The 59,771-nt window shown below is 34.4% G+C and overlaps 3 protein-coding genes across 4 annotated transcripts in view; 1 reads left to right on the plus strand and 2 right to left on the minus strand.

Annotated features, from left to right (window-relative positions):
• The window catches only part of LOC135157011 (uncharacterized), an 11,886-nt gene extending 11,452 nt beyond the window's left edge, over positions 1-434 (minus strand). The window contains exon 1 of the mRNA XM_064111331.1: positions 1-434. This exon is cut by the window's left edge and continues 348 nt beyond it. The gene's annotated coding sequence lies outside the window, so the exon portion shown is untranslated.
• Positions 435-16,455: 16,021 nt separating this feature from the next.
• LOC129279366 (alpha-1,2-mannosyltransferase ALG9-like) lies at positions 16,456-33,263 on the plus strand. The gene is made up of 17 exons (XM_064110826.1): positions 16,456-16,629; positions 19,998-20,172; positions 20,675-20,809; positions 21,172-21,242; positions 21,560-21,648; positions 22,102-22,175; positions 22,511-22,572; positions 23,559-23,646; positions 24,074-24,179; positions 24,633-24,721; positions 25,086-25,205; positions 25,620-25,691; positions 28,440-28,569; positions 29,338-29,485; positions 29,884-30,016; positions 30,598-30,728; positions 31,407-33,263. The coding sequence occupies exons 1-17, from the start codon at positions 16,580-16,582 to the stop codon at positions 31,579-31,581; spliced, it is 1,848 nt and encodes a 615-aa protein (XP_063966896.1). The 5' UTR covers positions 16,456-16,579; the 3' UTR covers positions 31,582-33,263.
• A 1,116-nt stretch (positions 33,264-34,379) lies between these two features.
• LOC129279561 (26S proteasome non-ATPase regulatory subunit 1-like) lies at positions 34,380-40,940 on the minus strand. 2 transcript variants are annotated; one of them, XR_010295981.1, is made up of 7 exons: positions 40,677-40,940; positions 39,729-39,898; positions 38,886-39,056; positions 37,545-37,862; positions 36,911-36,986; positions 35,461-36,512; positions 34,380-35,304 (listed from the first exon to the last, which is right to left on the minus strand). XR_010295981.1 is itself a non-coding variant. In XM_064110860.1 (6 exons), the coding sequence occupies exons 1-6, from the start codon at positions 40,777-40,779 to the stop codon at positions 36,439-36,441; spliced, it is 912 nt and encodes a 303-aa protein (XP_063966930.1). In that variant the 5' UTR covers positions 40,780-40,932; the 3' UTR covers positions 34,380-36,438. The 2 variants fall into 2 exon arrangements, 1 of the variants encoding a protein (XP_063966930.1); XM_064110860.1 differs by having other exon boundaries at positions 34,380-36,512; positions 40,677-40,932.
• Positions 40,941-59,771: the final 18,831 nt, after the last annotated feature.

The following is a 59,771-nucleotide window of genomic DNA, read 5'->3' on the forward strand; positions in this document are numbered from 1 at the left end:
ATGTTGACCTACAATATTTAAGAAACTTTGGGGAAATCCTTGATCAAAAATAAATCACATTATTGCCCATCAATTTTCTTTGAAATATCCACTCCAACTTCAAGAATCGGCAAATACTTCAAAAAGTTCATCAAAACTTCAAGGAAAAGTTTAACACTGTTTTAAAGCAGAACACCGCACATGAGCTTGTTTGCAAACACCTGATACCTGACTATTCTTCACAATGGTTGATTCCAACTGGTCCCAACTTCCAAGATCATCTTTCCACACAACCAGAGAATGTAAAATAACCAGGATGTCAACAAAACCAAGTACATTTAGCTCCTGTGTGTCAGTTAAGAGCCAACAGATAAGTAAAGTTCACAGGATTATGCAAGAACGCAAATATAATATCTTGTCGAAGGCCCCTATGTAGCTATATACTTCACTCAACTTTACATGGTATTACCCATTGTCATATAGCCTTCCGTTCTTTACTTTGTAAGACTCGAGCAAAGAGCAAATAATATGCCAGTCATAGTGTGGGTGGACCAGATCGCGAAACCACTGAACCGAAAATACCATAACAAGGTTTGGTTCTCTCTCTTCTTTTCATGTTGGGTGTGGGGGGTGCAGATAGACCAGTACGTAACCACTTTGTGACTCAGATGTCAAATCCGGGTCATAATCTCTTGAGTACATTATTTATTCATGATCTATATTTGCTTTTTATAATGAATTTGTGTGGTTAGAATTCAAAGGTCTTTGGAATAATGCAAATAATGACAATTTCAGGTCAAGTTATGGGGGCGGGGAATCTCTTCCTATTTATAGATCATGTTTCACAAATGTTCAATATTATGAAAAACAAGCTTAGCAGTGGCTTCCTAAAGATCTTGTTCATGATCTTCATCTGTATGTATATTTGATCCTGGTTTAACCTTACAAATTGCACATTGCATGTGTCTTAAAGGGAAATTAACCCTTTTCAATATGTAAAATAATAGTTGATTTTTTACAGTTATCCCAGCGCTTGTATAGAATATTTCCAATACTATCAAATCATAGATAAATTTTGCAATCTCTATATTTTTAGGAAAAAAATATCACTACTTAATGTATTTCAGCAAAAAAATCGCAATGATTTCTTGACTCAGTTTCTTTCATTGTTTGCTTTAAAAACAGCAAATTTAGACAACATTTCAACCAACAGTATATAAGATATATAGGGTGGACTAGTCCTTTTAAACTAATGATAAATGTCATTATTTTTATACAGTATTCATGGACAGATTGGCTGTTCAATTCTACTGCTGGTTGCTCAAACTTTATACAGAATAAGCAGAATATCCTTGTAATTCTCACAGAGAAGTCGATAATGGTGACATTTCTTTTATATCAGAAATGAAAACAAAGTTCACGTACAGTACCCGACTGTGTTTTTTTTATTTACAGAGAGACAATAACCACATGCTTCGTCAAGTCTACTTGGAAAACTGACAATGCACGCATGAATCATCCTTGATGTGAGGGACTCTGGATAAACATGAATTTGAGATAATGGTCTGTAAAATCCAATATGTTTTACGAAGGTGATAACATTTAGTTTACAATGAAATTTATATTTCTTATGTTTGTTGAGCTCTGTGCTTTAAAATATTATCAGGAAAACAATTGTCCTTCCCATTTCTCAGCATTTTTGTGTAAGATTTAATTACTTTGAATACCAATAACTCAAACCAAACAAATATATACTACCAATAATTCAAACCAAACAAACATCTACTGAGGGAAATTAAGTGTCCACATTAGCTAACCATGATTCAACCACATTTTCAGCCATGATTTTTGTTGAAATGAAGTTCAAATATGATCCAACTCAATGCTTTCACACATGTAATCTTTTATTCACTGTACAATGTTACCCGCAATGCGAAAGGTACTTGCAGCAGAGCAGATGTTTTGACTGTCTTTTTTAACCATATATGGCTCGAGTTCAATTTAGGTTCAAATATTCGTCAACATCCATGATACTTTTTAAACAACATTCATGTGAATTTTTTTCAAATAGCTGTGTAGACATGTAGAGTAGCAATGTAAATGATTTGAATTACACTTAGATTAGAATTCTGACTGCTATTCACCAACCTTTCAAACTCAAACCAACTCAAACATTTTTCAGATAATTTGACCTAACAATTGCAGGCCAGCAATCGTAAAATGCAAATACAGGGAACAATTTTCCATGTATTGCATCATGATTTGCTTCACATTTTTTAAAGACTGCTACACCAAAAAATAGTATTTTATGTAGCACAATTTCACATAGGATTGTAGAAAACTTTCCTCATATGCTTTAAAAAAAATCAAATTTAGTGGGCAAAATTATTCCCTGAAGTAGCACAAAAAAGTTGACTCAGATATTTTTAAATGCAAGAATGTTAAAAATCAAATTAAAACTACAAAACAAAAGCCATAAAGAAAATCATATAACAATTACACATGACATTATGTCAAAAGAAGACACAGAATGTAAACAAAAAGTTCAAAAATCAATTCTGTTAAAAAGCCATGAGGATAACTAAAATGAGGACTTCAAACTGTATCCTCTTATGTAACCCTGTAAGAAACTCCAACTTATATATTCATTATAAAAACCAGATTTTTCAATGAACCAAAGAACAAATTTTAGGACCTAAAATTTGTTATTTCAGTTCCCTAACCGCTTTGCAAATGCATGTATGCATCCTTTCCTGTATTGCTATTTATGTTGTCATATATCTACTGTTTTATTGAACACATTTTTGACTATTGTTATACTGTCATGTGCTTTCATTGCAAAGTTAGATGAATGAATTGAATTTGAATAATTTGTAATTTGGTTCATTGATACTCTCTGGCAACTGATGGAGGCTACTTCTTCATATTTGGGGGACTTTGATTTGTTTCAATCTCTTCGCCACAGCCTCTCTAATCAACTTATATCTCATTCCAACGACATCATTCTAATATGCTTTTCACACTGCATTTCCTTAACCCCATACTATCCTTAACCCCGGACTATCCTTAACCCCATACTATCTTTTTTTCGATTCACACTGTCTTTCTTAACCCCGTATTAATTGCTTAGCCGGGGTTAACGCCTTGACCCCGGGCAATCACACAGCTCATAAATATTGATGATTTTCCCATACAGAGAGCGATTAACGTGCCATTTCGACTTCTGTGATTGGCTAATGCTTAGCCCTGTTTCGTTTCACACTGCATCTCTTAGCACCTCAATTGTGGTGCTAGCACCACAATAAGCCGGCTAACCCTGCTTTTTTGCAGGGCCAGATAGTACCGTACTATTTACCGTGCTAGCCCACTTTGCTAAAACGTAGTGTGAAAACGAAGTGGGCTAAGCTTAACCCCGGAAAATTGGTGGGGCTAAGACCCTCCCCTTAGCCCCACCAATTTCCTGGGGTTTAGGGAAAAAAGTGCAATGTGAAAAGCATATAATACGCTTGCAGTTCTAGTTTGATCCAGTGTGCACAGAAGTAACTTCACATTTTATGACCTCTCTAGTCTCCCCCTCTATCTCTCTCTCTCTCTCTCTCTCTCTCTCTCTCTCTCTCTCTCTCTCTCTCTCTGGGGAGAAAATGCCAAGGGAGATTACAAATCTCTTCATTCAATAAAATCATCCTTGCATTACTCAGTTTGGTGTTTGATTCTCAGAATAGGCCATTCTGTTACACTACAACAACAACAGCAAGCCAAATTTGGAGATACTTTGCAAACTTGAAAGACAAGAATAAAGTTGGACAACTCGAAGCAGGATCATGTAAAAATCACCTCTATTTAACTCTGAATTTTGATTTATTTTGAGGTAATAATTGCAATTGATTACTAAATATGCTTTCCCTTAAAGCAATAATGACAAACCCACTCTTTTTTTATAACATACTAGTACAAAACGGAATAAGACACATAATTATCTTTACATCACCATTAGATAATTCATATAGATTGCTAGCTTTGCCATGTTTTCACTTTTGCCATCTCTCTTGCTATACCCTCAAGCATAACTTATAATGTTGCCAGCATTGGGTATGGCCCTCATGTACCATACTGTATTCACAAAACTTCCCCCAAGATGCATTAATTTTGTATGTAATGAGGTATTTGCATTAAAATGCAAACACCTGACAAAAAATCTTGACATCAGCTAACAATCACCATGGCAACTGTTTTAACATCTACTCAAGATTAGACTAGATTTCAAATCTATTTTTTTCTCTTTTCTCTAAAAATGTTGTGAAAATCATAATTCAAGGGACAAATTTTATACTTTTATCATTCATATATATATATATATATATATATATATATATATGCAATTTCAAAGACAATCTTCCGTAATCACCATGCACGCACATCGTATAATGCAGTGACATCACCAATACTAGTGATGCAGCCTTTATAGACATAATTTTCATTTTCACTTTCATTATGGCATCTCATCTAATTATCGATTAATCGCGGAGTATCGATTATTTGAAAAACATTCAAATTATAAAAACCTCAGCGCGCACTGGTTACCTAGTTTCCTGCGCCCAGTATGTGCGTATTTGGTGTAACGCGCTTCGCGCGATCGCGACATGCATTGTTCAATGGTATTGAAATGTTTTATCAGTTGCCTGAAGATCGCACCTCACGTAGGTTGCGTGAAACTCAGAGTTGCAATTAAATTTGATGAACCTCCAGTCAACCTTGTGAACTTGTGTTTATTATATATATATACATGTATATATATATTCACTTCCACTTTAGCTTCCAGAATGAGCTGCAAAAGGAATTTATTCTTCAAGATTCTCTTGTTACCTTATAATTTATATCATTTTTTTTCTTCTTTTGTATTCAAAATAAGAACATGGCCCTGTAACATAGAGTTAAGTGATTGATTTTGAGAATGGTTTTACGTTTGATCATAAACAATAATCGATACAATCAATCATAGAACTAAGCCTCATGATCAATCGCTAAGCTTTATCTTATCAGGCCCAAGACAAGATTAAAAACAACTGTGTTAAATGTTATCTAGTTTCGGTAAGATCTCAAACGTGAATAATCACGGTTCCTTATTTTTAGCTAGTGACGAGCAAGAAGGCAAAATTGAGATAAGATCATAAGAAAAATAAGTGTTTTTTTAGTTCTTCTTCAAGATAAACCGCAAACATTGTGGTGTAAAAATTAAACTGGTTGGTGTTGTAAGAGGACACCACCAAACTTGTTTAGACTTAAGATGCAAGGTGTTCATTCAACCTAGCACTATGATTATACCCCTTGGTGTATTATTACACATTCTGCTTGTTATAAGAAACTGTAAAGATTTGTCTTCATCAAGATATCAGGACAAAATAGGTGTTTTTGTTTCAGATTTAAACACTTTCATCAGTGTGAATATATCAGGTGTTCTTGCACACATATCTTGATGCCATTGTTTTTGGTTCATTTTGCTAAGTAATAATAACATATATTTATAGACCTACAAACTTATATTTTCAAAAAGGGTCACTTCTAAATGTATGGTGTTACTGTGTCCTACTACATCAGTTCCATATATCATACTACATTATATTACACACATGTTTTAGAGGAATAACTCAGTTATTCCAGAGAACTGTTAGTGAGCACCAAAATTCCCTGGTTATTCCGAAATAACCTGACTAGTTCTATTGCATACCTAGGTGCTACATCTGTACGGTGATTTTATTGTCATGCTTGGTTTATATTGGTTAACATTTGATTGTTAACCAGTCCTTAAAGAGCATTCGAGCGTTCTTCTATACCATGCTTTGTGGATTTATTTATTCTTAATTTACTGATGTGCATCAGACTATAAAGCTAACAAATAATAGAAATAAATAACAGAATCTAAGGTCATCCTCTCATTCACACTTAACCAAGTAATAATCTATATCCAAATTTTGAAAGAAATTAAACCGTTCAAAGAGAATCAACCTTTTTTTTTACCTCTTTGGGAAGCAAGCAGGAAGCTCTCTTGATTTGAAAAAATATATATCTCTATTTTCTTGATTCCTCATAAAGATCTATTCAAAGTATATCAGGAAATTGTTCTTGGTATTGCATAGCACTTGCTATCATTTTTTCTACACAATTTGCCTTTTTGTAACAGGCATTTTTCATTATTTAGCTCTTATTACTGAATTCACCGTTTCATTCAATGTACCTTGCCGTCTTTTCGTGTACTATTTTCTAAAACTTAAAACACCATACTAAAATAAAAAACTGATAAATTATTCATTTAAGTTGTTAATCAATAGTAGCTTGCATTCTCACCAATGTTACAGTTCAATTTTTCAAATGAAATTTAATTCATAGTATGTACTCATTTTTTAAAGCTAATATATACTGATTTTTATAGATTCTCAGTTGGCAAGCTGCCCGTTTTTTTTTTTTTTTTAATAAATCAATTCTATTCTTTTTCTATTTCGGATGAGTTAGTATCTCTCCAAAAGACAAAACTGCCAATCGTTAAAATATTTCCTCCATTTAATACTTTAATACTGATGCATTTTCCAAAGCCATCTTGTGCAGATAATAATAATTTATACATATCCATATGTTCAGCTTCAAATAAAACAGTAGTTTTATTGCAATTACCCTCACAAAACAGTGTTTACTATATAGCAAACCAAGTATACCAAATATACAGTAATTCTCCCTCAGCATATATTGCAAGATCATATAGATTTGCACAAGAAAAACAATCATACCACTGGAAAAACAACATGTCCATTAGCTTGAGCAATGCATGGTCTTCTATCAACCTATAATATAAAATACAGTATGGCTTCTAGGTATACAGCATTGCAACAATGTATATTGCTATACCATGTGTAAAAGCAGTCTGAAGAAATAAATGCAATTTAGCTGGCACTGTGGTGTAAAGAAAAGACATTGCTTTTACCTTCTTTTGAGATGGTTATCTCGCTCAAGAGACGATAAATAAGATCTAGCGTCTCTTCCTCCGTCTGCATGGCTCTAGCTGCTCCTCGAACAACAGGTGAGGTGGACTGGATCGCATCCAAGCATCATCCAGCACCGTTTACCGGTGGAAGATGGGATGAGTGGCTATTAGCATCTTAAGATGGTTAGCAGTGTGTTCATATGCAAAAACAACATCACTTGAGTGGCTGGGATTACACTTTCAGTGGTAATCGTGATGTTATACTACTTCCCATGGGAGAAAGTGTTTGAGGCACACTGCACACTGCGGCATTATCTCCATCATATCACAGATCAGAACTAGACCAATAATATCATCTGTATCTTGGTATTAGAGAAGTGTGTTCACACATAAAATTAACAATGCTTCAGAAGACATTGAGGTACATGTAGGCTTCTATATATATGTGAGTTTGTGAGAGCACAGAATTCATGATGAAATCCGCTTCTCCAGTATATGAGAAGTGTTTCAAACACAGCACAGATCATACCAGATTGCTGACCAGTGTTCTAGCCAAGAGAGCTACAAATGGCAATTGAGAAAATCCTCTGAGAGATTCTCATTATAATCCTGAAAGGAAATCTCATCTCATGAAAGCTTACAAGTTCATATACAACAAAGAAAATATCGGTTCAAATGCTGACGATACAATGTATGCACAGTAGAACTCAATTATGTATAACTTCAAGGCTACTCAAACGAGACTAATTTCATGCACACTGCATCCAAGACAACTCCAATATGATTATCCTCCTCATTTAATAGCATGAGATGAGGTGAATAATTACAATTGGTTAGTTCCTTCCTATTCTATGGCTGCCCACTAGGAATAAACAAACTCGAAGCAATCAACACATCACTTCAAATTTACCATCTCAAAGAGGAAATGTGATAACTGACAAATGACAATTCCATGTTCCATCAAAAATGAAGTCTTTTTAAACAAAAATTTTAATGATGCTAATATTCACTTCAGCTTCTTTTAGCACAATATGATGTAATACTCATTTGAAAACAAGCCATAGCCTTTTAGCAGCTCCATCTAACTGCACTTTGATTGGAAATTATCATCAAAAGTGTTCACACATACAAAAAAAATATATGCTAACACATAGTGTCAATGTAACAGTATGTACTTCTTGAATGATGAGGATGATGATAATTACTACTACTACTACTACTATTACTACTACTACTACTACTATTACTACTACTACTACTTCTACTACTACTACTACTACTTCTACTACTATACTACTACTACTACTACTACTACTACTACTACTACTACTATTACTACTACTACTACTACTACTACTAATACTACTACTACTACTATTACTACTTCTACTACTACTACTACTACTACTACTACTACTACTACTACTATTACTACTACTACTACTATACTACTACTACTACTACTAGTACTACTACTACTACTGATAATAATAATAATAATAATAATAACAATTATTATTATTATTATTATACAATTATTATTATTATTATTATTATCATTATTATTATCAGTAGTAATAGTATAGTAGTAGTAGTAGTAGTAGTAGTAGTAGTAGTAGTAGTAGTAGTAGTAGTAGTAGTAGTTGAAGTATCATTATTATCAAATAATGATAATAATAATATAACAGTAATAATAATAATAACTGTAATAATAATAATAATGGTAATAACAATTATAATAGTAATATTCTAAATTACAAAAGAATGAAACCAATAAAAGAAATGCTAATAATAATCCTAAGAAATGATAACAATACAACCGATAGTGTATCATTCAAAGGTCAGAACCAAGTGCTTTGGGGATGACAAAACACAGGAAGACACAAGAATTCATCTGAATGGTATGAAATGGAATGTATTGAAGACAAAGTACAAACAAATATAAATGTATTTCATTATTCTCCCCTCAAAGGTTCATTCAATTTTGAACAAGAAAATGGAATATGAATCAATATCAGCATTCTTCCTACTCAATTAGGAAATTTCTTATAAAAATAAGAAAGCTCAGATGATTCGTTTCGAAAATATTCAAAATCATTCATTTTTTAGCTAAGCAACTTCTTCATTGATGCAATTCATTTATCCATTCTGACAGTATTTCACACTGTTTGAGCAATTTTGTCAACATTATCAAGTCAATACCAACAAGCCAACTTCCAATATGCATCAGAATCAACAACCACATTCCAATAGTCAGAATAACCAAGGAGATATAACGTGATATCTCCTTGGAATAACAAAGTATCAAAATCAATTACCTCTTGTTGTGTTTTCCATTTCACAATAATATTCCCTTTTGTACTTCTTTCAAGAAAGACTTTTCAAAAAAGACTACTGGTATCTTCTTATGAAGACAATGCAGTCTCTAAATATACTAACTAAAATTGCTTTCTCTCAAAATATGAAAAGTAACTGAATATATCAGAGCATTCCTCCTCCCCTTCCATTTTAGAGATGGGAGGTAAAAGTACACAATTTTCTAAGAACAGAATGAATGATGACCTTATCAGACTAGCTGTTACTCTATCCTGCTTATGACACCTTTATAGCATTGCTTCTAATACCAATCAGTCTATGACACTTTTGGTCTGTCTTCTCTCTGAAATATTCTCTCTTCTAATTATCTTTCAACATAATAAATTACTTTTTTGAGTATTTCTAATTCCCTTTCTCTTTATATTCCCAACCCTCCCCCTATCATAATCTCCGACTGTCTGTCAATCTGTTTTCCCTCCTCTAAGCCTGTCTCCATGGGATCCCTCTTCTCTCTTCCCCTCCCTCCTCCCCTCTCTCCATCTTTCTATCTCTATACACCTATTATAGCTCTCGATTCCCCTAGATATGACAATAGTTCCAAATCTTTTTCAAATTTGTCTCTGAAATATTAGCCTTCTTTCATCCTTGAATTATTTGAGCAGATATATATTTGTACATATCCATTTTAAACATATATTTACCACATCCAGATATATTTGTACATATCTATTTTTTAAATATATTTGCCTCATCCATGCCACTATTTTAAAATTAAAATCCCAATCCACTCTCAGCGCTGCATGAATGAAGCACACGATACGCATCCTAAGATGCTTCATTCCCAGGGAAAGCTAGTAAAATCAATAGTGATGTTTTTCCTACCAAAGATTGGCCTTGATGAGGATATTGCCCATCATCTTTGCATTCTTTCCCTACTCTCAAGAACAACCCACTAGAGCGGCATACAAATCATCAATGCAATATTTTGCTCTGATTTAGGTACCCTACAAATATGAAACTTCCATATAATTAAAGGAGAATGAAACCCTTGAAACCAGCTGAATCCATATCAAAGAGAAAAATCAAAGAAACATATTGTTGAAAGTTTGAGGAAGATTGAATGAATAATAAGAAAGTTATGAGCATTTGAATATTGAGATCACTAATGCCATGTAGATCCTCCCATTGGCAATGCGACCAAGATCTGTGATGTCAAACACGTACAACTCCCTCATTACTTTAGTACTTATTTCACTTATATTCTCACTTTTATAGAGTCTATCACAAGGTGAGGTGTTCTCTTTATGAGAGGACAAGTACAGAGGTTTCACAACATTATATCATTGATGAATCATTTGTCATATGATTAGAATGAGCAAAAAGAGATGTTTTGTGGTATAATTCAGTGTCCAAAAGGGGAGAGTTGTTCATCTGTGACACCATAGATCTTGGTCGCATTGCCAATGGGAGGATCTCCATAGCATTAGTGATCTCGACATTCAAATGCTCATAACTCTTCTATTGCTAGTCCTATTTTACTCAAACTTTTGTTGATATTGTCCTTTGATTTTTCTGCTTTCACAAAAGCTTATTTGCTCCAAGAGTTTCATTCTCCTTTAAGATGCACTTTATCTAAAATGCATAATCATCAATGTTAATTAAAACATCTAGGGCCTATTATAATACATCCCAGTCTGGGGGCATCCTTGTTGCTCAACAGACATGCAACCAACAGCAGAGTTTGAAAATAGAACTCTTATTGCACATTAACAACTAAGGTGTAGTTTTAAGGATGGCAATGCCAAAGTTGTTTAAATAAATCTTATTTACAAGAGCAGATTTTTTGTGAGAATACACAAATATGGGACTAAAAACTAAATTTGTCAGATGCACCAAAAGTAATATGATTAAGAGCCCCTTTCAACCACCACCCACTCACCTGACCTCACTAGATACTGATGGGGGGGGGGGGCTTGGGGGCCATCCCCCCCCCCTCCAAAAAAAAGTCAAACAATCAAGAAAAAAAGAAAAGGATTAAGGGTGAAATATATTTTCGAAATATTTTGTCAAAATCTATGTCAAAAAATTAGATTTTTCAGGTTGAAAAAAAACAAAAAACATACTTAAAGGTCAAGTCCACCCTGAAAATTTCATCAAAATCAGATGTAAAATAAGAAAGTTATGACATTTTAAAGTTTCGCATATTTTTCACAAAACAGTGATATGCACAACCCAGTGACATGCAAATGAGAGAGTCGATGGTGTCCCTCACTCACTATTTCTTTTGTTTGTTATTGTTTGAATTATATAATATTTAATTTTTTACAAATTTGACAACACGGACCAACTTCACTGAACCATATAGTATTAAACAATACCAATGCCACATGTTCAGAGAGGAATCAATCGTTGTTTCACTTGACAATGAAGAGAAAATTAGAATATTTCATATAATAAAATACAAAAGAAACAGTGAGTGGATGACGTCATCAGTCTCCTCATTTGCATACCGACCAGGATGTGCATATAACTGTTTTGTGAAATTAAGCAAAACTTTAAAATGTCATAACTTTCTTATTTTACATCCGATTTTGATGAAATTTTCAGTGTTGTGCTTGTTGGATTTATCTATTTTTATTCAAATAAACTTTTTGTTGGGGTGGACTTGTCCTTTAAATAGCTCACTCATGATATTGCCCATCACACGATGTTAGGACCCTTCAAAGTTTTTGGTTCATAGTTCATATTATTGGCCACTGGCTGCACTGCCGGCTGCCTGACCAGGAGTAGTTGGTATAACTATAAGATTTTATATTCAACAATAACAAATAACAACACAGACACAGGCAAGCGAAAACACAATGAATAGGGGGGCCTACTCTAGCTGAACTAAGCCTAAACTTTCTTCGAGTAAATTATATCAAAGATCATGCTTCAATAATCACAGCGCACCCAGACAAGTGCGAGAGTGTGTGAGATGGACAGAGTGTCATATGCACCGGTACGGTTCTCTTCTGCCCCCACCACGCACCGGTAGCTCCAGCCCATCACCCGTAGAGGCATACAGAAGTACACGGTATAACAAGTGATACACTTTCAACTTTGTACAGAACTTCACAAACATGTCAAAAGTAAATTGCTTACCCATTTTATTTGCCTGGACCTTTGATCCGAATCAGAACCTGAAACAGTCACCGTTCCTCTTCCAAAAGAGAGTGTAGATACGGCCTGAAATGCCGAAAATCTGAATACTGAATTCCAATATTATATTTTCTTTTCTCCGAGAGCTAAGAATATTGCGAAATCAGAAACCACAGTGGTCCTGCCGATGATTACGTAATCGTACTCCTTGCATCGCATCGATCGCCACGGACACACCCACTTTTTGACTATTTTTACAGTTACAGTCAAACTTGTCTGTCAAGGGAACTAGAAAAAATGGGCACTGTTTAAAGATGGCCTTATATAAACAGGTTGTTAGGTTAGAAACATGGGGGTAAGATCTTTCCTGGGCCGCTACCTCCATATTTTATTGTAACTTTTAGAAATTTATTAATGCTTTTATATTTGGAAATAAATGTTGAATTGAATTGAAAATTTAATTGACATAAGGGAAGTAATATATCTCTTTATAACTAAGACCAGTGGGCCTACATCATAACCCATCAAAAAACATACTCGAATATAGAAGAAATTGGGGAAAATTCACCTTTTCCCCAATTCTCTGTATGGTCCATTTATCAACCAAACATTTGTTGAATTGATGGACAGATTCAGCCCTAGTCCAATAGTAAGAGAACCCACACGATTGAAAAACTCCCTTGATGCTCCCCTGACTACTTTGGCGAAATATCAGTAATACCCATAGGCGGGTCCAGGGGGGCAGGGGCCCCCAATTGGCGGTCCCCCCCCCCCCAAAAAAAAAAAAAAAAAAAAAAAAAAAAAAAAAAGGGGGGGGGGAAGAAAAATAGAAAAGGAAGGGAAAAGAGAGGAGAAAAAAAGAGAAGTGGAAATATATGAGGAGGCAGACGAGTAAATAAAATAAGTTGAGAAGTAGATACAAAATAAATTGTTCATGTCAAAATAGGAAATTTTCGCTTGCGTTCGCACTCACATTGCCTAAACGATGGGATATAATGCTCAATATGCTGAAATGGAGCTTAAAGTATCCAGTTTTTGAGGTCAATATATAATTTATAAACTATATTTGAGTTTGGACATCGAGCTTTCATTGTTTTGTTTGATTTACAAAATGATTTAAAAAGTGCTCTGTAAAATATCTTGTTTTATGGTCTGAATATCGAAAATTTTCAGCTTGCGCTACTCACTAGCCTCAATTCTTTTGTTTATACCTATCCTATTCATGATTGCAAAAAGTGCTTAGAATGTCTTTTTTTAGGTCAGAATATTCTAATTTCTCAGCTCGCGCTTCGCGCTCGCATGATTTTATTTTTTAAATATGCTGGATCCTCCCCTGATAATACTTAAAGGGGAATGAAACCCTTGGAACAAGTAGGCTTGTGTCGAAACAGAGAAATCAAAGAATAAGAACAAAGAAAGTTTGAGAAAATCGGACAAATAATGAGAAAGTTATGAGCATTTGAATATTGCAATCACTAATGCTATGGAGATCCTCCCATTGGCAATGCGACAAGGAAATGTGATGTCACACATGAACAACTTTCCCTTTGATGGACTATAAAATACCCCTAAAATGTCTCTTTTTGTTTTTTCTTATGGTGATACAAACTCTTTATCCATGATGTATTCTTTAAAAATCTGTATTACATGCCCTCCTATAGAAAGAATATATGCTCTACTGATAGATGTGAAAAAAGAGGCAGTTTAAGTGAAATATATACTAAAGTAATGGGGAGAGTTGTTCACAAGTGACATCACACATCTTTGTCGCATTGCCAATTTGAGGATCTCCATAGCATTAGTGATCGCAATATTCAAATGCTCATAACTTTCTCATTATTTGTCCGATTTATTTCAAACTTTCGTTGATCTGTTTCTTTGATTTTTCTGTTTACACACAAGCTATCTTGTTCCAAAGGTTCCATTCTCCTTTAACATGAGTGATCACCAGGCAGTGGTAGTAGAAATCAACATGTGGGTCTCAATCAGGGGCGGATCCAGGATTTCCTGGGGGGGGGGGCATATTTGAAATCATAAGAGCATATTGGCGGCATAGGGGCCTAGGCCTGTGTGAAGTGAGAGCTAAATGTTTTAATATACTGACATGAAAAGGGATTAAAACTGAACTGTTGAGTGTCTCATGAAGAGGATGCCTTTTTTACCAATCCATGGCTCTGGGAATCGGAAGCGGGTGTGCTAGGGGTGCTTCAGCACCCCCAATATTTTCGTGGGGTGCTGCGTATGTTTGGCCCTATTCTCCATAGACAGCACCCTATGAAACTTTGTAAGACGTGCCAAAGTGAAAAAAATAAAACCAAAATGATCTCCATTTTGTAGTAAAACCTTTTCTTTCTTTCTTTCTTTCTTCCTTCCTTCCTTTCTTTCTTTCTTTCTTTCTTTCTTCCTTCCTTCCTCCCTTTCTTTCTTTCTTCCCTTTTTTTTCTCTTTTTTTGCTTGCCAAATAAAATCAACACCTGAACAAAAATCGTTCCCTGCACCAACACCAAGCACCAATCAAAATTGATGAAAGTAAGAGTGCGAGTTCAAAATTTTATGGTAGGCCTATCTCGACCTGAAAACTTGACATTTTAAGCACTTTTTGTAATCATTTTATTGGTGAGCGCGAAGCGCGGGATGAAACATTGACATTCCGACCTGAAAACTCGACATTCTAAGCACTTTTAATATGAACAGATAACCATCTACTAGTAACTAAAAATAATTGATACGAGCGCGTAGCGCGAGCTGATTTTTTTATTTTTATTTTTTTAGTCGGCACTTTAAACAAACAATCATGAACAGGATGTACATCATGGTAACAATAGTGAAATCTCAGATTGCTGGCAAAAATAATTGTTGTATATTGACTTGAAAGGATGTACCTCAAGTTAAATCTCATTTGATCCCGCTCTTTAACATATTATGATCTTACTCAATTGGCAATGCGAGCGTTAAGCGTTAACGAAAATTGTGACCTAAACGTTTTCTTGCATTCCCCTCCTTCAATCATTTACTTTTCTTTTTCATTTCATCTTTCTTTTTCTCCTTTCTCTTTTGTCTCTCTCTTTTTTTCTTTCACTCTTTTTTTTATTTGGCGCCGCCAATAAGAGGGGGGGGGGGGTGGATCTGCTTATACACAGGGCGTCACGATCTTTCAATAAACAATGATTGTAAAGAGAAATTATGTTTAAACGATTAAACTAAATATAAGGACCAAAATACTTTTATTGACGATTGAAAATACAAAAAAATGAAAATTTGCACTATGATCAAATTATTATGTAGGCTAGCAATATCTAAATATAACACTGATTGCAATACAGAACATAAAACTCATATCGAAAGGATATCCCGTTTCAAAATTGGATATAATAACGCGCCTGTATCTGCTCTTCCCCGCGATGACTTTCAATATTGCATTGAATTCCATTCCATCATTTCAATAATGTTTTTAAAAAATACATTGCAAATCGTTGCAAATAATTATATTTTTACTTTTCGTAGGAAGGGTAACATAAAGTTATGATTTAAAGGGTTTAAAAGTGTAATACATTTCTTGCTATTAGGGGAAATATTAATTAATCCCGGTTATTGAACAATAAATGTACACAAAATAATGTTCAATATCTTCAGTCATGATTTAATTCACTGAAGATTACTCGTTCGATTTTTGATAAATTTCCAGGTAAAAGTTCAGATATCGTGTTTAAACATTTCTATATGACAATTTAATTTTCCCTAAACGAATATGATTTGAGTCAATTATAAACGTAAAGGTTTTTTTTTTTCTTAGAATTATAAACTCTTCATACATTTAATAATGATTTTTAAAATATTTTTTTCGGCACATAACTGTCAAACTGATTTATGCAGACCATTGAAGAAGTTTTCACATGTTCAAGATAAAAATACATATAAATATATATATATATATATATATATATATATATATATATATATATATATATATATTTTTTTTTTTTTGGGGGGGGGGGCGGAAACAAGGGTCAAGCACTGAACTAGAAATACGTATTTCTAGTTCAGTGGGGTCAAGCCACCCCTATAAAAAGCTAGCCCTCTATGTCTCATTACTGATAGTGTTGCAACTCGTGAATTTCCTAGCACAGACAACGTGTAAAAATACTAATTTTTCTCGGTATTTCGTGAACGATGAAGTCTACGAGGATCAGGAATGCCCCGAGAAAAGAAGAAAGATCAAGGTAACGTTGATTTCTTTTAAAGATATGCATGAAGTAAATAGATATCGAGAAATCTGTAATGAGGTGTGAGCGATGGGGGAAATGCCAGTGTTGTGATCCAGGTGCTCCCCGGAACTCCGGCGTCAGCTCGGCAGAGATATCCGCTGAGCTGACGGGTTACAGCACGAAACCGAGTAGACAGGAATAACCGTCGTTTCTGGGGATTTCCTTAACAATTTCTGACATTTCACTATAATCCCCATTCAGCGACGGTAGTTCGTTAATGTGAGCTTGCATGTGTTATCACTTCCTCCCATTCGCCGACTAACTCCAGACTTCAACATTCTTTTTTAAATCGAATTTACAGTCTAAAGACTTAAAGTCAAAAGACTAAAGTTAAGGATTTAGAAAAACTTAAAAAGGAGTTACTAGTACTGGTACTGTCTTGAATATATAACAAATAACTACATATAGTACAAAAAATGGATCAAAAGGTATGAAAATGGTACTTTACTAATGACGTTTTCTTGACTTGGTCTCGAGAATCACCCCCAAACAGTAGAGGCGCACGGCCAATATTGGAGACTGTCTCCAATGTGGGAGATTATCTCCAATATCAGAGACTTTTGTAAAGAATTTGGGTATCCAATTTCAGAGACATTTTCCAGTTTTGGAGACCAATTTCCTTTGTTTACATTTGCTGCAAAAGGATTACCTTGGCGGCAAATAAAAATGTGATAAGCAGATTCCTCATGAAAAATTACCCCTTTTCACCGTCTACTTTAAAAATTCACCGTCTACCTTTGTTTTGATAAGGATTTTTGTTGTCAATCACACACAAAACAAATGGGCTTCTGACCTCAGTGAGACAAAATTTTGGGTGGAAAAAAATCATGCTTTTGTTGGTGTTGTTTCTTTTGTCCTTTTGCAAAGCAAGTTTCCAATGTGGGAGATTGTCTCCCCTATTGGAGAGAGTCTCCCATATTGGCCGTGCGCCTCTACTGCCAAAATATGAAATATTTACTAACGAACGGAGAGGGCATCAACAATTTACGAATGTGATATCGATATTGCTTTCGATATTATACGATCTGCTCCACATGCGAGCTAAACCGCTACGATCACAGGTAGCAGACGACATTCGATATATCGAGACATTAAAAAGTTAATAACGATAATGACGTCATTCAAGATGGCAACTTGCAAGAAAAACCATCAGCTCAGGTGAAAATGTTTTAGATGAAAGATTTTTCAATCATCCAGAGGATTTTTTTCAATAACTCGGTCCAAGGTACGTAATTACTTAAGTTATTTATATTTCCCTGATAATGGAAACCATGAAACTGTAAATTTCGCTTAAAAACAGTTTTAAATCGCGACCTATAAAACGTTAGTTCACTTATACGTTGGCTGTACGTACGGGCCTCCAAGCTCTTCAGTCTATGTATTGGTGAGTGGAGCCAACGTAGTTCAGCGGAACAACCAAAATACAGAGACTGAAGCTTTTCGTTTAGAAACCGAGATGAGAGCGATGCTTTATTAACTTTATTACTCGCAAATACGATTGGCAGATTTCAGGCCAAACTTGTTGATATGCCCATTTCCACTATTAAATCCACAAGACAGTGAAGACTAGCATTGATTAGCAAATCGTGAAATTTGGGAACCAACGTTCACTTCGTCTTCGTACAGCAGCTAGCAGCGCTTAGTTTATTCTTCAGTCACACGCACGGTTCCCTATATTTCCACCACCTGTTCACTGCAACCACCCTGCCTTTGGGGAATCTACATTTAGATCTATGCAGTATACAACACACATTTTAAAATTAGTTGAAATATCACTGAAAATGTAACCAAAAATACTCCTTTTTCAATTCCACACAGGGGTCACAGTAGACAGCTGGCAGCCGTCTGTTTCAAGGAGTTTTTTAACATTTTTTTTTATCTCCTCTTACACAGACGGTTCGCGGTTGTGCAGCCACCATTAGGGGGTTAACAATGCAAAATTCACCCCGACGGGGCTCATCGATTTTTGTCCTTATTTCATAAAAATATATAATAAGGTTTCAAGGTTTCAAGCTACACTGACTGCCTCCTTCAATCCTGAAGATTCTTGCAGTATTGTAGTACCGGGGACCGGCAGGTGCATAAGAACTGGACCAAAATAAAGGTTATTATTCAGTTTTGGCCTGAAATGCACCAAAACTGCAAAAAGTAAACTTAAAAGGACACAAAACAGTGACTTACTTCAGCTGTCACGCAACTCCACTTCCCTGGTGTATCCGAACTTAATACATAAACATATGACCATAGAGTCCCTGTACAGATCGAGTTAGAACTTCGGTCTCTGTATTTGGTGAGTGGAGCCAACGGAGTTCAGCGGAACAACCAATTTAACAGAAACCAAAGCTTTTGGTCTAGGGTCACAGTTGCAATTATTTTTCATTAGTAGTAATTTGTTGTATTCACCAGAGCGCTCAAAAGACAAAAACTTGAATTTTTGAAAATTTTGGCATATTTTTGTGTAGGCCCAATTGATGGAAAGTAAAATTGCAAGAAAATTGTCATACAACAATCCTATTTTTAATTTAGAAAAATAATAAAGAATTCAATTTACTCTAGAGTCAAGTTATATGATGGATAGTTGTAATGGAAACTGACAGTGTAAAAAAACAAACAAGCATTTGTCCTCAAGAATAAGAGAAAATAAGCCAAACATTGCCAACCTTATTTCACCACACAGAGAGTAGTAGTAACAGAGAAAAAGCCTACCATAACCTTGTTTATTGAATGAGTTATTTTCACCTCCATTCACTTTGTACACAAGTGTGCACATACAAATCAACGAGGGGTTCCCGAAACCACGATTTGGCTGTGAACATTTAGTCAAGTTTCTTGTTTTCATTGATTTTTTGATAGACTTCTAGTTGCATGTAGATCCAATACATTACTATTTCTTGGGTCTAATTTCAATGCCAGTGGCACAGAAGATATGCTGTTGTTATCAAGTGCTAGTCTGTTCTCGCACCTGGTGTAGAATCTTTTTCTTATTATGCATAATTCACACAGACATCAGTGAGCAACACAATTCAAAAGAAGGATGCCTGGAAAAATTTGGTGGATGGTTATCTGAATTCATAAAGAAAATCTGAGTGAGTGAACAGGGTGGAGTATTCAAGTTTTCCTGTCTCCCAAAGCAAAATGCTTGAAATTAATATACTTTTAAAAGAAATAGAGCATCCTGTAATTTTTATTTTGTTTATATTCTTTATTTCATATATTGTAATTGCAAGCATGAGTTTCATGCTGTCCGCATAAGAATAGAAGTACCATGTGTTCAATGTACAAAATTTCCAAGAAACAAATTGATTTCATTCTCTTGGTTCTAGACCTCCTGATACAGTTGAGGGAGGGGAGAATGCCCCTAAGAGGCTGCCACCAAACCTGCAATGCTGGACACCATCGTCTGGAGCAGCCCTCAAGCTACTCATGGCTGCTAGATTCTGTGCGGCTCTACTCAGTAACATCTCAGACTGTGATGAGACGTACAACTACTGGGAACCAGTGAGTTCAAACACTTGTGCCCATCTGACTTTTTAACTAGAGCTCTCATAAGCTGTAGCCTATATCCGTGCTAGTTGCCATCTAAAATGTATTTTTGATAATGTTATAATTTTGATCTTCTCTTAGTGATATGCTGTATATACTGTAATTCATTATCAGTTGTCTGAAATTGTGGACGTCCCAAATTGTTGATATTCCCCCTTTGGAAGACTCGATTTGTTTATACTTCAGTTGAAATAGTTGTTTAGATAAATCAAGTGTACAAGAGCACTTAATACACAACCTTTTGATGATACTCGTAATAAACTGATATTCTTAATAAACCAATGGAATCATTGCTATTTATATGCATTATCAATTCCTTGATTTTTCATACATATAGTCTACTTCTCTCCCATCATCACAGGTGTGTTTGATTCTCTTTATTTTTGAATAGAGGCCACGCAATGTATCACTAAATGTAAACAAACGATTGTGTAATTTGTATCATGTATCTCAACAGACCCACTTTCTGATATATGGGCGTGGTTTCCAGACATGGGAGTACTCTCCATTGTATGCAATACGATCCTATGCGTACCTATTCCTCCATGTACTTCCAGGGAAGCTCTACTCTTGGATCCTTGACTCAAATAAGGTTTGTATTATTATCCCATAATGCTTTTGAAATGTGGTTTTAAGTCTATTTCGAACAATGAAATATGGATTTTCATCATCATCATCATCATCAGAAAATAGATTGTCATTTTGGGGATTCTTTATTTTCATTTGTAAATGTATCTAAATTGTATAGAATGTCTTTTTCAATGCTCTTATTAATTGAAATTAATTGTATAACTTTTCACCCCAACAATTCATTTTTTTTTCTGGACAAATCATGTACATTTTTTGTTAGCAATGCTTAGATATAATGTGAGAAAAGAGAATGATGCCTGAATACTGCACTGATTGTTATGATATAAACAGAAATGGTTTTATTTCTTTTTTGTTATTCCACAGATCCTTGTCTTCTATTTTATAAGATGTCTTCTTGGCATGATATGTGCTCTCTCTGAATTCTATTTTTATAGGTAAGAGGAAAGTTTATTTGTTAGGCCATAACATACATGTAGTCAATATGCATACTTAAGACTAGCTTAATAAATCTTTGAATTTTTAGAATATATAAAAACAAATAAATTGGGGAGACTTACATACACAGAAGTATAATTACACTAGATGTTATACCATCAGAAATTTATGATTTGTTCAAGTTCTTCACGTCTGACAGAATCATATCATTTGGTTAAGAAAGTGTTGTGAATACTTGATATTTATTACCATTGATATAATGGGTCTAGTTCCTTGTTCTTGAACTTTTTCCTCTTTTTTTGTTTTTGTTTGGAAGGGGTGTGTGCAAAAACTTTGGTGGCAGCGTTGGAAGATTGACGTTGGCTTTCATGATTCTCAGCTCAGGAATGTTCATCTCAAGCGCAGGTAAAAAAAACAAAACTTTTTACATTTAATGATAGCATAGAAATTATACACACCTTCGAAGGCAGTAGTAAGATTTACACTTACTAGATGTGGATGGTTTCAAAGGTAGCAGGTGTTGGTAATTACTCTAAAGCCTGAGCAAAATAATGTGTATGATATGCTTTATAAGATATTGATGTGGATCCATGTTATTTGATAAACCATCCCCATCTCAAAACCATAAGAAAAAATATCTAGTAAAAGTCAATGAGCAAAACTGAGCCATTAGTTCATTTTTCCAATTTGAATATATTATCTTGATCAATTTTCAGGCCTCTCACTTCTTCATGGATAAAGAGTTTAAAGACAATAATGCAAAATGTGAAAATAATTCATTAATTTCAATCATATAATCTTATAACAGTAGGAAATTATATTTATATAACCTTGGATGTATTTTCCCTTTTGTTTCAGCATTCTTACCGAGCAGTTTTTCCATGTACATGACAATGGTATCAATGGGAGGATGGTATACAAACAATATACCTGTAAGTAATCAAAACAACTTAACTATTAGTATACTGGATGCTAATAATAGGATGTGATGGATAAGATATTCTAGTTTTTATGAAAGTTGAAATTCTGGATTTACAATAGATTATGGTTCTTTATGTTTATTTTGGTATTTAATTTTGATAATTTTAATGATTTAGTAGTATTACTCATTTCACCAGAATGTCCAAAATGGGAGGGATATTGAATAATTCTGCATGTGACTGAAAAAAAAATTGCTCTTGTAATTTGTGTAGATTGATCCATTGAATTGGATTTGTATTAATTTTTCATGAGTATTTTATATGTTATTTAATTTTTCAAACTCCAGGTTGCCGTTCTTGCAACAGCTATGAGTGCATTCATCAGTTGGCCATTTGCAGTTGCCATTGGGTAAGTACATCATCTATGAGTCTCAAGGCTTGTTTACATACATGTATGCATTAAATCTCCTTGACATTCTTATGTGCTGTGTCAATGGGACATATCAACGTAGACATAATCTTTCTAAAATGTCTAAGATCATTACAATAAATAAATAAATAATATAGGATTTGTATAGCGCACGTATCCACCTTGCTAGGTGCTCAAGGCGCTCCTATATTACCCCAGCTAAGCGAGTCTACCGATTCCGGTGCGCACAGCTTTTTGAGGAATTACTTCCTGCCGGTACCCATTTACCTCACCTGGGTTGAGTGCAGCACAATGTGGATAAATTTCTTGCTGAAGGAAAACATTTGGACTTGGAATTGAACCCACATTCTTTGAAAAACAAGAATTTTAATCACTAGAACACGACGCCCCCACTTGTATTTTGAGTTTATTGTTACACAAGGAACATATTCTTTACAAACATTTGTTGAAAATTAGAACTATGAGATCATACAGCAAAAATGGAGGAGGGAATGTGTACAATGAATACATATATCAACTATTTAATTGAATTTGGATGTTTGATTCCTTGATGTTTTATGGAAATAGATTAATACTAATAGTTGAATTGCATAGCACATTAGCAGATAAAAATTTCCAAAGCAATGGAGATTATTGATACGAATGCACCAAAGAATTTAATAGTGTGTACTGTAAAATGTTTAAATCATTAAAATGGTAAGGAAGTTAAAAAATACTGCTGAGAGTCATATACACTGTACATAGAAATGAATGTATGGGACTACACTCTAGTGTTCATTCCTATCAACATTTCTATTGTTATATGTCATATTTTGAATGTGAGGGAAATTGAAGGACAACCCTTTCCAGTACAGTAGGCCTTTGTACAGTGTTATTCTTTGCAAATAACATGAAGCAAACTTAAGTAAAAGCCTTCAATACCATATGTATTTTTTTTTCTTACTATGAATTTCCCTATGATTCAGAATACCTATAGCAGCTGATATACTCCTAAGGAGACAAGATATAGTATACTTCTTTCAGTGGTGTGTGATAGCTGTTGTTGCCATTTTGGTAAGTTAACATATTTATATATAATATTGACTGGCTTCGAGTGTGATACCATATATGTTTCCGGAAGTAGTCTCACATCTCTATACGCGTACACCTACAAATTAATCAACTTATCAGTTGATGAATAGGTTAATCTGTTTAATTGCAAAAATTTCAAAATAAGAATTAAAAATTATAACTATGAAATGGTTGCACAATCATGTTAAAGTATCAACTATTTTTGCCAGGCCTCTATAGGAGGTTACTGTCTTTAGGTTTTGAAACCTCAAAGCCATACAAACATAATTAGGATCTATGCAGATTTACATACATTTGTAGCAAGTAGTCAGTTTCCTGACAGACTTTCTGAAAAGTTTACAAGGTCATTTCACAAATTCATCCAATCTCTAAGAATTTTGAATTATGTCATTTTCTTTTTTTTTAACAGATACCACAGATCATAATTGACACATTCATATATGGAAAATTGGTCATTGCACCACTCAATATTGTTACATACAATGTTTTTAGTCAACATGGTCCAGATATATATGGTGAGTAGTATTCTATTTACAAAGGCAATGGTGTGGTTGATTTTTTTGTAGGATTACAGGACCTCTGTTGAATTCATTTTTCAGTGACATGTTATGACTGTTTCTTATATGAATGTGCTATTATTTAGTACAGCAAATTGCCAGAGCTGGGCCCCGTTGTTTAAAAGTTACCAATATGGTAACGTTGCCATCCAGTGGTAACCTGTATGGAATCCTTGATTTTGATTGGTTGGTGATCAGCGTTACCATGGTAGTGAAGTTACCATTGGATGGCAAAGTTACCGTAATAGTAACTTTTATGCAACAGGGCCAAGTAGTTGTTTTTATAATGTCATATAAACATTTGTTTGAACAGAACATTGTAGAATTGTAGGACTTCTGTTGGTTGAATTCATATTTATAATTAACAAGTTAAGATTATTTGCTTTCATCTTCTTTTTTTTTATCTGATAGGTGTGGAACCTTGGTCATTTTATTTTCTGAATGGATTCCTGAATTTCAATGTCATCTTTCCTCTTGCTCTCATAGCTCTTCCACTTGCTGTAAGTTTGAAACACTTGCGTTTCAGTTGAGAATAAAATAAAACTTATACAGTATTATCTGATCTTTTGTAATAAATGCACTAATCATTAATCTATTCTAAAAGCTCCAGCTGGTTAAATTTTTTATCTTCTGAAATACAATTGAGTCTTAATATGGTAATGTGCCTTTAATAGTTAGAAATGTTTCACTCCCTTGTGCTTAGGTTATTCAAAATATTATACTAGTGATGGATTAAATAAACTGGCACCGAGTTGCTTACTTGACAACGTCTGACGTAAATTTACACTTAATTTATAAACAATCAAACTAAGTAAATTCATGGTTTTATGACCATATTTTCTGTTTATCTCTTTACCTTTGCAGATGTTTGTGAATTGGATATCCAACAGTAGTGTTGTAGGGAACAAGAAAGCCATTCCTATTTATCTAACACTAGCATCCTTCTATATATGGTGTATTATATTCTTCACTAGACCACACAAGGTAAGTCACTCATTCTCAGTAGCCCAGCTTGGGTCCTGCTTTTTCATGGTACTGTCATAATAGTAATAATAATGATAATACATTTCTAGTTTGCAGATATTTTTAGGTTGACATGAAATATTTTGTTTAATTTGTTATATACCAATGAACTACTTATGATATAAGAGTCCATTGCAAGTGTATCTGCCGCTGTAAATGTGAATGATTAATTTACCTGACAGACTGAATGGCAGCGTTGGGGATGGGACACCTGGCAGACAAGGAAAAAAACAATTTCTTGCAAGAAGTACTAGAACATTGGGGGATCTTAGTAAAGTTTTATGGTACATGCGATTGTAGTAGTTCTCACTACTACAGTTTTTTTTTAATTATTAAGCCGAAGAATGCATTTTATCCCTTTCGTCTTCTTTTCAGGAGGAGCGTTTTCTCTTTCCTGTATACCCTCTAATTTGCCTCGGAGGGGGTGTGGCAATATCGGCTTTACAGGTCTGTATCAACCTTAATGTTTTTAATTAGAGATACATTAACTGTATACTGTTATGATACTAATTTTTAATGAATGAGTGAATGAATGAATGAATGAATGAATGAATGAATGGATGAGTGAATGAATGAATGAATGGATGAATGAGTGAGTGAGTGAGTGAATGAATGAATGAATGAATGAATGAATGAATGAATGAATGAATGAATGAATGAATGGATGAATGAGTGAGTGAATGAATGAATGAATGAATGAATGAATGAGTGAATGAATGAATGAATGAATGAATGAATGAATGAATGAATGGATGAATGAATGAATGAGTGAGTGAATGAATGGATGAATGAGTGAGTGAATGAATGAATGAATTAATGAATGAATGGATGAATGAATGAGTGAGTGAATGAATGAGTGAGTGAATGAATGGATGAATGAGTGAGTGAATGAATGAATGGATGAATGAATGAATGAATGAATGATGAATGGATGAATGAATGAATGGATGAATGAGTGAGTGAATGAATGAATGAATGAGTGAATGGATGAATGAATGAATGAATGAATGAATGAATGAATGAATGAATGAATGAATGAATGGATGGATGGATGGATGGATGAATGAGTGAGTGAGTGAGTGAGTGAATGAATGAATGAATGGATGAATGAGTGAGTGAGTGAATGAATGAATGAATGAATGAATGAATGGATGAATGAATGAATGAATGAATGAATGAATGAATGAATGAATGAATGAATGAATGAATGAATGAATGAATGAATGAATGAATGATTGAATGGATGAATGAGTGAGTGAATGAATGGATGAATGAGTGAGTGAATGAATGAATGAATGAATGAATGAATGAATGAATGAATGAATGAATGGATGGATGAATGAGTGAGTGAATGAATGAATGAATGAATGAATGAGTGAATGAATGAATGAATGAATGTATGAATGAAAAGAGAGAGATAACCCCCATATCACTATAAATTTCATCATAATGAATGGATTCATTATAAATTGGTAGTTGATATGAAATAAGCAAAACATGTTTAGTAAAGATATTGACCTGAAAAGAAATCTTACATTTCTTATTTTTATCTTTCACAATCCTCTTGCAATTATGAACCTTGAAAGAATGAATTATTCTGAAGAAATGGAAAAACAATTGCATTAATAATGGTTAATCTTTGAATTTTCAAGTTTATATATATATTTTTTTTGTGAAAAATTAGAGTAGATTGTGATAACAAGAGAAACTGTGATTAATGAAAATTGAATTAATAAAAAAAAAACCAAACATATATTGATCCTTTTTTGTCTTGCCTGCATAGCAGAGCGAGACTATAGGCGCCGCTTTTCCGACGGCGACGGCGGCGGCGTCAACATCAAATCTTAACCTAAGGTTAAGTTTTTGAAATGACATCATAACTTAGAAAGTATATGGACCTAGATCATGAAACTTGGACATAAGGTTAATCAAGTATTACTGAACATCCTGCCTGAGTTTCAGGTCACATGACCAAGGTCAAAGGTCATTTAGGGTCAATGAACTTAGACCATGTTGGGAAAATTATTTTCAAAATCTTAACCGAAGGTTAAGTTTTTGAAATGACATCATAACTTAGAAAGTATATGGACCTAGTTCATGAAACTTGGGCATAAGGTTAATCAAGTATTAGTTGATATCCTGCTCGAGTTTCAGGTCACGTGACCAAGGTCAAAGGTCATTTAGGGTCAATGAACTTCGAGTTTCAGGTCACGTGACCAAGGTCAAAGGTCATTTAGGGTCAATGAACTTTGGTCAAGTTGGGGGTATTTGTTGAATTACTATCATAACTTTGAAAATATATGGATCTAGTCCATGAAACTTGGACATAAGGTTAATCAAGTATTAGTGAACATCCTGCTTGAGTTTCAGGTCACATGACCAAGGTCAAAGGTCATTTAGGGTCAATGAACTTTGGCCAAGTTGGGGGTATTTGTTGAATTACCATCATAACTTTGAAAATATATGGATCTAGTTTATGAAACTTGGACATTAGGTTAATCAAGTACCACTGAATATCCTGTGCGAGTTTCAGGTCACATGACCATGGTCAATGGTCATTTAAGGTCAATGAACTTTGGCCGTGTTGGGGGTATTTGTTAAATTACCATCCTAACTCTGAAAGTTTATGGATCTAGTTCATAAAACTTGGACATAAGAGTAATCAAGTATCACTGAACATCCTGTACGAGTTTCAGGTCACATGACTATGGTCAAAGGTCATTAAAGGTCAATGAACTTTGGCCGTGTTGGGGGTATTTGTTGAATTACCATCCTAACTCTGAAAGTTTATGGATCTTGTTCATAAAACTTGGGATATAAGAGTAATCAAGCATCGCTGAACATCCCCTGTGAGTTTCAGGTCACAAAACCAAGTCAAAGGTCAGTTAAGGTCAATAAACTTAGGCCATGTTGGGGTAATTGTTGAAGTGCCATCATAACTTTGAAAGTTTATGGATAGAGTGAATGAAATGTGGACATGGGTGTAGTTGACAGTCTTAAGTCTCCGTTCAAATGTCATTTATGGTCAATGAACGCGGTATTATGTCATTATATGAATGATGTTTTTGTGAATGATTATTTTATAGTAGTTTTCAAAGTTAGCACTGCTGCTATATTAAATTGCATAATGCAGGCGAGACTGCCAGAGGCGTTCCACTTGTCTTACTTACACTTCTCTCTTTGTTTCTTTTACAGAAATTATATCATTGGCTCTTTACGTTTAAAATACCTCAACATTATACCTACTCTTCCAATCATCTAGCCATCGCATTCACTTTTTTCTTTGGTACGTTATCTTTAATGAGGTCAGGACTGCTCTTTTATGGTAAGTAACAAAATAATATCACCCTACTTTCAATTATATCAATCTCAATTTCCCAATTTACCACCATGACTTATCAGCAGTCTCTGTAGCACTATACAATAATACAGCACAATTACCCTCCTGGTTTCTTTTGCCTGTATCATTAATTGGTCATAAGTGTTCATTCGTTGTTCTCAAAAGTGTACCATGTATTATTAGGTCTCATATTTTCATGAAATAGGAATAGCAATGACTAATATATCATGCTCACAGCAACAGTATTAACTGTGTATCAAGTGGCAAATTGGTTTCCAAATGTATAAGTTTTCAGAATTTGATACTTTATCAATTACTGGTGTGTCATATAACGTACAGTAGCCCATCAGGGCCCTGTATCATGAAGATTAGTGATTGATCATTGGACTGATTTTTACGATTGATCATACACAATGATCAATGTAATCAATTGTAGAAATCAGCCCTATGATTGATCGCTAAGATTTATATTGCAGGGTCCTGCAATTAGTGACCATAGGATTTATTTTGATGTGAAACACAATTTACTGTTATAAGAAGCCCCTTGATTATGGGCATTGAGAAGCTACAACGGGAGCATTTCATGAAACAAACAGTGATTTTCACTGACTATTTGTTATAAGCTACTAAAATCCTTGCAGCTGATTGGTTGCAAACAAAGTAGTAAGTGAAATTCACTGACAAAATGCTTCATGCAACATACCACACTATTTTTATATCTTCTTCAAATTCATTTTTTTTTTCATTTTCCAGCCTACCATGCACCTCTAGATCTCTATCCTGAGTTGAAATCTATCGCTAGCAATCCCAATATCCACACCCTACCACCGGATAAATCAGTCAATGTTTGTGTCGGGAAGGAGTGGTATCGATTTCCAAGTAGCTTCTTTCTACCAGACAAGTAAGCGATTAGAGATTGAGTGCAATTATTTCAGTGAGGATGATGGTGATGATGATGATGATGTTGATGATGATAATGATGATGATGATGGTGATGATGATGATGCTGATGATGGTGATAGTGATGATGATGGTGGTGATAGTGATAATGATGATGATAATGAAGGTGATGATGACCCTACTTATGGTGTTGATTATAATGATAGCTGTATCTTCAGTTTCAGTTTTCTTTTAACTTTATCTATCTGACAAGTACATACATGTAAGTCTAAGCATCTGTCAATTGATGGTGACGAATATAGCAATATTATGTAGACTGTGCCATTGAGGGTAGTGACAGATTTAAGATTTAAAGCAACCAAATTGTAGTGATTTCTTTTTTCTGTCTTGATATTTCAGTTGGAGGTTACAGTTCATTGAATCAGAGTTCAGAGGTCAGCTCCCAAAGCCATATGATGAATCTGACCCTGAGGCAACATCTATCATACCATCTCATATGAATGATATGAATAGAGAGGAAACCTCAAGATATGTGAGTTTTGGTTTGCTTGTTTGTTTCCTGACAAACTGTCAATGAATGTTGCAATTTCAGATTGAAGTAGTGTATGTATGCCAAGTCGAACTTTAGGACAGGGGGGGGGGGGGGTGCGTTTCATAAAGCTGTTCATAAGTTAAAGAGTGACTTTAAGAACAACTAGTGATCCTTTCTTGTGGTAAATGATATTCACCATTAACTGTTCATTGGTGACTATTTAGTGCTTAAAGGTTCACCAGTCTTCCTAAAATTGCTCTTAACTTTCAAACAGCTTTATGAAGCAACCACCAGAAATTAACAAACTGTATAAATATTCAGGATTCCTTGTTTGTTTTTGTGTTTAAGTAAGAAATTCTAGCCAAGAACCCAACAGACTGAGTCGCGACCTGTGGAAGGAACAGAAATAAGATCGAATGGAATGCGGCATTAAACTTATTTACATTTGATTTCAATGTCAATTGCAAGTTTTGAATTCATAATCCAATTGTATCTAGAGGAAATCAATTTAAGATTTCTTTTTAAACCACTGAAAATATGACCTGAACATGTATCATGTTATCTGTCTCTTTGTTTGTTAGGTTGATATATCAAAATGTCATTACCTGGTTGATCTTGACATGCCAAATGAGACTCCTAGAGAACCTAGATACGCCAATAGGACAGAAGAGTGGCAGATTGTAGCATCCCACGCATTCATGGATGCATCTATGTAAGTTCATCATTCATTCTCATCTGAATGGTTTGACCAGAAGTTAAAAATAGTTTGTGGAGGTGTACATGTAGCTGGAGCCAACTTTTTCCAACATGTTCCCTAATTGTAGCATATAGAGATTGTTTATTTAGAGCAGATAGCATTTGTTTTCTTCTCTTTTCTTCTCTCAACTTTTTTGTTATATTTTCTATTTTTTCTTGCGTTCATGCAGAATTATCAGGTCACCATTTTTCTTTGATTTAAACTGAATAACAGTTTTGATCAGTGACAAATTGTTGATGAATCACTAATTTGAAATGGGTCATTAAAACATAATTAAGTTATCTCAATGAAAAATTGATATGATAGAATACTATTTTCATGATGAAATCATTTTTGAAAAGTATTAATCAGTGATCAGTGTCCATGCTATTTTGCTGTTATGAAGATTGAGAGTACAAATTAATGGACTGATATATGTATTATTACGAACGAAAGTTGTCATGTTAGCATTAATACTTTTCAAATTAATGAAAAATGTAAAAATGTTATCAGGTAATTAAAAAAATGTAGTAACAAAGTGCTCTTGTTACATGTACGATGCAGCACTAATCCATTTGTTCTAAACAGTTTGACTATTCTAATTGCACTGTGATCTAAATTTCTATAAATTTCTCCTTTTCTCTTGTGAAATAGATCTTACAAATGGTGTCGGTCGTTCTACGTTCCTCTCTGTACCCGACGTTACACATACTTCAGACATTACAATATTCTCAAGACAAAGAGAAGAAAAACTGCTCCAAAACAAGGCAAGAAAAGGAAACAACCCCCAACAAAATCAAAGAAGAGCACCGACGATGATGAACTTTGACCTTTGAACTGAAATCTGAAATTCATTTCTTTTGAAAGTTTGTTTTTAATAATGTGAAGCAGAAAGTGGTAGCCTTGATCATATGTTGTAATAATGGCATTGACTTGTGTTTTCATTTAAAGTGTATGACGTTTTGTAATTATCTCTGTGCTTCCAAAGATTTGAATGATCCGTTAAAAGATACCACCCGGTCTTACAAGCAATCGTCTAAAACTTACAAGAAGCAAGAACTTTATAAGAACTTAAAACATTCATTTTGGGACAGATATGAGGACTGATCAAGTGATCATTGCTTAATGAAAAAGATTATATTGAAAAAGACAAAATTCTTTATTAATTGTCATGCCATTCTGAACCTAAGGAAATTGTCATTCAAATATCTTGTCGGGCATATAATGTTGCAGTTTGACTGTTTCTTATGTGAAAACCTATGAAAGCAGATATGCTTTATGATTTTAAATCAATATGAAGTGTCTACAAATGTATTTTATGTCTTCAAAATGAAGTTGTTATGAAGCAATATCTATTTTTTTAAACAATGATGTTGAAATATAAAGAGATAAAGATGAGAAATAAATGTATACAATGATTGATAAAGGTTTTAATATCATTAGGAAAGAAAACATTTCTGCATGCAGAACTGATGTAGATTGGCTGTGATAAAATGGAAATATGCATAAAATTGATATCTTTTACATAATATGTATGAATACATGTACCTGTACACTCAAAGCTTCAATTTTGTACAGCGAAGAGCATCATCACATCTTACCACTTTCATGATAAAACCTGTATGTTTCAATTATAAATGTAATTTGAGAACCTCTTTCTATGAAAGAACGGCTCTATTTTATTCTTCACTATTACTATCTCAAATGGAGGAAAACAGTTTCTTACAATACAGATGGGTTTTTTTCAACCTTTTATTTGAAGATGCCACAATGGCACAATATTTTTGCAGGGTGTACTGATATTATGAAGGAACATTTAATGTGAATGTATAGATTCTTAAAGAGTCGTGTTATTCTGCAATGCAAACAATGTTATGGTTTAGATTGTTCAACTCATGTGTAATATCAAGGAAGGAACAGGCATTGTTTGTATAGATTATTCACACATCTCAAATATTTCTTTTAAAAAACCCTAACTAATGAACATGTGTACATGAAAGTTAAGAATTGGGGTTGTTAAAGTTAGGGTTAGTTAGGCCTTTCAGTGGGTAACATTTCACATATCTTTTTCAATGTGCTTTGCTAACATAGCAATAGATTCCTTGTTGTAACCCACTGAAAAGAAGTTTGCCAAACTCTTATGATAAAGGGCTCTCAGTCTGATTTCACCCAACCTTGGGGTCAATTTGTCGTAAACCGCCATCTAAACCAGCGATATGTGATCGCCATTAGAAATTAGTTTATAATTGGGGATACCAGGGTTACCTAGGAGACAAACCGTTTTTGTTTAGTTATTGGAGAAATTTTCAAATTTATGACCTGGGGCCCATAATACAAAGTTGAGCAATCGTCTTTAGAAGAATGCCTTTACTGTTGATCGCTTCGACCACAATGTACAATCGTAAAAATCAAGAATGTGAACAATTTATTGCTGTCATGTACATGAGCAATTTTTGTTAGCACAAGAGGGCGCTTTGCATAATAAAAGGAGATCCAAGGTAATCTTATGATTTATTGTCTCTATTTCCGTTTTTTCTTTTATATTGCTGATGGAGTAATCGTGATATAGTCATATCAGGAAGGGCATTTTCTTAAGCTTCCCCCCCTGTTATGACATATGGGGGCTTGTCCGGGAGTCGAACCCGGGACCTCTCGCACCCCAACTAAACTTTGTGTTATGAGATCCTGGGCTTGGAAATAAAAACCAAAATAACTTATTCAAAATCAATTTTATGGCTGATCACAAACCCCCTTTGTTTTGTCTGGAAGGGTATTCCGTTGGTAATCCAAATACATATGTGTAAACCCATCCAGTCTTGACCTGTTGCAAAACGAGTTTAAACACAACTCAAGAAATCAGTCACAAGTCCTAAATACGCCCGTATGATTGATCATTCCAGAAGTGTGAGAGAAATCATGGCCCCGTCTTACAAAGAATTACGATTGATCCAATCAACCACAACTATGGAAAGCCATCAACATCTAAAATGCATGTTTATTCAAAATATATTTTAGCTATGAAATATATTCATTCGCTTGTTTTCTTGAAAATTCAGTGTGCTTCTCTTTGTTGATTTTAAAGGGCATTGTGCAAATTTCCTGTAGGAAAAAATGATGACATTAATGGATTAAGATATAGCTGAGGTTGATTGAATCAAACTCTTTGTAAGACGGGGCCTAGATGTACTAGGATTGTTGATCATGTTTGCATAGTGGTTGAAGAGATTGTATATTTTACCTATGTCATTACATTGTGTGACATAGAAGTAAAAGAAAGAAGGGACTGATACTCCTTGGTTGAGAATAAATTATGAAAAGTTAAAATAAAGGCTTGATTTTAATTTATTATTGTGCATTTTTATAGAGTGTGGAGAATAATTATATATCAGGAGTAAGAAAGAGAATGTTGTAGGTACATATAATGGTCAGTTGAGCTATGACTTATAATTTTCAGCATCTGTAGTATTACTGATTATTTTAGTACCAGAATCTCAAAATGGCCCAAAATGGAGTCATGTCCTTTTTGTTAACTGTCAATATTAAACACATTGCTTTATAATCCCTAGGTAATCACTTCAATTCACTCTTTCAATAAAAAAAAACCAAAAAACAAACAAAACAAGAACATTATATGTGTTATTCAACAATGTTGATTTATTGTGCATTCTTTTTAGTATCCATGGAGACACATATAAATAATACAAAACAAACAAAAACTTGCATTCTATGCCACATGAGACAAAACCATAGTCATAAGACTTTAAATTATCAAAAAGAAACAAGGTTTCTTGATCTTTTAAACAAAAGGTAGAAAGTAGACTAAAGCATTACATACCCAATCTTAAGTGAGTGTACATGCAAGACCCAAGATAGCGACAAATTCAACATATAACAATTTTTTTTTTTTCCAACAATGTAAATACATAGCTTGCAGCCAGGAAATCAGATGACATATTTGATTTGGAAGTTTCTGGGTGCAACCAAGCAATGTATTCACTTTATTAAGAAAAAGATCCCCAGCAAGCCTTGAACATTTATATCAGGTCAATTGATGATAATTTTACTCCATGTAATAGGGCAATTTGAAATACAACTTGACCAAGTCGAAGAATGAATAAGAGAAAATGGGTATCCTTCATGATAAATGCCTCTTAAAATAAAGAGCAGAATATTCCTTATATTTATTTCAATTTTATCTCTGTTAAAAGCAAGATAGCTCAATTCTAGTTCTCATTGAAATTGACTTTCCATCAAGAATAATTATTTTTATTCATACAAGGAATCAATTTCCTACAAACAAGTAAAGGAAATGTAGGTTGAAGGAGAAAGGGGCATGGGGGCACATAACATCAAGTACACTTTACAATCAATGCATGACGACTTTTACTAATTGATTTATTCTCTTTTTTATTCAATATCAAATGATCAGTAAATTGAAAAAAACATCTGTCATCCCAGCTCAATGAGGTCAAACTTGATTAGATCACAAATACATGTAGAGCATTTGTTTAGATACTCTTATTACAGCTTGATAGCCCAGACTGACAGAGATCTGGGGAGCGTTTCATTTACATTTTTGTCCGACAAGTTGTTAGATCTGACAACTTTGAATGATGTTGATTGGCTAAGAAGCAGAGTTACTATGGTAACTGTCGGATAAAATGGGACTTGTCGAATAAAATGTCTGACAACTCCTTTCATGAAACACTCCCCTGAATATAGGTTTGCAATGAAAGTAGTTCCCAAAAATCAGAATCATTTACCTTGTACTAGACGAAATGGGATGACCTTTGACATATGAATACAAATACATGTAGATTTGATGTAAATTTAATCTGTACTCTGAATCAGTGGTAAATTTGTTTTCACAGGTTTTAATGTAATGATATTAATAATAATTATATGAATGGGATCAATTTTGATATATGAATACCAATAGACTTGATATAGATTTAATCCTTACTTTTATACCATCGATAAATTTGTATTCAGAGTTTTTAATGTAATGATAATAATATCACTACTATTCCACATTCACATAGCACTCAATAATCTAAACAATTGCAGGACTTGTCATTTTACTATCATGAGCATTAAAGGGGGGGAGGGGAATTAATGAAAAGTTGTTGGCAATGGTGATACTCTTGGTCTCACATTTTAATTAAAATCCTATGTCTTGATTGTCCGGGAAGCATTGGTTTCTGTCAGAATGACAACTTGTCTGATACTCCCTGCGACCAGGTAGTCCCTGTGCAAACAATGTGAATGTTACAGAAGTTGTTCCAATCTATTAAGTGCAAAACGTGAAACATCACTATTAAGAGTCATTGATTTCCAATGTAAGAAAGGGGATACAAATCATTCAACATTACATTTGAACTGAAACTAATAGTTATTTGTATGGATTCTTCTGCAATCCTCAAGGGCTATTTTTTTCTCTTTTTTTAGGGGGGGGGGGGGTGAATCCCCAACTATATTTTACTCATATTTATCTTTCGAATAACTTGATCATTTTTATATAATTATTTCATCACCTCCTCTGGTTATGCAATTTGATGTCACATATTAATTTTCACTGTAGATGATGCAGACATGAAATCGATCAAACAGTAGATTTAACAATTTTAAGGATTATGATCACATATGTTGTATAAGATTCAGAATGATTTTCCATGTTTTGTGTGTTTTATTCATCGGTCCATTCAAATGGTTCAGGAGGTTCTGGTTCATCTTCATCTTCAGCTTTCTTTGGTCCACCAGCTAAAAATAAAAGAGAAAGAAAGAGAGATAAAAATTTATTTAAAAAGAAAAATCAAATAAAAATGTTACCATCAGGAAAGTCATGTCTACACACTTGGTTAATAGTACATTGAACAGTTTTTAAGAATAATGTATACAGTATTTTCTGTACAGACAGGTGAAACATTCATTCAAATATGTTTAAAGCAGCATTTTACAGATTGTTTGAGAATTATACAATATCAAAAGACAAATAAAGATGTTGAACATTTTATGGAATTGCCCAAAGATTACCATCACACGATTATTATAATGATTTTTCACCCTGTTAATAACATGAATGTCTTCATTTTGAATCATTAGATGAATAAATCTCTCTTCGAGTATAAAGAGGGAAAAATACCAGGATATTAACTTACCAGCGACATCTTTAACAATCATCTTTGGCTCAGAGTCTTTGAGATCCTTCACCATGAGGATACCTCCGATGGATGTCTGTTAAAGACCAAACAAAAATGAAAAATATATTCAACAATTTGAGTGTTTCACTTAGTTAAAATTCAATGAACTTGTTTAAAATCATAATCATAAGAGAATGCAAGTGCATGAGTAAGATGAAGCATCAAAGTTATGTAAGTATAAATCAGACTAGATAAATGTTGGACAAATTAAATTGTGTTTACATAAGTTACATTCGATCCATTGAGTCATGATCTTGATTTAGAAAGACAATAGGAACTGAATAGAGATGCTTTACCCTGAATGAATCCGTACATGACAACGCTTTGACTAAAGATAATTTTAATACTTTCAATCTAGTCTTGAACTGCCAACCATGACGGCCAAGAGTCTGAACAGATTACTACGAAATTTCTATAACTAGGAACATTTCTATCTTTCCTTTTCAATATCACAGAATAAATTTCACAGAAATAGGGTTAAAATGGCAATTTTCTTTCCCCCAAAACAGGAATATTCCTATTTACTCGCAACACTTGGCAGGTAAGGTGTAATGTGTGCCAGGCAGATCGTGTAGTGTGCCTCTTTACTTACCGCTTTGATGGCTTTGTATCTGCACTCCTCTGGAATGGACAAAACCTTGAGCTGAGCCGACATGACACGGGCAGGATTACCTAGCATCTCAAACAAAGGTTCTGGCTCTTTCTTCTTCTCCTTCTCCTTCTCCTTTTCCTTTTCATCTCCATCTTTACCCTTCTCTCCATCTTTGCCCTTCTCTCCGTCCTTCCCTTTCTCTCCGTCCTTGGTCTTCTCTGCATCCTTGGTCTTGTCATCTTTGGCCTTCGGGTCGGGAGTCTCCTTGGTGTCCATCTTGACCTCTTTATCGTCTTCCTTCGCACCCTCGGCTTCATCCTATGAAAGGACAATCAAAACAAATCATAAAATTGATGGGTCATTCTATAAAATCAATTTGTATGACTGACCCTCAATTTATCCAACTGTTATTTCACTTCTTGATCTATTCAATCTGTGATGATTTGAGAGCGCTACACCTTTTCCTAAAATGAAGCATAAAGAGGAGACAAATATTTCAGGAAGGCTCCAACATATCGGTAATCTTCTTGAGTCATCATACAAGTGGTAGTAAAAGTTGTGCAGAGTGATAGGTTTCGCAAGATAAGTCCTGAGAGGGAGCATGTTAACACTTCTTCTATTGGCAATTGGATGTATATACTTTTTAGGATTGTCATTATATGAGGCGTACATGGGAAGCAAGCTAGACCTACAATCAAGAGGGTGGGGAAATCTTCGCAAACTATTTGAGTAATCAGAACATACTGTTTAGGCTCAGGATGGCTTGAAAAATCCTCTTCGTAGATAAATTAGAGGGTCACAGGTTTTGTATTTTTATGGTCAATATTCACATATATAAAATCATCTAAATCGTAATTGATCATATTGGTGTTATTTCTACTTTTGATTATCATATGTTTATGTTGTACTATGCTTCCTGTATGAGCTGCCAAAGGGACTACTACACCAAGCATCAAGTATCAAGTATGTACTTGGAATTGAATGGAGACTTCAGCAAGATATTAATCCACATCGTGCTAGCACACCACCTGTAGTCCAGTGGCGGACCGTGACCCGGAGAAGACAAAGCATTGGAGGGGTACAGCATTGTTCACTAACAATACAGTGCCCCTCCAATCAATGTCTCCACCGGGTCACAGTCCGCCACTGCTGTAGTCAAATGAGTGCCTGGCAGGAAAATTCATTCTTTGAAATGCTTGTTGTCATGGGACAGCCAAAAGGGTTTAAGCCAGGGTAATAACGACAACAGTGCCTTGAGCACTGCAGAGTGGATAGGTGTGTTCAAGAAATTGCAGTATTATTCATCATTATCGCAGGGCAAAACAATTTCCTATTTCTTACCACGACCATTTTCTCCTCAGCATCTTTCTTTTCTCTTTTCTTGGCCTTGGCGGTGATTGAGAGGACAGCGGTGGCTACCTTCTCCTTTTCCTTCTCCTTTGGTACCTCCAGAGGGGGTGGGTAAGCATAATGGGACGGCTTGGCGCTGGATTTAAACTCCATCACAGGCATCTAAATTCATAGATACAGGGGAATGATAGTAGAATATGCAAGTTAGATATACTTTATAGTGACTCCAGAGGGGTGGGTAAGAAAATTGGAACGGCTTGGTGCTGGATTTGAACTCCAACACAGGCATCAAATTTAGAAGGAGGACAAAAAATTAGAGTGGAACTTGAGAGTTTGTGCATTAACAGTTTACTTTGCAATGAGTCCAGAGGGGGTGGGTAACCATAGTGGAATCGGTAACCCTGGACTTAAACTCCATCACGGATATCTAGATTTATCACTAAATTTAGCATTTTAGCACAGATATAGACCACAGTTAGTGAACTTGGACGTGTGAGGAGCATTTTATGAACATTTTTCATCCAACAATTTGTCAGATCTGACAACTTTCCTTGCTTTTGATTGGCTGAGAGGCAAAGGTGTTTCGCTATAATTAGAGTAGCTTTCGAAGCCAGCACACCTTGTCAAATAAACCATCGGACAAGCCCTTTCATGAAGTACTTCCCAGAATACCACCCGATATCTTTCAATTCAATCTTTATTTTGAAAAAAAAAAAAATCATACAAAATTAACATCAAAATATGAGATGATACAAAGTAATTGGATGGCTTTCCACAAAGGCTATAAGAGACCCATGAGGCTGGATCGCCAAAACACTTTAAGAAGGGAACTACCTCAAGATCGGAGTTGAGAGCAATGACAGCAGTAGAGGTGAACGCCAATGAAAGGAAATGAGCCAGCGGGAACCAATACCAGAAGTGAAGGAACACCAGCATCCCTACCACCGAGGCAAGATGGGTGTGGCCTGTCCTTGATTGCAGGCAGATTGTCACGTTACGGCCACCTATGGGTGGAGAAGTTGGATGGGGGGGGGGGGGGTGGAAGAAGGAGATAAATGTCAATTGTAATTTTAATGGTTAAACAAAAAACTTCTGACCATCATCTGAAGGTACTGCAATGATAATAAAATGATAATTTATATTTGGGCACATGTTTCTCTATATGCTTTACAATACATACACACATTGCATATGGCTTAATACAGGTGGGATCGGCTATTCTGTCATATTGCAACTACTTGTACCTAGGGGATTAAGGGGTACAGGTATACTGATGTAACTTCTTGTTTGAAAGATGAGAAAACTAAGGAATGCTTAATGCCAGATACGTGTCATTAATCTTTAATGGATGTTGAATAGTTGAAGGGAAAAGAATAGGGATTTCAATAAAAACCCAATATGGCTTTCCGTCTTTAATATGCGTGACTTAATGCGTGACTGGAACCTGTTCTTAGATGCTAAGTCAGCTACATAGGGATACATCATTAAGCACAAGAAGGTTCACTAATCATGTATAAAGTCAGGAATAAATGAATTATAAACAGCAATATGAAACAGCCCCCAATGGTAACGCTTTGGGTACCTTCATTCAAGTCTAAAATATTTGATTAAAATATTCAAATAGATTATGTGATTGGTGAAATGGTATCAAACCCGATCAGAGGAATATTTTGTCATATTTAGTGGAATCTGTCAATCATATGGGTCCACCGCACCTGTTATTGTTACATGGGTAATCCCCGGATCTAACACCTTGATAATTGATTCAAAGGGTGTTCTTACCAGCATCAATGATCCCCTGAGCTAGGATAGCACCAAACTTAGCCATCAGATCTTCATGTTTATCGCTGATTGTCTTGCTGTACATGCTTCTGAAATGGGCCATCTAATACAATAAATAAAAACAAATCTTGATATTAATAACCAAATGAATATCCAATAAATGTTGAGGATTCTCTCACATGCAAGCACGAACTTGGCGCGTGCCTATGCTAACCTTCTTTAACATACCCTGTAAGGGCATGAGCAGACCGGAAGGAAATTATCAGTGATTCTTGACAGTTACCTGCATGCACAATGTATGGGATGAAAAGAGGGTGATTAAAAGGCTAATAGCCAGAGGGGGAGCACCTGCGTCAGAGGATTAGAGTAATCGATGCACACGCTCTGACAAGGTGATCACGATCGGAGGGTTGGTGGAGGAGCATGTTGACAGGAGAAATGACAACAGAGCCCTTGAAAAATATAATAAGATCTGGAGTGGGTACCTGGCATGAATCCTGAAAATGCATGAGTGTAATGATGGTTATCGTGTTGAAGGCACAGTAATGATTTGACCAGGAGTGTAACAAGAACATAATATTATCATTTCCATGACGATGATGATGATGATGATCATCATCATCATCAACATAACCATCATCAACATCATCATCATCATCATCAACTTCATCATCATCATCATCATCATCACCATCTTCACCTTCATCATCATCATCATCATCATCATCATCATCTTCATCATCATGGTCGTCATCATCGACACCATCATTATCAGTTACACAACAATATTCATGTATCATTAATATTCATATTCATCAACAATTAGTTCCATTCTTGCATGTCCCCAAAGTCTATAAGCTTTGCAAAAGGGTATGAAACAAGATGATGAGAGGAATTAAAGTATATTTGTTGATAAACTGATGAAATATAGAAACTAGAAATAATAATAAACATTGCAAATATAGATCAAGGTTTCAACTAATGTAGTTCTGAGGTTCAGCTGAAATGAATTGTTTTCATTTGTAGCAAACATGAAATACATATTGTACACACAGGATATCTCTCGGGACATTCATGTGATGTTATTACTGATTAATCAGATATGAAATCTCTTTCACTTTTTTTATTTCAAGGGCAGATGTTTATCTTTTGTATTTAAAGGGGGGGGGGTAATAAATGTGCACAGATACACAAATCAAAACAAACAAAAAAAGATGGTTGATTTCATACTGAAGAGATTTGATTTTATGTACATCACTGAGAAGGTCACTTTCGGGTCAAGTTGGTTTGGATAAAAGCAAATAAAAACATTTAAACTTATAAAAATATTTAAATTTAAACCTTCAGTTTTCAGAACTGAAGTGACTTCCCTAGGTAAATGTACCTATATTATTATTATTATTATTATTATTATTAAATGAAGGTCTAGAGAAAACTCATATAAATAATGAAGGAGTTATGTATTTAAAATTATAAATTTTGTGATGTCACAGGCGAGTAACTCTCCATTAGTGTAATGTACTATAAATTCAGAGTAGTGCTATTGTAGTCACAGTAACTATCAAATTAAAAAAAAACCCATGAAAATACCATTTAAATCACGTTGATTCCTTTTTTAGCTAATAATAGTGTTAATATTCTACAACTTCCTAATTGACTTACTCTTCACATAATGTAACAATGCAATAAAATATCTTAAATGATCCTTACAAATCCCGATAAATCTGTGTTTTTCGTATTTCTTTCACACATTGATCAACAGTTTGCCATCCCCAAAGTGCAAGAGTCAATTTACAAGACAAAGCAGTGGCCAATTACACCAGACGGGTCCTCCAACGCCCCCATATCCCAGATCAACTCCGACGCCTTGACAAGCAACCAATCTTCCATTTACCATCCACCAGGGTATCATTTTAAATGCAACCCCTGTCAGTTTACAATCCTGGCTAGAATTAATGATCTGATTTCAATTTGAGATCTAACCTCGATGAAAACAATGCACAGACACAGATGATAAGGAAGAAAATAACTGGACCGGATGAAAAATAAAAGGATTGTTTTTCGATTGAGCCTTGAGAAAATGGAGTATTTTTGAGGGGCGGGTGGGAGACAGGTATTTCTGAACGGTCCTGTGGGGTTCATTACCCATTATAAATCATTGTCTGAGTTACTATGAAACGCTTGTTTGTGATTTTGAATGAATGGGTGGAGGGCTGGCTAAGGATACATAGGGAATATGAAGGTATATCGGAGGTAACCACGTAGACCAATAATGAATAAGAATCAGGAATGTTCATCTGTGTTTGTTAAATAAAAAAAGAATAGGGAAATTGGTTTGCATACCCTTTTCATGCTGAATAAGAAAATTATCAATCAGATACATCTTTAAAGCCTGCAATCAACTGCAGTAGCATCAATAGTATATATATGCAGCTTAATACTACTAATAATAATCGTGGCGCTAGCCAAGGAAGAGTTCCTTTATCTACATAGCAGAAACTAAGGTGGTTTGTCATCAGCACGAGTTTGCTTAACCTTAATCTTGAGATCTATCTCGATCAGCTCTATTCATCTTGAATCATTGTTTTATTCTTGTAAATAGTATTATCAAAAGGATTTCAGAAATATGATATTTCTGTTTCCAATACAAGCGAAATCACAATTTCTATCAGATTCAGAGGAATGAAAACCTCTGTATATCTTATTTTCTCATTAAAAACACCATTATCACATTTTCAGAAAGCCACAATTACATTTACATGTATCTTGAAATGCTCTCTTTCACTGCAAGCCTCAATAACAATGTGTTAGACTGCAATTAGTATCTGGGAAAGGCCAGAATAATTTGTAAGTTTTATTATTCCACCATTTGAAATTCTTCTAGCACTCTTCTAATACCTCCCTGCAAATACTTCAAACCTATTAGTTCTTCTGTAGAACCACTTTTAACTTCCTTGTGGTGGTGGATAATTTTACTGAGTTCTCAGTTCACAACTAATTTATGATGAAGCAAGAATATAGATAACAAATAAAAGAAATTATACAATGTATGGCAATGTGATATGATTATTGCTCCAATGCTTGCTCTTCTAGGAATATAGCATTGTCATCCAAACCCCTCAGTATAATATAAAGGAAGAAAAAGAAACAAAATTGGGAAGGATATCAAACAGATAACGCAATAATAATCTTGCAAATGGAGTTTTTATTCTTTCCGCAAGAAATGCATCCATACTGTGCAGCACTCTACCCAGGTGAGGTTACATTCCGTGAATGTACTACTAAGCACTAGAAGCAGCAGGTTGTGTTGAAGCTGGGATAATAATAAGTGTGTGTTGCAGGGGATTGAATCTAGGCAGACAAAGCTACATACATACATTACATCATGTGTTCTACTAGGAGCCATGATTAAAGGGGAAGTTCACCCTGACAAGAAGTTTGTTGTAAAAGTACCAGGAAAAAAATATTGGTGAAGGTTTGAGGAAAATCCATCAAATTCAGGTTTAAATATTAGACTTATAATTTTTTGATTTGTGATGTCATGTACGATCATCTGCCCCATATGTTATGTAATATAAAATGCATAAATATCAATTTCTCAATGGTTCATGATGACTACAAATTTGTTTCTTTCAGGAGCGGGTGTGAAATAATTTGTCTGTTGATATACTGAAGGTCAACAAAAACCATTTTCTTTTTTTTTTACGAAATGACATTTAATTGATTTTTTTTTACTTCACAATATATGGGGGAGCTGCTCACATATGACACAAATCAAAACATTAAAGTTCCAGTAACTTTTTAAATCTTTGATGTATATTCCTTAAACCTTCACCAATACTTTTCACTATTTTTTTCTGCTGTTTTTACAATAAATTTTCAAAAGGGTGAATATCTCTTTTAAATACATTACTTATCATTTATATTATTACATGCAGTGATGAAAACATGTTTTTTTTTTGGAATGATAAAACCAACTTGAAGATTGGGTAGATCTTTCTCTCTAAGGTTGAATTTCACATTATTGGATTAAATCAAGAATGGAATAATGTAGCTTTTCCTTGAATTGTCCTCTCCTATTACATGAATGTAATGGATTAGAGATGAAACATTGACAGAAAATGAAATGAGCATAAGCCCGTGACTCAAATTAGATAAAAAGAGGGATTTAGTATATTCTATCTAATCCTAAAGCTTTAATACTTAGACTAATAGAGTCTTGAACAGGCTTGTATGTGCTTTCTTAGCTACAAAATAGCTTATAAACGCCCTCCTAATCCTTGGAAGGTCATCGAGAGAATGAGAGGGTGTTGTTTATTTATTTTTTTCACCTCACATCCTCTATCTGAGGCAGCCAAATGGTCCACGGCATGCAGAGGCGTGAAGAGTGGCAAGGTTTTTATACGGCACATTGAGATACCTCTTTACACCTCCAAAATATAAAAGGAAACACGATAGAAGATATATTGAGATTTTTTTGTTGTATTCTGCTAGCTATCTCATGCTTGAATCTCAAACACATATTTGGGAGGGAATAGAATAAAGTACTGTGGAAAAAACCCAGAATGGAATAACATTTAATATTTTAGATATGCAATAAAAATATTTTAGCTAACAACTCAATAGTTATCTATTTAATAAACTGTTGAATACATTCACAAGCAGATGAAACTTGGATAAACCCCCTATTTTTTTACAACTCCACAAGTTGCTATTATGACCAAGAGAGAGAGAGAGAGAGAGCTTCATCTAGGTGAGAAGTGCCTCACCCCTTATAAGGCTTCTTGCTCACTTAAAGGAAGATCGGCTGCAGGCGGGGTAAATTAAGCTTTAAAAGTGACATAATTATAAACCCTCATGGGGGAAATGGAAACCTATGATTAACCTTTGTAAATGATTTATAGTGTATACTGGTAGAAAAAAAATAAAGGCATGGAGTGCACTATAGCAGTTGGTTGGAAGAAATTTGTATTCTCATGGGGGAAGTAGAAGAAGGCGGTTCGAAAACAATCAAGTGGAATTCGTCCATATTCAGGAATTCACCTCCTTGTAATTATCGTTGGCCATTTGGGATATGGGGACATCTAACAAGCCGTGAAAAATGAATGAATTGGGATTAAAAAGAGTCATTGTTGTAGGCTGATGAGGTATAAACCTTAAAGGTCAGCAAACATTGTAAAGGCCACCACCTACTCTGTCTGTTTGGGGTTTGAGAAGAATCTCAGCCCAGCACTATTTACATGATTGTAAGGGAACTAAATGTGAAAGCTCTCGTCAGGCATTATCCAATGGAACCTGTTAAAAGCATTGTAATTAAATAGGTGCATGCACACGTGGTGTTACACACTGCTATGTGATTATTCAAATGCAGGATTATTTATCTCTAATCCTTGATGATGTCTTGCCCAAGACTACTCCTTTCTGTGACATCAAGGCTTTAACCAATTATCTAAAAGGCTATCACTGACAACTGAGGAACTAAAATGCTTTTCAAAAGAAAAGTACCTGCTTTGCTACTTTGTAACATGATTAAATCTATTGAGAAGTAAATAAGTTTCTTATCAATAAAGTGGACCAAGATATTACAATACTAAACTGCAGAGAATATTGTACAATAAGTAATGAATCTGGCAAAATATAGTATAAGTAGTTGAGGACTTGGGGGGAGGGGGCTATTAAAGACTGATGGTTATATGCCCTTAAACTACCAAGGAAAAGACAACAGACAGTGTTACAATCAAAGATAAATATATCAATCAACGATATCAATACCAGCAAACAACCATGATTTGTTTTTATATATAATGCAGCACATATGGAATATGATACATCAGAGTGTGTATGTTTATTTGTGGAGATTTCACGAGAAATAAGACAAGTAGTTGAAGACATAGCAAACCCTGAATTTCAAATGGTTCTAGTCTACTAAATATAGAACCAGAAACATGTGTTGAGATTTTGAAAGCTTTTCAGAGTTCTCTAAAACCACTAAATCTGAAGTTAACAGAGGCTGTAGAAACAAGATTTACTTGAAAAAAATAAAACCCAGTTTTATTTGTTTAAACAGAAGCAAGAAATGCTTTTGAAAACAAAGATTTAGAAGTATAAAATGTAAAAGCAGAATAAAAATAGAAGACGTAGCTGTAGATAAAAAGTATAGATTTGGGAGAAGAAAAAAACCCAGTATATGTATTATTACTAAATGTATTAGACATAGAAGTACATGTAGGAGATGTAGAATTAATAAATCTAGAAGTGATCGATGTAGAAGAAGTACACGTAAGAGTAGGTAGAAGTAGTAGAAATAGCAACAGTAGTAGATGTAGAATGAGTACAGGTATGGAGTGTAAATGTATGTATAATTAGAAGATGTAAAGTAATTGTACTATAGAAGCAGTAGATGAAGAATTAGTAGATGTAGCAATAGTGGATGTAGACGTAGTAGATGTAGAAGCAGTAGATGTAGAAGTAGTAGATGAAGAATTAGTAGATGTAGCAATGGTGGATGTAGAAGTAGTAGATGTAGGAGTAATAGATAAAGAATTAGTAGATGCAGCAATAGTGGATGTAGAAGTAGTAGATGTAGAAGTAGTAGATGTAGCAATAGTAGATGTAATAGTAGTAGATGTAGAAGTAGTAGATGTAGAAGTAGAAGATGTAGAAGTAGTAGATGTAGAAGTAGAAGATGTAGAAGTAGAAGATGTAGAAGTAGTAGATGTAGAAGTACCAGATGTAGAAGTAGTACATGTAGAAGTAGTAGATGTAGAAGAAGCAGATGTAGAAAATTAGTAGATGTAGAAGTAGAAGATGTATAAGTAGTAGACGTAATAGAAATATAAATAGTAGATGTAGAAGTAGAATTAGTAAACGGAGAAGTAATATTTGTAAAAGTTGTAGATGCAGAACTAATAAGTAAAAGTAATAGATGTAGCAACAGTAGATGTAGAAATAGTACTAGAAGTAGTAGATATTGAAGTATCAGATGTAGAGGTAAGTTATAAATGCAAATGTAAAAGTAGTAGACATAGCAGTAGTAGCAAGTAATAGATATAAAAGATTACATAAAAGTATGGGATATAGAATTAGATGTAGCAGTAAAAGAACTATGTTGGCTCTAATTGGAATCTAATTCATGTAAAGGAAGGACTTTGATTAGGTCATTTGTTTTGACAGTAAACTGCTTCTCCAAAAAGACAATTCCAAGAATCCCAGTCTGCTGTCAATCATCAACAAAGCACAGCATGAGATTGTGACGCAAGGATAAAGATTCTCACAAAATGACCTCAAACGTACCAACACTTTTATAAGTTCAAAGCCATTTCTTTCCAAGGAATGACGACGTAACAAACTTGAATTCCAATCATTGTAGTGCTTAATGGATTTCAAAATCACTTGATGAGGGTATGATTGATATGAGAAAGAAAAAGGGTGTTTTTATTTGAGAAGAATCTGGACAATTAAAGAGTGGTGAGCATTCAAAGAGTGATACTAGATTTCTATTGATCAGAAAATTATACTAAACAAATATGACTTGACTCAAAGATAAAAAATCTAAGGATGCTTCAGAAACAAATGCTAAGACCTGTAAGCTAGATGTTTAATCAACATCATTTTCTTATCAACTATAGACAAAATGGATAACATCAGCTTTGATGAGCTTCATTGCTTGAGCAGATTCCAATTAACAATTAATCTCTCATAGAAGGAACACAGGAAGAATAAATGACATGATTCACAAATCAAGGGGTAATTACTGTTGGTGCAATGAACCCACTCTCAACTTGATGGCCAACATCAGACGCCATTCATTACCGAACACCCCTGCTCTATGCTATCCCTGGTTTGGTTAGCGTAACTGAGATTAATCATATGACACCATTAGTGGGAAAACCGAAGAGAGACACCTCAGCGACAAGATTTAGGTTCGGTTGACCAAGAAGATCTTGACCTCATTAAATCACACCTTCGATTCGTACTTCCTGATGGAGTAGCTTCTTGAGGCTAATGACCAATACCAACAAGAGCAGTATAGTGATTTGCTTTTCACTTCGCTTCAGGCTAAAACCTTTTGTAACAGTTATTCTCTTCTTTGCAGCTTGACTTTAAAGGGGAAGTTCACCCTGACAAAAAGTTTATTGTAAAAATAGCAGAAAAAATAATAAAAATATTGCCGAAGGTTTGAGAAAAATTCATCAAATAATTAAAAAGTTATTAGAATTTCAATTATTTGATTTGTGACGTCATATGCGAGCAGCATTCCTACATAGCGAATGGTAAAAAATCAATGAAATGTCATTTTCTCAGAAAATTGGAAATGGTTTTTACTGTATCTTTTGTATATCAATAGACAAATCATTTCACACCCGATCATGAATAGAAAACAAAATTAAGTCATCAGGATCCATATAAAATTTGAAATTCATGCATTTTATATTACATAACACATGGGGCAGCTGCTCGTTTATGACGTCACAAATCCAAAACTTTGAACTCTAATAACTTTCTTATTCTTTAACGGATTTTCCTCAAACCTTCACCAATATTTTTTACTATTTTTTCTGCTATTTTTGCAACAAAGTTTTTTTCAGGGTGAACTTCCCCTTTAAGTATACTGCTTCCTTCCATCAAACCCATTATATGTAATATAACTAATGCCAGACCAGGAAGGAGGGAAAAATCTCTGCAATCATAGACCTGAATACTGTCTGAGTGCTGGATTTGCTTGAAGAAGGGATCTACATTTCTATGCTGTGGAGATGCAATTACCTTTTTGGATTTAAGCCAATTCATATGCATAAATAGAATTTAGTAATATCAAACATGTAAACAACACAAGAGGCTTTGCAGATTCATTTATTGAATTATGTTTTCCTGAAGAGCATTGATTCAAACGATTACTCTATGCTATTGCATAAACACACATACCATTTCTTAAGAAGTCTACACTGTACATCTATAAAATAGTCAGGATTAAACAACAACTTAACAAAATTACAACTGAAAATAAGACAATTGACGTGTTTCTACAGAGAATCGTTAAACGGTATTACCTAGGCAAGTATCCAGAATTCAAAAAAACTTCCCTGTAGAAACAGATGCGATGCAGTTTATTGATAAACGGTTTCCCATAATCAGCTCCCTTGCCATGTTAATCTGTTTTTGAATGTGAGTTAATTGGATTATTTGCTCTGTAGAAACGGGTTGGTTAAAGGGCGATACGGTTTTTCGATTCCGGAAAAGATAAACCGTTTTTAACGATTCTCTGTAGAAACACGCCGAATGTGACAATGCTTTATAATAGCAGGAAAAGAATGAAAACAAAAATTTATGAAAACACTTGGATGCATTGCATAAAATGATACATTTTGCCAAAATTATAATTATGTTTTGGTTCCAGGAGAATACCTGTCCTTCTTAAAGTCAGTGTTTGCAAACTGGAAATTCTATTCATTTTTTGCCTTCGCGGAACTGAGATTCCCTGTTTATTCTGCTTTCCGTTAAGCAGTAGTCATTCTGGTAATTACTTGAATTCTGCAGCCAACACTCGTGCTCTTTGAAGACTTGCTAAGAAATCGCACCATAAAGCGCAATGGGATGTTCATTTTTTTCTTTCGCGGAACTCTAAGGATTCTCCATTTATTCTGCTTTCCGTTGAGCAGTAATGATTCTGGTAATTACTTGAATTCTGCAGCCATCACTCGTGTCCTTTGCCTTTGGAGACTTGTTAAGAAATGGCACCATAAAGCGCAATGGGATACGAGGCCATAAAAAATGTGCCAATGGCATGAGACTTTTAATTTTAAGCCGAGAACCAGAAGGGTGCTACTACCATTGACTTTGTAAAGCAATAGTGCCCTTCTGGTTGTCAACGGAACATCTTTCAGATGGAGCTCTCAACTGATGAAATGCTACAAACTAATCCAATTCTTTGAGAAGTTACTGCTAAATGAATTAACCCGGAGTTTTATGTAAAATGATGTAACATCATTGCAATATTTATATGATTTTCATTTTTAGAATCAGAGCAATGATTCCCCTTACCATATCTAAACCCTATGACCCAGGACCCGCTTGGAGAACAGATTTCAGAACTGTAGTGCAGGCATGAAAATTGGGTATGAAAAAAAAGCTGAAAGGGTTTTGGAAATGTCGTTGACAAGACGGTGGGCGAAGCCCACCAGGCGAGCGGCTTGCCGCTCGCTGCTAACGGGTGGGGTCCAGGGGCCCGCCTTAGCCTTAGGGCCCCGGTGGGGCTCCAGGGGACAACGCCCCCGGAAGCTCCTGGGTTTTATCAATTTTACAACTCCAAAAACCTGTTTGAGTTGAATGATTGTAATGAAGTATTTATATGGATTTTTTGTCCAAAATTCAATTAAAAAATACTAAAAAATCAAGTACCGTAAATCGGGGTGACTTTGGACACCGGGGTGACTTTGGACAGTTTTTAAAAAGAAGATTGCTTCAGCTACATTCCTCTCACCTCCACCTCTAACCAACTCCATCGCCACATATTAGCAAGTCCACGGTCAATTTCATGAACATCTTTTGAAAGTCTATCCACAACATCTGTGCGGTCACAAGTTAGTCCCCCACAAAATGCAATTTTTCTTGATTCGTTATTACAACAACAAGAAAAAACAAAATTCTTGGATTTCCAGCAAATTAATATTCGCGAATTATAAATGCGTCATGAAAATTCCATGTCACGTCACAAATCTCTGCGAGCACATTCAGCTTCTTTATCGGTCTTCCACCGGTCCGATATGATATGCGCGCCCGGTCGCTGCATGCCCGGCGCGCCGGGTTGCCCCCAGCGATTGCAAGCACACCACCGCTGCACTGCATGCACAGAAATGTAAAACCGCGAAATACACGTGTAGAGTTGAGATGTGCTAGATAAGAGATTCCTGCGCAATCGTTGTAAAGGCCGAACGTCATATAACACGTAAGATATGCTAAAACATTTTAGCGCTAAAAATCGGAAATTAAAACGCGGATTTTAGGAGTAAAAAAAATGGAAATTCAGCAAACAAAAAACGCGGAAATCCGCGGAAACGCGGAGAATTTTCATGCCTGGTAGTGGCTTCCCTGGGTAAACGTACCTATATTATTATTATTATTATTATCATGATTTATTTTGCTGTGTTCTGTCTTGCATACTTAAAGAGAATACTGTATTCATATTCTCAGGAGACAGTGAAGGCTAAGAATAATTATTACAATTGTTTGATTTAATTGTCTGTCTGCAAAATCTACAGGACAATGCTTGATGTTTTGGTCAAACATGAACATTTGCATCTTCAAAGCTTGAAACAACCATATAGTTTTCAGAGGAACTGAGCAATTATCTGGCAAGATATTTTAGTGGAGTTTTTTTTTCTCACAATGCTGATTGGCTGGGGACAATTTCAAATGAAGCTGCATATATGGTATTCATTATTTATCATTCATAATTAATTCATTTATCATTCAGTTATCAATCATTTATTTTTATTGCTTGATTTTTTTTTCATTTATCTTTCATAATGAATGCCTTTGTGATTCATGATTCATTCATTTATCATTCTATAATTCATTCATTTACCATTTATAAATCATTCATTCATCATTAACAATTCATTCATTTGTTATTGATCATTCATTTTTTATTGATCACAGACACAATTTTCGTTACAGGTGAAAGTTAAGCCATCCTACACAAGAGAAAGGGTATTGAAGAAGTGACCCTATGACTTTGATATTTATCATTTCTGAAATTCACCAGAGGGGATATGCAGGTGTAACAAATCTGAATATTCCAGAGGTCATTTTTCTACAAAGCCCAGGTTCTACAGAAGTCAGATGCACCCTTCCTTTCTGGCAACTCTCCACATTTCTGAAACTGAAATAGGCACAGCAGGGTTGTGTATACAAGAAAAACAATTGGGGCATGTCCTTCTAGTACTATAGAGGGTGGTGGTGGTGGGGGGGGGGGGGGGGGAGGGGCCTCAGAAGTCCTGAAACTTAAACAAGCGCACCGGGACTTTGTATCAAAGAAAGCAATTAGAGGGTGTATTCTGTTGTGAATATTGTTGGGGGGGGGGTCATTTTTAGCAATTTTTTGGCCTTAGAGTTCTTTGGCTGGTACAGACTAGGGGGTGAGCAGATGACCAAACAGTCTTGTTTACATTGATGATACCCTACCAAGAAAGTTCAACCATTACTGTCTCTAGCAACTATCCACATTTAAAAATAATTGAAGAAATGCTTCTTCAACAGCATTGACTGCCCCAATCGGATGAGGTTTTCCCGTTACAACAACCGATGTCACCAGCATTGGCTCGCTTTCATCAACATCGGTCCACACATCGCATGAACAAAAGAAATAGTGCTATTCTATTGTATTAGCTACAAACAAGCTCTAATCCTATGCTTTGCATTTATATTACAAATAGATGTAGTCACAATGATTTGCAAATTCTTCTTTACATTTGATTATTGTTGAAAATCATCTTTATATTATGTTTAGCCACACCACCTACAGATCTACAGGTGTCATAATTCACAGAGCAAAGAGTAAAAAAGGGGAATGAAAACATTGTTTTAAACTGGGTAGGAAATAAATAAACTATTTACATGTATCAGTGTCTGGGCATGAATTACCCTGTGCACATATCAGATTTCAATGGTTAGCTTTCTGTTTCTAAGAACCTACAGTGATTCGTTAACCACTGATGAATTGAAGGTGATCATGTTACTGATCTCAAATAATAATTTTTCCAAATGTGAAAATTTCTGAAATTGCCATCTCACTATATTTTCAGAGTAAAATATATTTCATTTACGCAGCTTATCTTTCAGCAAATCTACTATATTATATTATTATTATTTAGATGTAGGGTTTTAGAGGCACAGATATTTTTTGACGTCTTGCGAGGTTGTTTCGAAGAGACAAAATATTAAAACTGATTCTTAACGTGTATGCCTATGAAAACCATCCAATATTTTCCATATTGGATGAAATAAATATTTTTGCCCCGCCCACAAGATTATCATTGGTTAATAATGATTGTGTGTGGATGAAGTTATTGTTACATCACAATTAAATTGCATTTGCGTATTAGTTGCCAGGTGTGGCAAAGGAGTGAGATTGCGTCAATTTATTAAATTCAAATGCGCTTGCACTATACGCTAGCGCAACTTTACAGAGATTTCTTTAAAAAAAAATGAAAATACTCAGTCGCCATGCTCATGATTTAAAGGGTGACATAAAATGCTGAGTAAAAACTTTTTTTTTTGCTTCATCAATTTATGTTTAGCTTTTTTTAAGGTATCTAAATAATAATAATAATATTGGATGACCAATTTTCGTTGGATGCGTAGAAATATTGTTACTCGCTGAAAAACAATATTTCTATCCATCCCACTCATGGCCATCCAATATTCCCTGAATGTCTTTCAGTCTGCGGTAAGAGGCAATTTTGTAAGAAATTCTCAATGCTACCCATTCAGAAGAGCAGGGTCAATACCTCTATTTAGATTAAATGAGAAAAATTGTTATGCCTTTTCACAATGTATAATCATCAGTCTCGAGAGAGACAATGTCAACTTCTTACAGTGGGTATTTCCCTTACCCAACACAAAGAGTGAGAAATGTAAACTCCCAAACCATCATTAAGAGTCATACAAAAGCAGCTGAGTGGTTGTTCTTCCATCTCCATAGCAACGGACGAAAGGACAAGTAAACAAACAGCAGGAACCCAGACGTGATGGAGTACTCATTTTCATCTGATGACTACCAAGAAATATTTGTCTTTCATCAGCTTACATAAGACTGCAAGGCTAATTCAAGTTATTTAACACTGTTTCTTTTTACATATAAAACCTTGTCTTCTCCAACGTAACACACATTCATAAGTTTTCTCTTCCATCTGTATATTGTTATCAATCTCAATTTAACCCTTTCTATGCATACTTTTGTCAACCCAAAAGTGCATTCTTGGGTTAAAATTCCTTTTATTGAGTGATTGATTCTTTATTTCCATGCAAAAATTGATCATACAACATAAAATGCACTGACAATATTTCACGGTAAAATAACAATAAACAATAATTGCATTGGAGAGGACAGTCATAAGCACAAAGGCTTGAAAAAGGACGCCCCTCAAGAAAGACTACGGCCCTTGATATACACCAAATACAAGTCCATATATGAAAATTACAGTAAAAGCAGGGCCAAAAGGAAAACACATCAAGCATGTAAAGAAACATTAGAAAAATACCAGTCTAATGATAACAACCCACCAGCCGTGTATTGATTAATATTACTTTGTTTTACGTAGATACGCATAAATACAAAAACCTGTGCAAATAGGCCTACATAAACCCAGTATAATAGTTTAAATGAGAATGAAAAATGTAATTATCCCTTTCTTCAAGTGATAAGGAACAAAATTGCAGGTTATTAAAACACTTACAAAATTAACACCATTGATACAATAAAACAACATAATAATACCAAAATAGCACGTTATGTAATTTGAGAAATACTCGTTTCTGAAACTAACCTTAGGGCAAGTGACTTCATTCTGCTGTATCAAAACCATGGCCGAAGCAATGAGGGCGCCCTGTCTCACATAGTTGACAGAATCGTTCAACATAGGCTCCAAAATACTCAAAGCATCCTGATAAAAGAAGAAATATAGAGATTTAAAGACAAAATTCAAAGTTATATAAACTTAACTTTGCTGTTGTGTTTTTAATTGCTCTGTATTTGAGATATCATTGATTTAGTTTAAAAAATAAAATAATATATAATTACAATGTTACACAACCTAGGTACTATATTCACAATGGCTCAATATGATACCAGTAGAAAATAAGAAAATAAAGATTTTTCTATGCAAATTATTAATTGGTTAAATTTGCTTCTATAATAGTGATCTTAAAAGAATAAAGAGAGATTCTAAAATTCTAAATATTTGCTTTATTGCTTCAAATAAGTAATCATTCCTCCTATATATCAACTATTCGCAGCTACATGTATGTTTCATTAGAAACACAAGATACATATTTTAATAAAGTAGCAGTAACGAAAATTCCAATCATCATTCTGTGTGCATTTAAACGGTATATCTCCCCTTTTTTAATAATGGAAATTACCTTGCTTCCTGTTCCAGCACATGCAATACCCAGGGCCATGGCTGCTCCATATCGAACATGGGGGTTGTAGCTCTCTGATAGGAGGGACACCACAGTTGGACACTGCTCAGGTGTTCTGTAACGAGTCAAATAGGACAAAATATATAAGTCTTTTATACAGTATAATTATGAATACATTAGTGACAGATAATCATGAGAATCTTATTTTATTATCTTCATTAAATTGACAACAGTTTTATTTTATTTTTAGGTACTTTCTTTATGATATAGCGTACATGTTAAGTAGATTAATATGAATTGAGAAATGAGTTTGAAGTTAACTGATAACTTTGCAAAGAAAACAGTGACTTTTTACTTTGCCAATTTAAGGATCAAAGTGATTTATTTCTTCCAACAAAAAGCATTTACATCAGACAAGAAAATTAAGATACTAATGCAACTAACAAGACCATGCTGAAAAACAGTCAATCTGAGCATGTTATCCTGTAATAAAGATATTTTGATAAATGAATAACTAGAATGGGGATACTAAAGATTTTTGTTTCAATTATGAAAATATTTGTATCTTTCTGCTCATGTACTTGATATGCTTGGGACTCTGAACAAAATTTATGGTTCAAACAACAAAAGATGATGGTGTGACTTAATGGTTTTAATTAATGAAGCAGGAGTAAATCAGAAAATAAAGCCTTGATACAGAGAACAAGTGCATGACAATAAGGGAAGGAATAAGAGATGTGATGTCACAGGCTTCTCTTTGAAGTTGCTTTTAGTACTTCCCCTCTGACCTCCTCTGCAATTATTCATTTTCTCATCCTTCCTCCTCCCCCCCCCCCCCCTCTCTACCTTCCTATGTCTCTCTCCTTCTCTTTCTTTCTCTATCTCTCTCTTTCCTTCTTTTGAGGTCTCTGATGCCATTCAATAGAAAATGCAAAAAAAAAATTAGTGAACATAATTTTTTTTGCTGCACTATTCTGATGCGGATTATTTGAGGGTGAATCAACAATGAAAGGAATAAAAGAAAAAAATAATTTTGTGAGTGAATGCATATAGGTTTATAAGAGGAAACTTAGCTGCTGAGCTACAGAACAGTGTAATACCTGAAATCTTATTACTCAAATCAATGAACAGAACAGTATAATACCAGAAATCTTATTACTCTAATCAATGATCAATCTTGTTACGAGTGCTGTCTACAGCTTAAAACAGCATGAAAATACAAAGATAATAATCTTCACAGATTCTTCAGAGTATTTGGGTCAATCAGGAGGAGGCAGTCTTCAGCCGGCTAGTTCTGAGGCGACTTAATGAGCTAATCAATATAATGGAGGTTCAAACGTGATATCATCTCGGCATACTCAATCAACCAAACTCTTTGGTAATAGATCTAATAAGATTTTTCACACCCTGTTCTCTGGATGGTTTCAAATTGTCGATCCAGCCTTGCATGCCACTGTAATTGATAACTGCCAGGTGTAAGTGTAAAGAAAACAAATTATATTACACCGAACACTCGTACCGTTGATCTACCGACTTCATCAAATCATCTTGTTCCAGATTCGAGCGTGCCAGTGACAGAATTCTAAAAACATCTGCTGTCCATGTTGACAACTTTAAACAGTTACTATTACAAGAATGTGCTCCAGATTATTATCATATTTTTTAATAAAGAATGATATTATAACATTGGGACTGTGGTCCAATTCACACACTTTGGGGAGGGATTGATGGTATCATAATATTAAATTTGACGCAAACACCAACATGATAACATTTTAATGTTACAGTGGAATGTAAACAATTTAGGCCTAAGTATAAACAGAGGATTGATTCATATGGTAAAACTACCCTGTTGTCTTTCTTCTTGTACTCAATTTAAGAAACTCCTGTAAGCCCTTTATATATTTTAAGATGTGAAAAAGACGAATGAACAGGACATTTAATAAAAAAAAGTAAAAAGATATGATTTCAATTCCAAAATTATTGTACAATCAGAATATCAGAAGAAACATCAAGGAGAAAGGGACATCTCCATTCCAGCAACTTTGAACAATTTAAAGGGAGAAACCACAAAACATGTTTAAAGGTCATTTAAACTAAAAAAAAAGGTTACTCAAAAGATAGAATAAAGGCTAAATCGTTTATAGATGGGGAAAGTTTCCCCTTCCACTCAAACATTTTGAATTTCATTAAGTTTAAAGCTGCATATGTTAGCACATTTAGTTCTACTTTTTATTTATTGGAGATGTTGTCAGGGGTATTTCAAACAAATCTTTGAAAATTACATACAACTTTGTGAAACAAGTGGAATACATGGCTATTCATGTGTTAAATATATTTTCTGGTGTCTTACATGTAGCAAGGAGTGACTTAATTATTATGGTGAAAATACAATTTTTATCTTGTTTGATAAGGAACAAAACAATATTGGGATGGTGATCTAAATAAAACATATTCCAACTAAAGCTGATGGATTCTCCCTAAAACCATTGAGCAAACCATTTGGCTTTCCATAAACAAATATTAAAAACATTTGTAATTCATTAATAAGTTCATAAACAAACTTGCTGATATATTCCCTTACTGGAATGAATGGCATGTGAACAGCACCAAGACACACTTGTCATAATGAAGACAGTTTTAAAGCCATAAATATGACATCATTAAATTACTCATGCAAGGCTAGGATAATTAGGTTAGCAAGACTGTTTATTTGGCTAGGGAAAATAACTATAAATCATCTCTAAAAATCTTTGTAGATGATAAATAAGTTATAAATTTTGATCACATTTTTCCAGGACTTCCGAGGTAAAAGCACTGCTCTGATCTCTAGAAATTGCTTTTTTCTTATTTATCTTTATTGTCATATCATTATTATTCTTATTAATTATTGTTATCATTTATAATTTTATCATAATTTATTCCCATTATGAAATGTCAAAGTATATGGTCAGACAATTAAATATGAATTTATATGAACTGTGTAGTGATACAATAATCATATCCAATTCCACAATGATTTTATGACCATCCCACTGATAAGCCTACTGCCAATTTTCTACACATGTATGCATGCAATATTGATATCACACCCTATTACCAGACCCAACCTTTGACATACAATGTGAAAAAACAAAAATAAAACAAAACTAATTCATTATCACTGAAGGTGATAACTACCCCATGGCACCCCATAGCAACAGTCTCCAACACATGGAAAAAATATCTTTCCTATTTTTACCCTAAGACCAATTTGTAGATGATAAATAAGTTATAAATTTTGATCACATTTTTCCAGGATTTCCGAGGTAAAAGCACTGCTCTGATCTCTAGAAATTGATTTTTTTCTTAATTAGAGCTTCTTACAAAGAATGAGGTGATTCAAATCATGAATTCAAATTAATTCCAATCTCAACTGTTATCTCTTATCCCATTGCTCCAAGTAAAAAGTCAAATGGAAATATAGAATTCTGTATATAACAAGTTAATTTCAAAATTTTGAGAGCAATGTTTACTTTAAGATGCAAACCTAATTACTTCTTCATTCCATAATAAAAATGAATACAAAATATTGAGTATCCTAGATCATCTATTCATGTATTCATTCATTTATTACATCAATTAATTAATCCACTAAATTATTGATTTACTAATATATTTCTTCCTTTTTTATTTCTATTTATTCATTATTATCAATTTCATGAAATAGGGTAACCCTTTGGAGTAAACTTGATTTGAAAGGGTTCCCCATAATTGCTGTTTATTGACAAAATATGAGATTTGGACATTTCCAGATCAATTAAAATGCAAGGTTTCTGAAAATGTCACATCTCACTGCAAAAATATTTCTACAGAAAGCATATAATTTTTCTGACCCTGCTACAATTTTCTGACAAAGCTTTGGAAAAGAGAAGTGTACAGCTATCTACACACAAACGAAATGATCTCCTTCAA

The sequence above is a fragment of the Lytechinus pictus genome, chromosome 16 (assembly GCF_037042905.1).
Source record: "Lytechinus pictus isolate F3 Inbred chromosome 16, Lp3.0, whole genome shotgun sequence".
NCBI lineage: Eukaryota > Metazoa > Echinodermata > Echinoidea > Temnopleuroida > Toxopneustidae > Lytechinus > Lytechinus pictus.

Coding starts and splice junctions, on each gene's coding strand:
- LOC129279366 (XM_064110826.1), top strand. CDS start 16,580: ATGAAGTCTACGAGGATCAGGAATGCCCCGAGAAAAGAAGAAAGATCA. Junction 29,486..29,883: donor AGCTTCTTTCTACCAGACAA/GTAAGCGATTAG, acceptor TTGATATTTCAG/TTGGAGGTTACAGTTCATTG. Junction 30,017..30,597: donor GAGAGGAAACCTCAAGATAT/GTGAGTTTTGGT, acceptor TTTGTTTGTTAG/GTTGATATATCAAAATGTCA.
- LOC129279561 (XM_064110860.1), bottom strand. CDS start 40,779: ATGGCCCATTTCAGAAGCATGTACAGCAAGACAATCAGCGATAAACAT. Junction 39,899..40,676: donor TCAGGGGATCATTGATGCTG/GTAAGAACACCC, acceptor CTCCACCCATAG/GTGGCCGTAACGTGACAATC. Junction 36,513..36,910: donor GATTGTTAAAGATGTCGCTG/GTAAGTTAATAT, acceptor TTTTATTTTTAG/CTGGTGGACCAAAGAAAGCT.